Source organism: Maniola hyperantus, chromosome 12, assembly GCF_902806685.2.
Source record: "Maniola hyperantus chromosome 12, iAphHyp1.2, whole genome shotgun sequence".
In the NCBI taxonomy this organism is placed as follows: Eukaryota; Metazoa; Arthropoda; class Insecta; order Lepidoptera; family Nymphalidae; genus Maniola; species Maniola hyperantus.
This window is the reverse complement of record NC_048547.1, coordinates 12,902,844-12,974,932: the sequence shown is the minus strand read 5'-3', so window position 1 is coordinate 12,974,932 and position 72,089 is coordinate 12,902,844. Positions and strand designations below refer to the sequence as shown.

The 72,089-nt window shown below is 37.5% G+C and overlaps 1 protein-coding gene across 4 annotated transcripts; it reads left to right on the top strand.

Annotated features, from left to right (window-relative positions):
• The first annotated feature begins 14,375 nt into the window (after nucleotides 1-14,375).
• On the top strand, nucleotides 14,376-66,886 carry jus (julius seizure). Of its 4 annotated transcripts, XM_034973729.2 has the most exons (10): nucleotides 14,376-14,594; nucleotides 53,414-53,556; nucleotides 54,975-55,127; nucleotides 61,587-61,727; nucleotides 62,884-62,998; nucleotides 63,399-63,495; nucleotides 63,975-64,059; nucleotides 64,580-64,621; nucleotides 64,788-64,851; nucleotides 65,308-65,445. In XM_034973729.2, exons 2-9 carry the CDS (start codon nucleotides 53,451-53,453, stop codon nucleotides 64,820-64,822), a joined length of 774 nt encoding a protein of 257 aa, XP_034829620.1. In that variant the 5' UTR covers nucleotides 14,376-14,594; nucleotides 53,414-53,450; the 3' UTR covers nucleotides 64,823-64,851; nucleotides 65,308-65,445. The 4 variants fall into 4 exon arrangements, with proteins under 4 accessions (XP_034829620.1, XP_034829618.1, XP_034829621.1 ...); XM_034973727.2 differs by lacking the exon at nucleotides 64,788-64,851 and having other exon boundaries at nucleotides 65,308-66,886; XM_034973730.2 differs by lacking the exon at nucleotides 64,580-64,621.
• The last annotated feature ends 5,203 nt before the right edge of the window (nucleotides 66,887-72,089 follow it).

The window sequence follows — 72,089 nt, the reverse complement described above, 5'->3', positions numbered from 1 at the left end:
GATTAATCATTTCTAGGATTGTGCAGATCATTAACCTTAAAAATCACAGAATTGCAAATAAATTAATAGAAATAGTATTCTGCTGTCTTTAATACCAAGATACTGTGCGGGTTTACTGTGCGTGTCGCTGATTTTTAACAACTGCAAAAATAATTCGAACGAACATAGTAACTTAATATTATATGTCAAGTAATTTGTTTTCTCGTAGTGCAAGTAATTTTAGTGCGTCCACGAGGGTTCAGTTAATTTAAAGTGTGTGCCTAATCCAATCTCAATGTTATTAATCGTTATTTTTCTGATGTCCCCTTCATCATGTACATATTTTTAACCGACTTAAAAAAAAGGAGGAGGTTCTCAACTCGACTGTACCTATGTTTTTTTAAAATATCATTTTATCATTGGTTTTCATTGGTATCAAGGTTTCATTGTATCAGTACCCATATTATAAATGCGAAAGTGTGTTCGTTTGTTGGTTTGTTGGTTTGTCCTTCAATCATATCGCAATTGAGCAACGGACAGACGTAATTTTTTGCATGGGTATAGCTAAAGACCTGGACAGTGACATAGGCTACCTTTTTCCCTGGAAATCAAAGAGTTCACACGGGATTTTAAAAACCTAAATCCACGCGTACGAAGTCGCGGGCATCAGCTAGTTTCCTATAATTTGTGTGTACTGTGTGTTGTCAACTCGCTCAACTACAAACTTTACTATGTACCTACTTCTATATTTAATCTTAATTCTGTGTAAAAATACATCTTTGTAGTAGATAGATCACAATGTAGATCACAGTATTATTACAATGATGCAATAATCCTCTCGCCTTTCATAATAATCGATTTTAATAACTGGTTTTGAAAATCAATCGATTAAATAGTTATTATTTGTCAATGCTGAGTAGATTTCCATGATGCGTATAATATTATGTTAACGATTTAAATACCACGTACCTACCTACCTACATAACTGAAAAATAAAATACATCCTACCTACTAGTCGTATATTATTTTAATCCAATTTCAAAAAAGAGGGGGTTTTATCTGTATATTTAAAAATCCAAAGTCCTGACTGACGGACTTATAAATATCAACGCACAGCCTAAGCCGCTGGCCCTAGAGACATGAAATTTGGAGGGTGTGTTCTTTGTAAAGAGTAGGTATCCTCTAAGAAAGGATTTTTCGGAATTCTGCCTGTAAATGGGTCAAATGGAGGGGTGAAATTTATGAAGTCGCGAGCATAAGCTAGTTTGCATATAATATCGACAACGTTGATCGTTTTCGAGTGTCAAAACACTATAACATTAGAGTAAAATTCAGTAGGGTTAGTATGAGATTTTGCTTCTCGACAACGTTGATCGTTTTCGAGTTTCAAAACACAATATATAACGTTAGGAGTAAAATAGTAGGGTTAGTATGAGATTTTGTATCTCGTCAACGTTGATAGAATTCGAGTATCGAAACACTTAAAAGTTCAATGTCAAAATAAAATAGCTTCGTTCATACATTTATAGTCAAATATAAATAGGTGGTTCTAATTAATGGCACCGATTCTAAGCACAACCTAATTTTAGAGTATTCGCACCCTCTTCTTACTATTGTAATATGAAAAGGATAGAAGCAGTTTGACATTTCTAAATTTAATTTTTAGATGGTAAAACCCGTGATTTTAGCACGAAACTACTGTTTAAATTTGTATTGTGCACTAAAATTTAGAGTCTTTAAATGTGAAAGTCATGTTCCGTTCCTTTTTTAGCATTAGTAAAAAGAAAAGGATGCAGATACTCTAAATTTAGTTTAGAGAGAGACTAGAGAATCGGGGCCAATGCATGCTTTAAAAAATGAACTATTGCTTCCATTTCACTCTGACGTTATTGTGTTTGTACATGCGCTAATTAGATCACCGTTGGCGAGATGTGAAATCTCATACTAAGCACACAGATCGATGTTGGTTTTTTAGTGTTCCGTACCCGAATGGTGCCAACGGGACCCTAATGCCTCCGCTTTCCGTTCTCTCTGTCTGTCAGCTCTTCTCTCGCCCGTCTTCAGCTCTGTATCTCACGGACCGTAATATGTCATCATCATCATCATCGTTTAACGAAAGACGTCCACTGCTGGACATAGGTCTCTTGTAGGGACTTCCACACGCCACGGTCTTGCGCCGTCTGAATCCAGCGGCTCCCTGCGACTTGTTTGATGTCGTCAGCCCACCTAGTGGGGGGTCTTCCAACACTGCGTCTTCCGGTGCGAGGTCGCCATTCCAGCACCTTGGGACCCCACAGTCCATCGCGTCGGTTAATATGTAGAGAGTTGAAATTTCCATAGATTGTGTATTTCTATTGCCGCAATAAGAAAAAAAAAATTAAATGACCGCCATGGAAATTAAAAAATAAATTAAAAAGTAGGTAGTAGGTACCTACATAATCTTTTACGATGACGGAACCCTTTGTTTGCGAGTTCAACTCGTACTTGACTATGACCGGACCTTGACTCTCAAAGTTACTAAAGTATTCCGGTCAATGACCTGATAACTGGAGCCTCGATCTACATCTCAAGATCAGCGTTGAGGTCAACGACCGGATATGACGACCTCCTGATAATAATATGAGGATTTTGTTGACCTCCCTGGCGCAGTGGTAAGCGCTGTAGTCTTATAAATGGGAGGACCCGGGATTAATACCCGGTAGGGGCAATTTGGGAATTAAAAAAAATTGTCTAGTCTAATTTGGTCTAGTGCGAGACCGTGGTTACCATACCACCTTACCGGAAAGATGCCGTGCCGCCAAGCGATTTAGCGTTCCGGTACCGTTATCTTAGACTGCATCATCACTTACCATCAGGTGAGATCGCAGTCAAGGGCTAACTTGTAATGGAATCTATCTCTATCTCTATCTCTATCTCTACATAGTATAAAATAAAGTCGGTTCCCGTGTCTGTATGTATGTATGAACGCGTAGATCTTTTAGACTACGCAACGGATTTTAATGCGGTTTTCACCAATAGATAGAGTGATTCAAGAGGAAGGTTCATAGGTATAGTTTAATACTCAAAAAATTAGAAATCCCTTGGGAAATTGAAATAATGTGAATTAGATCGGAAAAATCCTCTCATTTGAGAGTTTCCGAGGCGTGCGCTGCATAAATGGTCAAAGTTACACGAAAACAATGTGTGTTGAAATTGTTTTTCTTAAAAAGTTCTACAAAAAAGTCCGCGATAGCATACATGTATCTTTGAAGGTTGGCTCACAATACTCGATTTTATGATTTTCAAATGTGATCTGAAACAAAGCCTTACTTTCGAGGGTGTTTTTACTGACATACTATTAATTCTTATCATAAAAAAATAGTTGATCATCTGTAATATTCAATTTAGACCAAAATTGCCCTCTACATCATTTAATTTAGAATAATATCTTATGAGATATATCACAAAATTAAAATAATATGAAATATCGCGACAAAACGAGACGGAGGCGGCGGTGCCCCGGCGCCTGTAATCTCCACACTGACACCACACGAGTAAATATCTGACACCACATTAGTACCTATCTACGTTGCACCCATGCGAAGCCGAGGCGGGTCTCTAGTTTTGATATAATGCAAAGTTCCTTTGGTACGCCAAATAAAAATATGTGAGCTGGCTAAAATTGATTGCATCAGCACAATAAAATTCAAGTTAACTAACTAAAAAAACACTAGCATAAAATATGTGATTATCTAAATAAAGTGTACGAAAAAAATTGCACATGTATGCTTTTGTAAATATTTATCAAACTACCTAGGTGTTTTTTTTTTTTTTTTTGCAAAAAAATGAATAAAACATAATAATTAAGCGTCGTAGTGCAAGAAAAATTGTTGATTGCATCAGTTTTATTACAATAATAGGTAAATAGTACAATAATAGTTATAGGTTAGTCTCACTCAATCCTCAATGTTTCTTACATGGGTTAAAATATGCTAATTTCTGTTACACTAATATTATAAAGAGGAAAACTTTGTTTGTTTGTTTGTACTGAATAGGCTCAAAAACTACTGGACCGATTTTAAAAATTCTTTCACCATTCGAAAGCTACATTATCCACGAGTAACATAGGCTATATTTTATTTTGGAAAAAATAGGGTTCCGTAAGATATTTGGGTTTTTCGGACACAAGGTGTAAAAAATCAACCAGAAAAGTTACTTATTTTGCGTACGCTGCCTAAACTATAAAAGATAGAACCATAAAATGTTCTAATTAATTGTAGATCTTATAAATATCTACAAAAAAGTCCGCGACACACTATACCCATCTATGTCGAGTGAGGCACAGCAACCATTTTTTTATTTAAAAATCTTGAATTTTTTTTGGACTACATTTAAACGCGTTTATTTTACTCATGCTATTAATCCTTATCAAAATAAATGATTTCATCACTAAGAACAGTTTATGGAGATAATATTTGGTCTTTGAATGATTAAAATTGGACGTTTGGTTTTGAAGTTATGGCGAAATTAAAATATTACGATTTCTGCTGCACGGCCCGTTGTATTATATTATATTAAGAGGTAATGTCGTTAAGTTTGTTTGTAGGGGGTAATCTTTAGAACTACTGAACCGATTTTAAAAATTCTTTCACCAGTAGAAAGCTACATTATTCCTGAGTGCCATAAGCTATACGGGATCTTTAAAAACCTAAATCTACGCGGGCGAAGCCGCGGGGATCAGCTAGTGATAAATAATTTGATTATTATTTCCTTATGATCCTTTATTTTTAAAACAATTGTTTGTTGAGAAATTGTAATAAGAGTCAAACTCAAGAGCCTAGTGCACATTGACCCAGTGCCCTTGGTGAATGTATTGCGAAAGTTTTTTTTTTTTTTTTAAGAAAAGAATATAAGCCATGTTAAATGACTAATATTCCCCTTTCCTTTCCAACTAAGCGCCAGGCTTGTGCTAGGAATACCTAGGCACGACAATAGTGCAACGGGCGGGGTTTGAACCGTCGACCTTTCGGTTTTCAGTCCACTCCTTTACCGGTTGAGCTATTGAGGCTCTAAACTAAACGTGAACTTGGGTTACAATACAGAAAATAATGTACATCGACCTTTAGACAGAGATAGCGGTTTTGTAGAGCATTGTCTCCGTTGTTGAGACCAACAAAACGTCACATAGGTATGAGTGACAGAGACAACGTTCTACAAAGGCGAAATCGCATTCTAAAGTTTGATGTACATTATTTTCTGCCGCGTACTGTACCTAGGTAGATCTAGAAGTAGAGCCCTGCACAGCCGCTAACTTCAAAAAGAAGTCTTCTTTTTGATGTTAGCGGCTGTGCAGGGCTCTTCTTCTACAACCGCACCGCACGTCACCGTAAGCAATTTCACACTTACGACCTGGGTGCCATGGTGCACTTCGACCGCCCGTTGTGCCAGATCCTGTTTTCCACACACTTGCAAACCGTGGCATCAACGAAAGCCTCAATAAAGCCTTAATAGCTCAACGGTTAGAGAAGCGGACTGAAATCCAAAAGGTTGCCAGTACAAAGCCCACCTGTTGCACTATAGTCGTACCTACTTCTAGCACAAGCTTAACGCTTAGTTGGAGGGGAAAGGGGAATATTTATCATTGAAACAATGGCTAATATTCTTTAAAAAAAAAAAACCAAAAAAAACTGACTTCGGTTGTGTTCCCTGTGTGTGGTTTTTATTAAAAAAAACACGCGCGGCGTCTTGCGGTATAGGTGAAAGGAAGACAAGTTCTTATAAACCAAACCTAGACGCCAAGATATTTTCTTTGCCTAGACGTTTAAATATTTGCATGATCATCGTTGCAGTAAAAAATCAAACACATTATTCAAACGCTTGCAAAAAGTAACCGACTGAGTTTTTAAACTTAGATGTTGACCTACATATTTTTTGTTTATGCCACATTCTAAAGCTACGTAGAATGTGGCCAGAGCCTCAATAGCTCAACCAGTAAAGGAGTGGACTGAAAACCGAAAGGTCGACCGTTCAAATCCCGCCCGTTGCACTATTGTCGTACCTACTCCTAGCACAAGCCTGACGCTTAATTGGAGAGGAAAGGGGAATATTAGTCATTTAATATGGCTAATATTCCTTAAAAAAAAAAAAAACTTACATGAATTTTGATCAAATTAAACCAATAGTTGATGCAATTTAGGGAGTTAGTACAATAAGCCTGTACACTGAGCATTGATTTTTTTATGCTCATGTTTTTTATTCAATTTACCTGGTTAAGTTTTAGTCCTGGTTGTTTGTTTAGAAATGTTTCCGTATCCGTAGCTGAAGTGGCAATGGGCGGGGCACATAGTTCGTATAACCGATAGACGTTGGGATTCCAAGGTGCTGGAATGGCACCGGAAGACGCAGCGTTGGAAGACCCCCCACTAGGTGAACGGACGACATCAGACGAGTCGCAGGGTGGACCGTGGCGTGTGGAAGTCCCTACAAAAGATCTATGTCCAGTCTATCGATTGATGATGATGATGATGAATAAGTATTAGTATAGAATTATAGATAGTGATGGTTCAGAAGCTTCATAGATATTCCGACTTTTACTTTAGAGAACTCGGATAGAGAACATTATCCAAACATTCATTTTCCTCAATCACCCCTCGGTTTAGTGTAAGTGGAGAATTCTCCTAGTTCCTTGCAAATAGGCCTCTCGGGGTAAATTGGAGGCTCGACGGCGCTTAATGACAGTTGAAATGACTTTGCAAAGTACTGAATTCGGAACTCCCATCGATTGAGGTAAGTACCCTTAAAATACGCCTTTTGACTTGTACTTTTCATGTTAAACTTGGTAATTTTATATTTTACGTCCACGTTGTATAATTTATATATATAAAATTCAACGTCCTGACTGACTGACTGACTGACTGACATACCTATATATCAACGCACAGCCTAAACCGCTGGTCCTAGAGACATGAAATTTGGAGGGTGTGTTCTTTGTAAAGAGTAGGTATGTATTAATAAAGGGTTTTGAGAAATTCCACCCCTAAGTGGGTTAAATGGGGGATGGGAAGTTTGTATGAAAGTCCGTCATTTTTAAAGTTATTTCGATGAAAATTGGTATTACTTAAGATTTCGGTTAAAAATAAAAAATACGTAAGTACCTACCTATTCCACGATTTTTGGAAATTCTACTACCAAATTAATTAAATAGGGGATGAAAGTCCGTCATTTTTTATTTGCATGAAAATTGGTATACATTTGGGTTTTCGGCAACAAATGAAGAAATATGTATTTCAGGATTTTTGGAAATTCAACCCCTACCTCGATTTTCTAAACTCCACCCGAGCGAAGCCGGGGCGGGTCAGCTAGTTTATATTATATATATATTGTTAGCATTCCGGGAGTAGGGTACTCTATCCCCGAATCCGAGATTTTGAAATTTGAACAAAACAAAAAGTCTGGGTAATAATTTGACCGTATCTATTTGGTGGGAGGCTTCGGTCGTGGCTAGTTACCACCCTATCGGCAAAGTCGTGCTGCCAAGCGATTAAGCGTTCCGGTACGATTCCGGCCGTATAGAAACCAAAGAGGCATGGGTTTCATAAAAACTGCCATAGCCCTTCCAGGCCTTCCAGGTTACCCCGCTTCCATCTTAGACTGCATCATCACTTACCACCGGGTGCGATTGCAGTCAAGGGCTAATTATTTGTATCTGAATAAATAAATAAATCTTGTTTTTGAAATAGTACCTACCTACTTACGAGTTTTGCCAGTAAGTGTAGTACGCGACAGGTCGAAATGGCAATCGGGGAGGGAACGGCCCGTACACCCGCACAACCCCCGCGCTAACCCGGTGCGGGCGAGCGTGGGTGACTTGCGGGTGTGCGGGGCGTCCCCCGCCTCATACCGCAATTGCCATCTCGACCTGTCGTGGAGTAATAGTTGTCATGCTAACTAACCAATGCTTTCCTCCACCTCCAATACGGGTTTTATAGTCTTGGGATGACCCTAATATGAATCAAATGCAGTTCCAATGTCCATAGTCTTATATTCAGGAACACTTGTAACAGTTTTAACATCCACTTAGTTTATAGTTTGCTTAATTAATCACCTAGTACTTCTATCTCACTTAATTATTTTTTATCATCGTCCATCTTTTCCCCCCGCTCCGTACATCAGTGCCAGCTCTAGCTGTCCCACTCCCACTCACGGGTGACAGATGGCAGGTTTTCTGTGTTGCCCACACTTCTCTATTCGACCGAGCGGATTTTGCTTGCACCATCAATAGGTATCTTATCGTCGTAAACTAAAAGATAAAATGAGTCGAAGTGCATTTGCATAAAATGCGGATTCCACTGTTATACAGAAATGTTGAATAAATAAGGAAAACGGCAAAATAAACAAATTTATGCTAATATTAAGTAGGTAGATATACGTAGTACTTAGGACCTTCGGTACGCGACGGAAAGTACCATCGACATTTAAGAAGGAGATAGCAGATTTGTAGAGCGTTGTCCCTGTCATTGAGACAACATTCTAAAGCCGATGTACATTACTTTCTGCCGCGTACTGTAGGTACCTACTTATAGTTCGCGGCAGGTCGAGATGGCAATCGGGGTAGGTTTGAGGCGGGGGGGGATGCCCAGCACACCCGCACGTCTCCTGCGCTCGGATAGCACCGTGTTAGCGGGGAGGCTGTGCGGCAGTGCGGGGCGTTCCCTCCCCGATTGCCATCTCGACATGTCTCGTAGTGAATGCAGAAAAATGCTAACTCAAAACAAGAGTCCAGTAACTAAGTTAGGAGACGAGAAGTTCCTAACAAGTTGGTAAGTAGGTTTGAACATACATAGTGACAAGTCCGCTCGCAACTTTTCTGCCGCCCCCCTCGCAACTTTTCTGCCGCCCCCCTCGCAGCGATCCATCACTGTGGTCGCGGTCATACGGGGACGAAGTTTTAATGGTCTCTTAGTTAAGTACTCTTTATTTATATGTTACTAGCTGACCCGCCCCGGCTTCGCTTGGATGGAATTTTATCTATCTCATATCAATAAACTATCCCTAGGTACACACTCGCTTTTCGTTACTCAACTCGTTTCTCGTTTATTAACGGCCGTCGGACAGCTGCCTTATATTAGGAAAAACATACTTGTGAATGTAGAAAAACGCTCTCAAAACAATAATACAGTAACTAACCCGTATGACGTACCTACCTATCAATGTATTTAGCTACAATACGATAGCATTTTGTCAGGTTATTTAAGTCCATACCTACCTACCTAGACTTCTGATAGTTTTATTTTTATATTTTTTTCATATAGTTTCGGAGATAGTGGAATTGGTAACTTTCATCTACTTAAGTATTTTTTAAATACTTTAAAGTAACTAATTTAAAATTTATTAAAAAACTTTGAAAGCTGCATTATAAACACTACTAAACAAACCAGCGACATCTATTGTGTATATGTCTAACTACAAGTATAGACCGCAGTCCCACCCGGGTAGGGAGGCCAAGCCTCGAGGCACGAGGCCTCCTCCGTTCCGTTTGGCCGGGACGAAAGACTGGCACAGCAGTCAGCGCCATCTACCTTACTAACGGCATATCAGTGTGAAGAAAAAGTTCCCAACAACGCCATCTACAAGACATGCAAAGCTAAGAAAAGTATCAGAACTTTCCCGCTAGATGGCACAATGATATTGTTTTTGGACCGTAATATATTATTATTGTGTAGACTTTTTGATTGAAATGCGATATACCTACACACAATTTTACTAATTACTATTTTAAAATAAATACTAATTACTATTTTTAAATAAGAAAATCAAATTATATTTTACGATGATCATGTACTTATGACTAATTTAATAGTGTTTGTTTGATAATTCATGCATGCAAGCTCATTAGTTTTTCTATTGCGATTAATCACGGTTGACCGCGCCTAACCGGGTCACAGGTTACATTCTCACTTGAGTTAGCCTTATAAACTTATAAAGGGGGTAGGTATTTTGAGCGATGCAAAACCGCTGTATTATTAATGCGTAGGATAGGGAAACTATTTTTTTTGAACGACAAGATAGCGCTTTTTAACGGTGTCTTGCGGTACGGTGGTAGAAATGTCAGGGAGGGACAAGAACAAACAGCTCCTGAGCACGCTCTCCGAAATATACCTATCCTGTAAAACACCGATAGGCGGGCAATTTTTCGGCGGTGATCAAGACTCTGAAGCTTCCCCAAAAGTGGTGAATCTTCGCCTATAAGTCTCCTGGCTCGACTTAATTTTAAGTAAGCGTTTTCACGCATCCAGACAAGTAATTTAGTTAAGCTTTCAAAATTAGACAAAATTCTATTCTACTTGTTTACTTGCATACTAAATAAAATTGTAACTTGCAACTTATTACTAAATTTACTGTTTACATGCATTATGTCGCTTAAAATTAAGTTAACTACTTAATAAATTAATGCGTGTATAGGTGTCACCGATAGTCCTCTGTGCAAGGCCTGCGTGTAAGTCGATGAAACACCGACGCACGTGCTGCTAGAGTTGCCCATTTTTAATATCTTTTGAACCCTAAAAAATATTGCTCTTTTAATCAAAGCAGATATTTATTAGCAACTCATCGCTTTGTGTTCAATTTCCCACGGAAAATAATGTTGCTACGTTTTACCTATCTATTAAATATTTAAACGAAGCAGCCGTGCGTGATCTTTGGTATTTTTTTCTGTTCAATCATTCAGATATATTTTTCAGACGGTTCATTTGCAGTGAATCATTTTTAGTGAAAGAATAATGAACAGGTAATCATCACAAAATGAGCAATGAAAAATAAATTGAAATATCGAAGCTTCATACCTCAATTAATAATTAATTCAGAATAGGTATGATTTATCCAAGAATTAAAGAGACATAAGTTTCATTTTCATTCCAATATTTCCATAGATTTGTTGGGGTCCCAAGGTGCTGGAATGGCGACCTCGCACCGGAAGACGCAGCGTTGGAAGATGGATCCAGGCGGCGCAAGACCGTGGCGTGTGGAAACCCCTACAAGAGACCTATGTCCAGCAGTGGACGTCTATTGGTTGATGATGATGATGATGATAATGATGATTTCCATAGATATCTAAAAATAAAGTATTTTATTTGAAAATTTCTATAGATTTCGATCACTCGTACATTGAAATGAAAACGAAACCAATCAATATACATGAATAAATTAATTATTGGATAAATCATATTCTGCTTATGATAGTTTACTTAGAAATAACTGCTTATATTAAAAAAAAAATATTCAAATTGGTAGATTTCTTAAAGCTCTTTTGACGAATTGTGAGTGCAGCGCCCCTGGCGGTTACGACGTAAACTACATAATATCGTAGACAGCTACGGCTAATCAACTTACATTCATATATACGAAGTGTCAGGCGGTCTTATGTCTGTCTGTTACTTATTACGGCCCACTTGCTAATTCGATTTTGATGTTTGGTACAGAGATGCCTTGCATCTCGGGGACGGACAGAGGCTACTTTTATCCTGGATAATCAAACAGTTGAAATCTGATTTAACAAAAACCCTAACCATCTACGGTAATATTATAAAGAGATAATATTTATAAGTTTGGATGTAGAAGGTACACCAGAACATTGGCAAAAACTAATTGTTATTTTTATATCTACTACCTAAACACAATCCAAATACCAATAACCATTTGCCTCATTTTGTAGTTTTAATGATTAAGTATTTTTAAACCCGCAATGCGAAACTCGGGTCAATGCCCCACCTATGACACGGCATTGACTCCGAGTAGTAGTCTTAATAAAAAGTATAAGCTGTGATATGGGTTGCATAGAAGCCTTACATTAATAATCCTTTCGTCTGTACCACGGAATCCTAACCAGCGTATAATGGCATTTGCGTATTGCAGCTACTGATATCGATTGCAGGAATGCCACTACATACTTCAGCTGACGTGGAATTCCCAGCTACAAAGAATAGGTATTTGTCATGACCTGCGACGTGACCTGGCTCTGAATAGAATACATAACTTTTTCACCAGATGAAAGATCGTCATAAATTAGAACCTTTTTATACCTTTACTAGTTGCCCTGGCGAACCTGGTTCCGCCTAACAGTCGATTCAAATTTTTTACATTTTTCTCTCTGTAAGAACTATCCTCGTACTTCAAGGAATATTATAAAAAAAGAATTAGCACAATCGGTTCAGCTGTTCTCGAGGTTTGCGATGACCAACATATTTGGTGATTCATTTTTATATTATAGAAGATAAATATAGGCAGAATTGTTGACATCAAAATGACTTGTACCTAGATCTTCGTTGCTTCAAAATTTTTACTCCTCAAGTCCCGCTTCAAAAGCGAAAAAAGAATATGGAAAAATATTTTCACATAAAGCTCCGGCGGGTCTCGTTTGTGTGTCAGCTATTGTTTCACTTTATTTCACTTTCAGTTGTTTCCAATTTAGACATTGACTTTATGTAAAAATTTTGGATTTACAATAAAAAAATAATATTTGGTTTTGTTCTCATAATGAAAAACTTATCAAAAACCAAACCAACCAAACCAAATCAAGTGTGCGTTGGACTCGCATGCGAAGGGTTTCGCTTTTTAATTTACATGGTGGCCATTTTCATATTTTTAGGGTTCCGTAACTCTCAAAAAGGAACCCTTATAAGAATCACTTCGTTGTCTGTCTGTCTGTCCGTCGTGTCTGTCCAGAAAACCTATAGGTTACCACTTCTCGTTGACCTAGAATCGAGAAATTCGTTAGGTAGGTAGGTCTTATAGCACAAATAAAGGAATAAATCTGAAAACCGTGAATTTGAGGTTACATAAAAAAAATTTAAATGTGTTCATGAACAAATAATTTGCCGGGACAGATAGTATTTAGAACAAATAATTAGTATTTTCATTTTTCAAAGTTATATAACGATACCAAATGGGGTATCATATGAAAGGGCTTTACTTGTATATTCTAAAACAGATTTTAATTTATTTTAATGCATAATATCTAATATCTAATGATTTATCGTGCAAAATGTCGAAAAAATACGACTGTGGTTCGGAACACTCGGTGCGCGAGTCTGACTCGAGCTTGGCCGGTTTTCTTAGTTTGCTTAAAAGGTAATAAGTAGCTTCTCGCTGAAATGCGTAAGAGGCGCACTATACGTGGCCCATACCTTGTTATCGCAAACAGACAATAAAATCATGATACAAGTGAAAAACCTAACTCTAGAAGGTCAGCGCCGGGAAAATAGCGTCGCTTTTCTCCGAGAAGGTTTCTGCGATCAAAATACAAAAAGTAGTTCTCTTTTTACTGTCTACAAACTTTATCAAATTTGGTGCAGCCCTCCTTAAATTGTTAGGTTAGGACGGCCGCCTTCTAATCGGAGGTCGGGGGTTCGATCCCGGGCGCGCAACTCTAACTTTTCGGAGTTATGTGCGTTTTAAGTAATTAAATATTACTTGAAACATCGTGAGGAAACCTGCATGCCTGAGAGTTCTCCATAATGTTCTCAAAGGTGTATGAAGTCTACCAATCCGCACACGGCCTGCGTGGTAGACTATGGTCAAAAACCCTTCTCACTCTGAGATGAGACCCTTGCACTGTAGTGGGCCGGCGATGGGTTGATCATGATGATGATGATCCTTAATCTATTTAATTGATATAAAATGATACCACTATGAAAAAAATACGAATTTACCTGTGACAAATATCCCGTTCTCATAATATTTTAGTCATCACACTGCGATAAGTTTTTCATCAAAACAAAACATATGTCTAAGTAACTGAGTTATAAACACATTATTAGGTTAACCACTCACAAAATCCTTAACAAAGTCAATGACCACACAACACTGCTTAGCCTTACTTAAATCTCAAAGCATTTACAACCGTCCTACAAAATTATACATTGTTCTAAATTATGAAATTTCCCAAAACCTATAGCTTTGCCCGAATGTATAATTTACCGCAAAGCGTTGAGACGGTATTTGGGGTCTACGTCTGGGTGCAATGCGCATGTCTGCTCCATATGGTAGTGATGTGAATATACTCATAGTTGATTGTTTTATCGATACAGGAACTGATCCTTACTATCTACTCGTGGAAGACAAAGCGATGTAACGCTGTTAGATAAAGTACGCGACATGACAGGTCGAGATAGCAATCGGGATATGAGTAGGCCTTCAATGTTCATCACATAGTATGTTATATGGATCAATAGATTCCGCCATCTTGATTTTATTTTTCTTATCAAGTAGACTTTCAAGTCCCGATCGTTTTCTATATTATTTTCTGTACGTTCTCCTACGGATTTCTTCGTGTCCTTCGGTGTCTCTCAAAGAGACACCTAACAGCTAGAAACAACCCATAGCTTTAACCCCTATATCGATATAATCCCTCCCCATCCCTATTCTCGACACGCCGTAGTCCGCGGCCGGAGCTCCCAAACCGCGCCCGTGTTTTCACATTTCGCATTTTTCCAGTATAAATAAGTAAAAATTAACTATTAGTGACAGTGTGACAATAGGTGCAGGGGATTTTGACACATGTGGCAGAAGGGAATAAGGTTCGATACAGCGTGGCATAAGCCTGGGTAGTTCAGTTTTCCTTTGTGCGACGGAATGACAGGGTAAGTTTTCAGCATTTTCTTTTTTTTGTTTGTTAGTAAACTAGGTGCTAGTATGATAAAATTAATAGTTTGGTCGTTTTTCTAAGGAAATATATTATAAAATTCCCTAGATTTTATTCGCGAGTTCGTTAGTGTAGCTATGAGTAACGCTTAACTTTAAGATACGCGCGTAAATAACTATTCTTAGATATATCTGAACAGATTTCTTTTATCTTAATTTAAATCTACATTAATTTAAATTTTATGATTTTCTCCGTGGTTCTTAAATAATAAGTAAAGCATCCCAGAACCTATTCTAGACATTTTTTTGTAAATAATTCAAAAAAACAGTAACAGTATTAAAGGTTTTATTATTTTGGAATAGGTACTACAAAATTTTTCAATTAGGTGAGACTAAAATAAAATATGTAAGTTCTAAAAATTATCTTTCATACAATGTTTTTCATCTTTCAACATTCCACCCATTTCGTGTTTGATTTTTAAAGCGTTAAAAGTAAGATGTCTTCCGAATTCCAAGCTTCTATTTTTAAAAGAACCCAAATCATTCATCATTCATCATCAATCATCAATAATTCATCATTCAAATTTTAAATTGCCTACAAAGAATTTGTATATGTCCAACATCAATGGTATGTGCCTATTAATCAGTAATGAATTCAGTGTATTTGACAAGATTAATCTAAGGTAAAAATAATAAGAGCTTTTTCATAAGTTTTTAGAATCTAGAGTCTTAAAAAAAAATATAGGTATATTATACATTCAGGAGTTTAATTTAAAGCCCCGTAAAACCAAAATTCGACCCCATTGACGTAGTACTGTCCTGTGGTCTTATAAATGGGAGGTCTTAGTGTCAACTTCCGGCAGAAACCGATTAGGCTGGGTTTAATATTACAATTAAACCCAGACCAACAAATTGCTGAAAGGTCGACAATATAAAGTCGACTTCATTAAAACTGCAAAGGTCAAGTTATTCTGTAAATAAGATTCCTTATTGCTGTTTCCTATTTATCTCTTATTGTCGTTTCCTTTTTAACTTGCTCCTTAATTTAGGTAATCTGATTTCTGGTCATACAGAATGACTCAAGAAATGTCTCAACATTTTTATTTTTGCTCGTGACTTCGTCCGCGTGGAATAGGGTTTTTAAAAATCCCGCGGGAACTCTAGGATTTTCCGGGATAAAAAGAAGCCTATGTCACTATCCAGGTCTTTAACTATAACCATGCAAAAAATCACGTCGATCCGTTGCTCCGTTGCGACGTGATTGAAGGACAAACCAAGAAACAAACACACTTTCACATTTATAATAGGGGTAGTGATGACAGAGCAGCTGTTATGGTTCAGGGTCTTACACAATCTTAGACAGGAGAATTGGCACCAAGGACATTTCTACACAACGAGGGATAAAGGAGTTTAAGTAGATAATAGACATTTGCATACAACTAGCTTATGCTCGTGACTTCGTCCGCGTGAACTATAAAATTTCAAACCCCTATTTCACCCCCTTAGGAGTTGAATTTTCAAAAATCCTTTCTTAGCGGATCCCTACGTCATAATAGCTATCTGCATGCGAAATTTCAGCCCGATCCGTCCAGTAGTTTGAGCTATGCATTGATAGATCAGTCAATCAGTCAGTCAGTCACCTTTTCCTTTTATATATATAGACTAGCTTATGCTCGCGACTTCGTACGCGTGGACTACACTAATTTCAAACCCCTGTTTTACCCCCTGAGGGGTTGAATTTTCAAATATCCTTTCTTAGCGGATGCCTACGTCATAATAGCTATTTGCATGCCAAATTTCAGCCCGATCCGTCCAGTAGTTTGAGCTATGCGTTGATAGATCAGTCAATCAGTCAGTCAGTCACCTTTTCCTTTTATATATATAGATTTTGCGACTTTTAGGCTAAGATCTATAAAGTGTACTTTGACTTAGCTCAGAGCCTTTGAAATAACTGTCTAAGTACTAGACTAAAACGAGACAGTTATTTTAAAGCTCTTAAAGGCATAGATCTGTCTTGCTTTATGAATAGAGTTAAAACAAGACAGATTTACTTATGGAAGTAAAGTCTGAGCAAAGTCAAAGTACAGAGCGTACAGTAGATCTTAATCTTATGCCGCATATTGCCGTTGCGCGTCGCGTACCTAGTTGCCATATCACAGAGACAACATAAGATAAATATTATGGGAGATAGGAAGCTTGGAACTTTTCCGCAGCTATCAAGTTCGAAGGTCGCCATTAGCTTTCTTTGCCCAACACATACATTTACAGCGCATACATTTGTGTTTGGGCAGGAAATAGAATTTTTCCTGTAGTGACAGTGATGGCAATATATATACAATGTAGAGAATTTGGCAGTTACCTTGGACAAAGAATTAGTTTGGCTATCCAATTAAGGGGCTAATGAGACAGCTGCTGCTGTGAGGGGTGGAAGGCTTCGGCCGTGGCTAGTTACCACCCTACCGGCAAAGCCGTGCCGCCAGGCGTTCCGGTACGATGCCATGTAGGAACGTGTAGTAATTTACATTACAGTACATTTTGACCAAAATCATGAACTTTTGACTCAACTTCAGTATACATAGTTTCAGACTGTTTTGCGTGGAAATAAGTTCAAGTTTGTATATTTAGCGTTGGAAATGATGAACTTTGGCAATTTCAGTAGAGTTTTAGGCTGTTTTGCTTGAAAAAGAGTTCAGATCTGTATTCAGAAGGCAAAAAACTTCCAGATAAAAAAAGTAGATATTTTGATCAGCAGTGTAGGCAATTACATCGTTTTGTTCGCTGGCTCTTCAATTGTATTCTTTCGTATTTTTACCCGATCTTTGATTGATTCAATTTGATATCTTCACGCGTTCCTAAAAGAAAGTATGATGACAGATAGACAGACAGACAGACGGAACAAAGTGATCCCATAAGGGTTCTTTATGAGGTAGAGACGGAATCCTTAAAACAGAAAAATATACCCGCGAGATATCTTACTGCGCCATAGACAGGTCGTGAAAACTTCATCTCGTTGGCGGCTGTTAGTCGTTTCATCTGGCGCTTTAAAAACAGTGATATCAATGATCCACTAGATACGGCGCTTCATAGTAAATAACATGTTCCAACGAACATCGGTGTCTGCACTCCTGTTAATCGTAACTCGCCTAATACGCAGTCAGTGCACCATAGAGAGGTCGTGAAAACTTCATCTTATCCTTAGCGAGTCGTTGGCAGCTGTTACCAGTTGTTTCTCATTGTTAAAATAAAATCATAAGGCGCTTTGAAAACAGCAATATAAATGTTCCACTAGATGCGTCGCTTCATAGTTACTTGTTCCAACGAAAATCGGTGTCTGCACTCCTGTTAATCGTAACTCGCCTAATACGCAGTCAGTGCACCATAGAGAGGTCGTAAAATTTTTATCCTATCCTTAGCGAGTTGTTGCCAGCGGTTACTAGTCGTTTCTCATTGTTAAAATTAAATCATAAGGCGCTTTGAAAACAGCGATATAAATGTTCCAATAAATTAATAACGGCGCTTCATAGTTACTTGTTCCAACGAACATCGGTATCTGCACTCCTGTTAATCGTAACTCGGTTTAGACGCAGTCCGTTTGTATTTAAAATAAAATTTCGCGATAACTCTAAATTATTATTATACCTACACGTTATCATTATTTGAGTAGGTAGAAGTAGCTTTTTATCTATGTTCGTGGAAACAGACTGCATCTAAAGCGGATTACGATTGATGTGTGTGTAGTGTGTACCGATGTCAGTGCCAACTAGAGTGAGTGAGCTCTCGGTTTGATCCTGACTGGACAATATTATGTCGAATAAGGCTATAGAAACGTGAAATCATGCAGGTTTCCTCACGATGTTTTCCTTCACCGTTAAAGCAAGTTATATTTAATTTATTAACATGTACATAACTCCGAAAAGTTAGTGTTGCGTGCCCGGGATCGCACCCCCGACCTTCGATTAGAAGGCGGACGTCCTAACCACTAGGCTATCACAGCAGTGAGGAAACCGGCATGCCTGAGAGATCTCCATAATGTTTTCAAAGGTGTGTGAAGTCTACCAATCCACACATGGCTAGCGTGGTAGACTATGGCCAAAAACCCTTCTCATTCTGAGAGGAGACCCGTGCTCTGTAGTGAGCCGGTGATGGGTTGATCATGATGAACGTAAAATCATACAAAAATAGGGCTAGCTGCGTCAAATGTACTGACATTTGACGGTTGCCAGTGACGTCGAAGTCGAAGTTCGCTAACTCTCGTGAACTTAGACGATGTTCGTTGGAACATGTTGTTACTATGAAGCGCCGTATCTAGTGAAACATTTAAATATCGCTGTTTGAAAATGTTTACGGCATTGGCGTGTGTACTCTGCATTGCCTGCAATATTACGATTTCCTTTACTAATATTCACGTTTAATCTTGATGAGTTTTATGTGGATTCTTGTAGGTCGTTGTTTGCATTTTATGCTTTGTATTTTTATCACGGACTAGCTGATGCCCGCGACTTCGCCGCGTGGAATTAAGTTTTCAAAAATCCCGTGGGAACTCTTTGATTTTTCGGGATAAAAAGTAATGCGAAAGTGTGTTTGTTTGTTGGTTTGTCCTTCAATCACGTCGCAACGGAGCAACGGACCGATCTGTTTTTATGCATGGATAAACTAGTTAAAGACCTGGAGAGTGACATAGGTTACTTTTTATCCCGAAAAATTAATTTTAAAAACCTAAATATAATCTTATTGAGATTATGATACAGTATGTATTAAAAAAAGTTAAAGATTGGTGTCATTTTTTAATGACGGCAATTATTTCGACGAATCACGACGACGACGACGAAATAACGACGAATGACCAACTTTGTTTCCCCAAATGGCGAAGAATTACATCCTTAAGCGCCCAAACATTGGCCGTTGGCAGAACGCCAACTGGCATTACACTGGTCTGCGAGAACTAGGGCAGTGTACAAGCATTGACTTATATATTACTTCGTATGGACAGGGCCATTGAACAAACAAAATGGCACCGACTCAGTGGCGCTTTAGCACCATTGCAACCTCAGTGACGTCTGGATTTCAAACGGGTCGTTCATTAGTATCAAAGGAAGGCGCGGATTTATTTGGTTCCAAAACCGTGAAAAATTTTGTTCGCTTGGGCATATTTTGTCATTTATATCAATGGGTTTTGTACAAGACGTATATTTAACAAACTACACGAACTAACATGTTTCATGCTAATTATATTGTTTAAAATCAGGCTGAAGATAATTTACCAAGTAAATAATATGGAAGGTCATACTATAAATATGTTTAGCGATAGAGAAATGTGATTTATGTTTGACATTGGAAAGTGCATAGATAAATGATAAACATTAAAATATACAATATAGGTACCTATATAGATAATCGAAATGTGTCTGTCTGCTAGCTTTTCACGGGGCCATCCGTTTAAAAGATTTTGAAGAAAATTTGTATAAAGATAAATAAATAAATAAATAAAATAAAAATCTTTTTTATTCGAATAAACTTTTACAAGAACTTTCGAATAGTCGGATTCATCTACCACTGGTTCGGAATGCCTTTCCTACCGAGAAGAACCAGCAAGAAACTCGGCGGTTGCTCTTTTCAAATATTTGATATAGGTACAAGATTATGCCATGTACAGAGATTATATATATATATTATCTCTGGCCATGTATAAAATAGTATTTGCAGTCTTGTGCGTGGCTGGAACGAGCTGCAGGTCAAATCCACGCCCTTTTATCATTTAGATAATCTCCAATTGTGTAATATGCTTTTTTCAGGAGCATATTTTTAATAGATTTTTTAAACTTGTTGTTTTGTAACTTGATAGCTTGCATCCAGGGGCTTGGTCTACTTTGGTCCAAGTAAAAAATAAGCTGTTGATTTAATATGGTTAATATTTGAATATTAGTGCTCAAAAACGTTGACATCCTTATATTGTCGTCGACATCCAACTTTTTCCTCAACGTGTCTGATACGAATCGCTAAGATGTGGGTCAGGTACCCTTCCAGCGTCCGTGCTTCCTGCCTTTACGTATAACCTAAGCTTACCTTCAAAGCACGAGTGAATAGGCATTTTCTAGGCTCCAACCTAGACCTCAATGATTTTCGTCAAGTAATTTTTTTTTTCTTTATTTATTTATAATCAAGCGTAGGTATACCAGAAAATGTACATTGTTTGTCTCTCGCCAAACTGGTGAGCCTGAAATGATATTCTAACTAATATTCTAAATTATTCTATCACGTCTTGTCCATTACTATACTTCTTTGTCTTTGTCATTCTTGTCACTTATACCATATCTAGAATAGAATAAGTATCATCATCATCATGATCAACCCATCGCTGGCTCACTACAGAGCAGGGGTCTTCTCTCAGAATGAGAAGGGTTTTGGCCATGGTCTACCACGCTGGCCATGTGCGGATCGGTAGACTTCACACACTTTGAGCACATTATGGAGAACTCTCAGGCATGCAGGTTTCCTCACGATGTTTTCCTTCACCGTTAAAGCGAGTGATATTTAATTTCTTAAAACGCACATAACTCCGAAAAGTTAAAGGTGCGTGCCCGGGATCGAACCCCCACCTCCGACTAGAAGGCGGACGTCCTAACCACTAGGCTATCACAGCATAATAAGTAAGCAGCAGCATGAGTATATTTTTAATCAAATAAAGTGCTTTTGAATCGTCAAAACAATTTACCACTGGTTCGGCGTCTTATTTCGTAGAAAAATAGGAAAGTGGACCACTCTTTACCGTAAATAATGTAGGCGCAGTTTGTCAGCCCTTTTGCGCCATTTAATTTTTTATTGCATCATCATTTGCGGCTCCTGCGAAAACTGCGCTAGAAGTCGTTTGGCAGGAATCGTCGTGTCTTCTGCCAAGTAGAAAGAACAGTATTTATACTGTGATGTTAAAACATACTGGGCCTTTTTGGTGTGTGACTGTGAAATATACTTTAGGACTACACATTTTAATTTTAAGCTCATACCACATTATATTTAATGGTTGAGTAAGTAAGTATACTGAAGAAAGTCGTCAGGGAAGAACTTAAATAGAAATATTTTTTATTTAACTAAAGTTGCAATGAACCAACAACATATACTATACGTCATACAACATTTAACTACACAACAAGTTATTTTACAAGAGCTTTCGAACTTAAGACTGCTAAATATGTTTTATAAAAAAATCAATTCTTCAAACAATATTTTTTTTTAAGTTTTTCCACGTTGGTACATTTGCAGTCGGTTCACTTTTTTTTTTAGTTTTTAGTATTGAAGTTATTAAAATATTATAATGTAAAGAAACAGCCACAACCGTACGCACGAGTTATGCTGGGGGAAGAGTGAATATTTAAGGAGTTCCAAACTGCAGTAAATCTAATCAACGATGACCTTAATCGCATTGCGGAATGGTCAGATTCTAACTCACTTGTCCTTAATCCCGTAAAGTCTAAGTATATATTGTTTGGAACTAAGAAACAGCGAGATAAAATCGACGTCAGTAGTGCTAATATAAATATAAGAGGCGAAGCTTTGGAGAGAGTTTTTCAGGCGCGTAATTTGGGCCTGCTTATGGACTCAGACCTGAGATTTGAAAATCATATAGCCGAGAAAGTTCGCAATTGCTTCTATCGACTAAAGATACTTTACAAAGTTCGTAACTATCTTTCTCAAGAACTGCGTATCCAGTTGGTAGAGGCTCTGGTGCTTTCAAAGCTGAATTATGCAGACACTATATATGGGCCACGGTTGTTATGCAGAACAAAACGTCTCGTTCAACGTGTGCAGAACGCATGTGCACGTTTCAGCTTTGAGGTTCCTCCACGCAGTCATATTACCCCTTTTCTGAACAATCATAAGTTGTTGAAGATGAGATCAAGGAGGAAGTTACATCTTGCTGGTTTACTTTTTGGTGTGGTTAAACTGAGTAAGCCCACGTACCTAGCCGATAAACTTCATTGGGTAGGCGATGGTGAATCTGACCGTTTTCGAAGCTGTCGCCATCAACTTCGTATTTCATTCCATCGCACTGCCGCATTTAGAGGTTGATTTATGTACTCCGCCACTAAATGTTGGAATAATATCCCCCCTCCAATAAGGAATTTAAAAAGTAAATTTTCATTCAAAATTAAATTGAAAAAATTCCTTTTGGATAAACAGGTAGAATTTCAGGATCATGTGGCGGAGTACTCCTTTTTGTAACAAGATTTAGGCTACATCATAGGTATACCGTATACATGTACATAGATGCGTCCAATTATATATATAAGTAAGTATAATATGTGTGAATTTGTATATATTATTAACATATAGAATAGATAAGTACAATTAAAATAATTCCGTGGCGCCACCCGAATCAGGGTTCCTACTGAAAACCAGCGCTGTATGTTTTGTACTTGTGCAAGACATATGGCATTTATGCTGAGTAGTGACCTTTTTTTTCGGGTTGTGCCACACATGACATACTTTATTCCGGCGCTTCTCCTACTTGAGGTCTTTTGACTTTACTACTCAAGTATTAGAGGCGCCGGGATAACCTAACCAGGTCTAGCTGGTAATGTGTGGTACAGCCTTAAAAAATAAACGTTTTTCTTTCTTCTTTCTTTCTTATTTATGATAGATGTAGGTAGGTACATTAACATTAATCGTGTGGGTTTGAAAAACTTCAACCTTCAAAATGTTTAAGTTACTTTGGTTAGGTAGAAAAGGTATATAAAATAATACTTAATTGATATAAGGTACAATAGGGTTGTCATGTACATAGTGTATAAAAGCCCTTTAAAAATAAATAAAGATATTAAAAAAATACTTTACAAGAACCAGTATATATGGAGTGTGCTTGGGACTGCGTGATATAGACTTTCATTTCAAGAGAGGGTTTATCCGCCAAACGCGGCAAAGTTAAAAGTGATGTGTACGCAGATCACGTTTACCGAGCTTTACCTTTTTGGAAATTCTACATAGTTTACTAGAGCGATATTAACCTTAGTATTAGGCACGCGTAAAGAATCCCGAATTGATAATGTAATGGCCCAATTTCTGTTCAGACGAAACGGTAAATATTAGACATGTGTCCGCTATAGCTTATCTTAACTGAAAACCGCTGCCGTGCCTTTAGCGTACCGTAGCGTTATTGTCGTAGCTAGCAACGGTTATCAGCCATCATCTATGACGAACCACCTGACAACGCAACGCTTCCAACTGGCAACTGACAATTCATTGTTTGGTTTTTTGGTAACTAGAAACGCAATAATTATGCCTTCTCTTTCTTTCTTTCACTGAAAGCTGAGAAGGAGCGGTTATTGGCTACCGGCTTAGTAACTAAGAACTTGATAAACCAAAGCCGACCTTATCTCTATTACGCTAAGGCTTAACTGTACAAGTACTTGTCCATTACACTTTGATCTATCAATCTTAATACAGTTAGCCTTAGAGTAATAGAGATAAGGTCCTCTTTGGTTTATCAATCTTCGTGAAATGTTTTTGGTTAACTGGACTGTGGCAAACTATTCGTGCAGGCGTCCACTATAGTTTGACCTATGTCAATGATCATTATAATTAAACTTTGCTGCTATGAACTTAAGGTTGTGATTACTTCACGATATTCATGAAAGTAAAATTGGTTTTATTTTAGTGAAATATGCGCGCGCTAGCTATACAGACGGTATTGATATGGCAGCTAGCTTAGTTACTACAACGGAAACCGCTGCGCGTTGCGCATATTAAATTAGGTGAAACACAACTCTGATACCGATATTCGGCAACTGTTATCAATATCGGTATTGAAACTAAATAACTGTTGGATAACCATTGCCAGAAATAGCCAATAACGCCTATATTTACTAAATATACGTCTTATTTTAATTTAATTTATGTTAGGCTTCACTATTTATTACTAGCTGATGCCCGCGACTTCGTGCGCGTGGAATTAGGTTTAAAAAATCCCGTGGGAATTCTTAGATTTTCCGGTATGAATGGTAGCTCATGTCCGTCCCCGGGATGCATGCTACCTTTGTACCAAATTTCGTCAAAATCGGTTAAAATAACGGGTCTTTAAATATCTAATGGAGACTCTTCGATTTTCCGGAACAAAAGCAGCCAATATGTCCATCGACTAAGGAGCCGGTGACGGGTTGATCATGATGATAATGATGATGATTACATAGTGCAAAATAAGTAGAACAATCACAACCAAAAAGACGCAGATAGTTCTGAAAGCAGAACTACCGAAGTACAAAACTCTAACCGAAAGTGATAAATGAATTCTCTGAAACAACAATTCAAGAAATTACAATACAAAATGGCGTCCGAAACAGAGCAGACCAACAATAAAAAGCAATTAGTCTAGATTCAGAATGGATTCAGAATATAATATTCCCAAAACAGAAATGACTCTGACGCTTCTGTTTTTTTTTTTAAAGAATATTAGCCAAATTGCTGACTAATATTCCCCTTTCCCCTCCAATTAAGCGTAAAGCTTGTGCTAGGAGTATCCCACCCGTTGCACTATTGTCGTACCTACGTACGACAATAGTGCAACGGGTGGGATTTGAACCGGCGATATCTTAATCAATTTAAAATTGTAAGTAAATTACACTTACTTTAATTATTTTTCAAGTATATTCTTTAATTATAATCTAAATATAAATATACAGGGTTACAGGAAAATAGGACACGATCCCGTTAAGGGGTTATAGTACAGGACATTAGCTATCAAACGACCCCTAAAGTGCTTATGCGAAAGTGTATCGTTTTCGAGTTATTCATTTTTTTATTTTGTTCTTGGTAAAGGGGTGCTTGCCACTTTAAAAATTAATAAAAAAAATGAACAATGTATTTCATCAGATTTTTTTAATTTCTAGCTAGTACATTTTTTGTATTGAAATAAATTTATGTAAGATTATTGCAGCAACCGTTATCTTAGCTAATTTCATATTCAAACCAAGTTTAAGTTAAAGTTAAATCTAGTTTCACATCACATCCCGGTTAATTACGAACTTTGAACTGAGCTGGATGTTAAAAGCAAACTCCGTTGACATCTAACGACCGTCGTTTATATCAGAAGCGAGTAAATAAAGTCATTAACGGAGCTTCAAGTGTAATCTCCGGAACATCTTTGGCATACGATAGTAGGCACGTAAAGATTTTCTATCCTCATTTTATAATACTAGTAGCTACCAGCATAAGCTCGCAACTTTGTCCGCTTGGTCTACACAAATTTCAAACCCCTATTTCACCCCCTTAGGGGATGAATTTTCAAAAATCCTTTCTTAGCGGAAGTCTACGTCTTAATAGCTATCTGCATTCCAAATCCCGCTTTTTTGTGTGTCCCGCCCGTAAACGTTGGTTGAAATAGCATGCTCTCACTCACGATAACGTGATATAAGTCCCGCAAATTGCTATTGCGCTGGAACCATGCCTCATTAATATCGAAATGGCGTCATTTTTGACGTCAGCCGAAATAAAAAAAACCATCAGCTCGAAACTTCAGTCTAGTGCTGACAATTGACGTCACTAAAATGGCGGCCACGCGCTGTAGCAGGGCTTATATCGGAGAGGGCTCAATGCTCCCAAAGGATCTAAAAGACAAGTCATGAAATGCATACATAGATCGTATACTATCTTAGGGACTCTCCCAGAATCCCGAGCCAATTTAGCAAAATCATCCTTTTGCACATAGACTCGGCTACCAAAGACCGTTTTCATAAATTGATCCAACCACGTCTTGTATTTGATTGCTTGTGGACTCTGGTATAAAAGAGATCGCACACAGCTGCAAGTCTAGCAAAAGGCGTGAGAGCCGCAAAAACCGCATTTTTATAACTAAAAAGGTGAGAGACATCGGTTGGCTCCCGTCACGTCTTCAGAGAGAAGCGGGGTGTAGCGCTATGTGTTGTAAGTATTGTGGTGCAGCCAAAGCAATTTGCAAATGAAATAACTAGTCCGCCATCTTGCGTGTTCCGCCATGTTGGATTTAGAATGACGTCACATAGCTAGCCATGGGTTGTCATCCAAACTAAACGTGTATACAAAATTTCAGCTCAATCGGTCGAGATATATCTGCTTCAATATTGAGTTGCAAGATTCCACCCGACAAAACATAGTAACATACATGCATACATTGCAAGTTAAATAAAAGCTTGTAATAAAAAGGTATACAAACTACAGTATAAAAAGTTTCGCCATCTGGTACCTATAGGCCTATACCTAACTTTTAAGACCCCATGTAAATAATATACATGTGCCTACCATATCTGAGCAAAATAAATAAATGATTATGATTATGATTATGATTAGGTACTTTTACAAAAAAAATTACTTTTTCTATTGCCGTCGCACACAATTTCCGTTTTGAAAAATGCGTCAAATGTATTCTCTCTCGTTTCCTCTTCTCTTTCACCTTTTCTGTTTCTTGTGGTTCTGTTCGATTTTGCGGCGTTTGCAGTAGTTGTGCCTATTGCGAATCATCCCGCTGTGTACGATTACCTTAATTAAGTATTCGCACATGCGTCCGATATATTATTATCGTAGAAATGTGGGTATACCATATTTTTGCGTTGAAATAGGTAAGTTCATACTCGTACTAAATCACATCGTCTTAGATGTAAAGCATACGCGTACGGTTAGGTGTCAGCACACATATGGGATCGGAAAGGGATCGTAACCGTAACGCCTTTCGCCTCGCTGTCAACCAGTACCCGTAGTACAAGATTTTACGTCTCACCAAACGAAACCAAATTCGAGAGTCGAAATATTTCCGCGTTACAGTAAAATGGACCTAAACAGCCTTGAATTGAAGTCAAATATTCAATGCCACTGATTTTAATTTCGCAATGTTTCCGCTTGGAGCGCTGGCTGTAGAAGTGTAGACAAACTTGAGCTTTAAAACAAGGCATTTAAGATCCAGTTTACTGTAACGCGTAAGTATTTCGACTCTGGAATTTGGTTTGGTTTGGTGAGACGTAAAATCTTGTACTACGGGTACAGGCGTCAACCTACCGTATGCACGTAACGAAAGCGTATCAGCAGCGCCTGTACGTCAACTCGGCTACGGCTCGGCTACACCGCGCTTACGCCTCGCCGCCCGCTGGCTGACCTGTCAGTTTTAATCCAAACGTTAAGTGTAGCGCACGGTTATGTCTTGGTTTACAATACGAAAAGCAGCGAATACGAATATACGAATGGTTTAGAATACGAAGCAGGCAAGTCGCGGGAGGGGACAGGGGCAAGGGTGGACGAAGAGATGTGAGCTCGGGTACGGAGAGACGTAAGCGCGGGGACTATGAGCCGTAAGCGCGGGAATTGCAAGTTCGGAGCCTGTTCCGAGGCGAGGCGATTACGTTATGATTCCGATTAGTGTGCGTTGCAGTAGGGAGTTTAATACAAATCATTCTGAACGGCTCGAGGCGATACGGTGACGATCCCTTTCCGATCCCATATGTGTGCTGACACAGGGCGGTAACGCACTCATCCGACCCGAGTCCATGAAAGTATGTTGCGAACAGTGGCGTGCACAGGGTTTGAAGCCAGGGTAGGCACTAGTTAAGTAGGAGCCTGTTCACTTGCAGGTCAGGACTCACTGCCGCACTGAGACTTAAGTAACGATTAAGCGAACTTAATCGTTACTTAAGTTTAGTTAAAACGAGACAGATCTCTCACATAAATCTGTCTCGTTTTAACTCAATCTTAAGTAACGATTAGCGACTCTGAGTACGGCAGTCAGAAGTCAGAACAGTAACGCGCAGGTCATAGAGGCATAAGAGCACTGTTTTCCAAATTTTTATGACCTGTCAGTAAATGGGTACCCACTTAAATAAATACGTACCCTGGCTACGAATTATCATCATCATCGACCCAACCGGCCCACTACAGAGAACTGGTCTCTTCTTAGAATAACAAGGGCTTAGGACATAGTCAATCACGCTGGCCAAATGCTAATGCGCAGTCTTTACACACCTCTGAGCTATTATGGAGAAATCTTAGGCATGCAGGTTTCCTCGCGATGTTCTTCTCTTAAAGAAAGTGATATTTCAATTCCTTTTTCCAACACTTTGACAGGCACCTCTTAGTTTTTCTAAATATATAAAAGGAAAAGGTGACTGACTAACTGACTGACTGATCTATCAACGCACAGCTTAAACTACTGGACGGATCGGGCAGAAGTTTGGTATACAGATAGCTATTATGACTTAGGCATCCGCTAAGAAAGGATTTTTGAAAATTCAACCTAGGTGAAATAGGGGGTGGAAATTTGTGTAGTCCACGCGGACGAAGTCGCGAGCATAAGCTAGTTATGAAAAAAACACCTACATGAAATATCTTGTTTTCACTTTTTGCTAAATTACACTAGTATTCTTTCTCAAGGATAATGATAATGACTAAAAGCGGTAAGCTGTTGACACAGCCTAAATACTTTCATACAGTTGGGTATTTTACTACATCAATAATAAATTATTTCTCATACGTAAAAATCCACGTTCTTTGTTAGTTTTATCTGTAATGACCATTTTAAATTATCGATTAAACTAAAAAAAGTAAGTCATTATGATGTGACGTCACATTTCAGTATTTCATGGAATATCGCACACTAACAGCCGCACTCAGAGTCGCTTTTAGTTTAGTTAAAATTAGACAAAGCTATATAATAATAAATAATAAACCAACAAATAAACACACTTTTGCATTTATAATAAGGGTACTGAGGTACTGATGGAGCGGGGTCTTCACTTTCAGGAATGAAAATGAAAAATGAATGAAAATGAAAATGAAAATCTTTTTTATTCGTATAAACTTTTACAAGTGCTTACGAATAGTCGGATGCATCTACCACTGGTTCGGAATGCCTTTCTTGCCGAGAAGAACCAGCAAGAAACTCGGCGGTTGCTCTTTTCAAATATTTGATATAGGTACAAGATTATGCCATGTATAAAATAGTATTTGCAGTCTTGTGCGTTGCTGGAACGAGCTGGAGGTCAAATCCACGCTCTTTTATCATTTAGATAATCTTCAATTGTGTAATATGCTTTTTTCAGGAGCATATTTTTAATAAATTTTGTAAACTTGTGCAAAGGTAAGTCCAAAATAGTTTGCGGGATTTTATTATATAATGAGGAATACGATGCAGGGAGAGGTCAGTCGTTCGGGTATGCGGATATAGATAACCCGGTAGTATTTATATTTCAGGGTCCTTGAGTGTCCTTCAGCGAATAATTTGTTAGTTTAGCCGTTCGGTTAGGATACTTACGACCGCTTGTCGTCAACATTAAGGGCCGGTTGTTTCAAACCATTGGTCTTCGTAAGATACGTTCGTTAAAATTTAACAGACGTAGACGAATTTTAACATCTGTTAATTTAAGAGCGTTGCTTCATTATACAAAAAAACTGTTCGTCATTGTTATTCTGGTTACGAAACTAACCCTAAAAATTAACTTACTTTTCCTTATCCTTTTTTATTTCATTTTATATTAAATTATATATTATTGATATTGCTACTTTTTTTTAATTCTCTTCCATCTTCAAAAAAACTACCATTAAAAGCATTGAATTCAATTGATTCCATTATAATTTGTAAATAAAATATTCCGTTTGTAAGAAGTATGAAGTTACGAATGATTTGACGATCACCAATGGTGTCCGTAAACGTAACTTTTTAACGAACGTTAGCGCTAATAGATGCTGAATCAACGCTTTTTCTTTTCTTACGTTCATTAGCGCCATATTTAAAGGTTACGTGTCCGTCAAAATTTGTTGAAACAACCGGCCCTAAGTGTCCTCTCTGTATGTATTTATGCTGTTGGTGTCACCCCTCGTTTAATAGATAAGTTTTATCGAGCTCACTGGCCGTGCCAGTCGCTGCCAAGCTCTAACCAGAACCCCTGTTACCTGTTATGACAATTTAATTATTACCTCCACCCGCCATTTTGTTTATGTTAAAATACAGAAGATGGTAGTTATGGTGCTAAAATGTAAATTGGATTTATTTTTCATCGTAAATCTGCATTAATACCTACTCACTCAATTCAAAACATTACAGTTCATGAGATACAGCCCGACAGGCAGATGGACGGACGGACAGTACGGAACCCTAAACAGTGTGGATTTGGCTCGCTATTAGGAAACGCATAAGACTGCAATTGCTTCTACAATCCATACTATCCATACTTCCATACCTAATATTATAAATGCGAAAGTGTGTCTGTCTATCTGTCTGTCTGCTAGCTTTTCACGGCCCAACCGTTCAACCGATTTTGATGAAATTTGGTACAGAGTTAGCTTATATCCCGGGAAAGGGCATAGGCTACTTTCATCCCGGAAAATTAAAGAGTTCCCACGGGATTTATAAAAACCTATATCCACGCGTACGAAGTCGCAGGCATCAGCTAGTATGTCATAATGTCATTGGAAATTGAACATTTGGCGGATGTTCTAGGTGAAAATGAAACTCGATTTTCTATTCAACATTTAAAAGCCTATTTGTTTTTTTTTACCAATTTAAGGCCTACACCATGATGAAAAAACACTCTCATGTATTTGAGAGCAAAGTTGTAAACACGAATGTTTCCTATCAGCTCAACAAAGTGTCGAAGTGTAAGCCTCTAATTAAAGTGGAGCCTATCGCGAAGAGCGATGGCGCATCCGTTGATCAATCAATACATCCGCTGACGACCGAAACTCTGACGATATTTTTAGATACATAGACTCATATAGCTGACTCTTCAAACGGATGGTATTTGAATCGACTGTTAGGCGGAACGAAGTTCGCCAGGGCAGCTAGTTAATTAATATAATTATCAATCTTCTTACGACGAAAAAAAGGCCAAGAGATCTACAGCTAAGGGCGTACTCGAGCACGTCGGCAAGTCAAGTTCCTTGTTAGCTGACGAATAAAATATACTTTGTGATAAAATGACAACGACCAGGGTCAATGACTCTTTAAGCAACGGATATACCTGGTTCAAAAGGGCTGGATACCAAAGGGCCGTGTCGAAACCAAAGGGCCTATAGGTTTAATTAAAACTTCCATACCCCTTCCAGGTAAGCCTGCTTCTATCTTAGACTGCAGCATCACTTACCACCAGGTGAGATTGCAGTTAAGGGCTAACTTGTATCTGAATTTAAAAAAAAAAATTAAAAAAAAAAAATCGGCCAAGTGCACCGAGGGCTACAGTTGTATACTTTCGACATTTTGCACGATAAATCAAAAACTATGCTGCATAAAAATATATAAAAATCTGTTTTAGAATGCACAAGTAAAGACCTTTCATAATATGATACCCCACTTGATATAGTTATCATACTTCGAAAATTGAAAATACTAATTATTAGTTCATGACCACAATTTTTTTTGTGTAATGTAACCACAAATACACGGTTTTCAGATTTTTCCCCGAATGTCTGCTATTATTATTATTTTTTTTTTTTTAAAAGAATATTAGCCATGTTACATGACTTATATTCCCCTTTCCTCTCCAACTAAGCGTAAAGCTTGAGCTAGGAGTAGGTACGACAATAGTGCAACGGGCGGGGTTTGAACCGTCGCCCTTTCGGTTTTCAGTCCACTCCTTTACCGGTTGAGCTATTGAGGCTATTTGGCAGGTAGCTAGGACCTACCTGCCAAATTTCATGATTCTAGCTCAACGGGAAGTACCCTGTAGGTTTCTTGACAGACAGACAGACAACAAAGTGATCATATAAGGGTTCCGTTTTTCCATTTGAGGTACGCAACCCTAAAAACTAATTGTAAACTATTCACAATGCTCGTTTACTGAATAAAATTGTTTTTCACAAAATGGTGTCTTACAATACAGATGTGAAAGTCATGCAATGAAATTGTGTCTTTCGTTTGAGAACTCATTGCTTAGAGACAGCGCGTGCCAGACCTTTGTTATTTTATAAAAGCTGAAAGTTTCTCTGCGTATTGTCCCCAACACTAGGAGGAACGTTTGTTTGGATGTTTTTTTGGATCATGGTGTTAGCATCATGGCTACCACCTGCCAGACACCCTTTAAGTTTAAATGTTTAAGGGTGTCTGGCAGGAGCGTGATTTCTAATAGTATTCCGAAGAAAAAATTTAAAAAAAAACTAGCTCATTCCACACACAAAAAAAAACACCCCTATTATACCCCCTTAGAGATTGTATTATCAAACATCCTTTCAAATTTCCATTTCCAGCCAAATTTCAGCCCGATCCGTCCACTAGTTTGAGCTGTGCGTTGATAGATCGGTCAGTCAGTCACCTTCTCCTTTTATATATTTAGACTAGCTTATGCTCGCGACTTCGTCTGCGTGGACTACAAAATTTCAAAACCCTATTTCACCCCCTTAGGAGTTGAATTTTCAAAAATCCTTTCTTAGCGGATGCCTACGTCATAATAGCTATCTGCATGCCAAATTTCAGCCCGATCCGTCCAGTAGTTTGAGCTGTGCGTTGATAGATTAGTCAGTCAGTCAGTCAGTCATTCAGTCAGTCAGTCAGTCAGTCACCTTTTCCTTTTATATATATAGATTAGACTTTAAAACTTTATACCTTTATTACCTGGTATCTCCCAAAGCCACCATTATCCAAACTTCATAGTCGCTGATCGTTCCTCCCGTGTTGGGGACATTACGCAGATAGACTTTCAGCTTTTATAAAGTAACGAAGGTCTGGCACGCGCTGGCTCTGTATCATGTTCGCCGTGTGGTAGAGATATATTTCATGTACTATGTATATCGGTACGCTCCGGTACGTTGGGTCGTTAGGGGCATGTACCTACCTACATAACGTGCAAACGATAGCTATCTCACTTTAGGCACGTTATGTTACAAGAAATACCTACTGTAACATTAAGGGGTGGGATTTGGGTGATTTAATGCATACATTTTGAGAATTAACTCTCCATTTTTGCTCTATCGTGTCAACTGTCATGTCAAAAGTACGGTTTTCCCCCTTATGTCTGCTATAAGAACCTACCTACCTGCCAAGTTTCATGATTCTAAGAGAAGGGGAAGTACTCTGTTGGTTTATTGACAGACCGACAGACGGACAACAAAGTGATCCTATAAGATTCCGTTTTTCCTTTTGAGGTACGGAACCCTAAAAATATGCTGAGATCCAAAATATTAGGTTGTTAGGGACATACATGTAGCGACTTAATGTGTAATCGATAGCTATCACTTAAGGCACGTTATGTTACAAGAAATACCTACTGTAATATTTGGGGTAGCAACATACTTACTTGATTACTTTGCTGGTTCAATGACCCAGAGAAGATTTTCGCCTCCGACATTAAGGCGAGTCACCGAGGCGGACAGCGCGGCTTTGAAGTAAACCGCTTGGCAACGTTCAAATTCTGTTTCAAACGTTAAATTTGAATTAAATAAATTATAGAAGTCCTGTTGAAAACCAAAATGTAGCAGGTTCTCTGTAGTACTTAAAGACAAATATTTCCATAAAAAAATTATTTGCCAAGTCAGAGATTTTAGTATTAAATAATTCGTTTTAGACTTTTATTTCGGCTTATTTCAAGATTTTATTTGATCGAGTAAAGTACTTCCTATTGTGTATCAAAGTAGCACATTCTTTAGACAATGTCTTTAGGTATATTGTATATTTTTAGCAAGGCCATTATTTAATAGTATATATATATAACATTTGATCTAGCAAACCAGTTTTTTCCGCTTAGCCTCGGTGACTCGCCTTAAGATGCGGATCATGCGTATCTATTATATCTATAATATTTTTACGAGATAGTGTGGCTAATAGCATTGACTTATATGTATATTACATCGTATGGACAGGGCCATTGAACAAACAAAATGGCACCGACTCAGTGGCGCTTTAGCACCAATGCAACCTCAGTGACGTCTGGATTTCAAACGGGTCGTTCATTAGTATAATATAAGAGGTGGCGCTGATTTATTTGGTTCCAAAACCGTGAAAAATGTTGTTCGCTTGGGTATATCTTGTCATTTATATCGATGGGCTAATAGGGATATTACTAACTAATCAAATCTGCAAATAAAAGATGTGATAGCCTAGTGATTAGGACGTCCGCCTCCTAATCGGAGATCGGGGGTTCGATCCCGGACACGCACCTTTTTGGAGTTATGTCCGTTTTTAAGTTATTAAATATCACTTGCTTAAAAGCTTGCTTGCTGAAGGAAATCATCATGAGAAAACCTGCAAGCCTGAGAGTTCTCCATAATGTTCTCAAAGGTGTGTGAAGTCTGCCAATCCGCACTTGGCCAGCATGGTAGGCCAAACCCCTTTTCACTCTGAGTGGAGACCCGTGCTCTGTAGTGAGCCGGCGATGGGTTGATCATGATGATGATGAAGAATCTAATGTGGAATTCCAAAAGGTCGGTGGTTCAAACCCCAGCCGTTGCACTATTATTGCACGAACCTACTCCTAGTACATTAAAAAAATCGTGAAAAAACCTCAATGTTAATTTAATAAGCATAATATATATATATATATATAAAAGGAAAAGGTGACTGACTGACTGACTGACTGAATGACTGACTGATCTATCAACGCACAGCTCAAACTACTGGACGGATCGGGCTGAAATTTGGCATGCAGATAGCTATTATGACGTAGGCATCCGCTAAGAAAGGATTTTTGAAAATTCAACTCCTAAGGGGGTGAAATAGGGTTTTGAAATTTTGTAGTCCACGCGGAAGAAGTCGCGAGCATAAGCTAGTAAGCATAACAATTATATTTCGAGTAGTGACTTTATTCCACGTAGCATATCACGAACATAATAAGTTTGCAAACTATTATTACCCTGGTTCTAATGATTCATGTAATAATTGTTATATTATGTGCCTAACCGTTAAATGATTCACATGGTACCTACTAGCGTTTCACACGATAACTTTGCATAGGATATTGATTTTTTTTAAATATTGTAATGTACGTTGCATGTGTTGAGCCTCGATAGCTCAACGGTTAAAGGAGCGGACTGAAAACCGAGAGGTCGCCGATCAAATCCCACCCGTTGCAATATTGTCGTACCGACTCCTAGCACAAGCTTAGGGGAATATTATAGGCGGAATTGTTCATAATATGCATAGTTACTTAACCCAACATAATAAAAGTTCATTTTTATGCAAAAGGAAGTTAGTAGGTACCTAAATCATAAATACTACATAATGTAGAGATGGAGTTATTTATCTAAAATATGGAAACGAGCCAATTTCAAGCTACAATCGCTTGAGCTGGCAAGCTGTCTACAGCCAATTGTAAGTACGCGTTTTGTTAAACAAATACAATGCAAACACTGATACTCTATACTCTAGATATTTTTAAGGTTCCGTACCTCAAAATGAAAAAAGGAACCCTTGTAGGATCACTTTGTTGTCTGTCTGTCTGTCAAAAAACCTATAGGGTACTTGCCGTTGACCTAGAATCATGAAATTTGGTAGGAAGGTAGGTCTTATAGCAGACATGAGGGGAAAAAAATCCAAAACCGTTAATTTGTGAAGAAATACGTGTTCCAGGATTTTTGTAAATTAACCCCCGGGATTTGCTTAATCCCGAGCGGTTTTTATATCAATGCCTTCAGCTGTGCCTCGGTAATATTATTATACAGTATTCCAACTTCATACAAACGGACGAAACGCGAGCTATACCTACGCGCCTTAAAGATGGGCGTTATTGGCTATTTCGGGCAACGGTTAATGAACAGTTATTTAGTTTCAATACCAATATTGATAACTGTTGCCGAATATCGGTATCAGAGTTGTGTTTCAACTAATTTAATATGCGCAACGCGCAGCGGTTTCCGTTGTAGTAACTAATAGCTAGCTGCCGTATCAATACCGTCTGTATAGCTAGCGCGTGCATATTCACAAAAATAAAACCAATTTTACTTTCATGAATATCGTGAAGTAATCACGACCTTAAGTTCATAGCAGCAAAGTTTAATTATAATGATCATTGACATAGGTCGAACTATAGTGGACGCCTGCACGAATAGTTTGCCACAGTCCAGTTAACCAAAAACATTTCACGAAGATTGATAAACCAAAGAGGACCTTATTTCTATTACTCTAAGGCTAACTGTAAGATTGATAGATCAAAGTGTAATGGACAAGTACTTGTACAGTTAAGCCTTAGCCTAATAGAGATAAGGTCGGCTTTGGTTTATCAAGTTCTTAGTTACTAAGCCGGTAGCCAATAACCGCTCCTTTTCAGCTTTCAGTGAAAGAAAGAAAGATAAGTCATAATTATTGCGTTTCTAGTTACCAAAAAACCAAACAATGCATTGTCAGTTGCCAGTTGGCCGTGTTGCGTTGTCAGGTGGTTCGTCATAGATGATAGCTGATAACCGTTGCTAGCTACGACAATAACGATACGGTACGCTATAGGCACGGCAGCGGTTTTCAGTTAAGTTTAGCTATAGCGGACACATGTCTAACGCGCCTCGATCTCGGGATGTGCTCGGCACACTGCCAGTCGCGACTGTATAGTGTGTTATCTATGACTGTGCCGCAGTGACGAACGGATGGTGTTTTGTTTTTTAATAACCGCGCGATTTTTCCACTAAAATAAGTTCAAGTACATATTTAGTATGACGAGTAAGAAATATTGTGCTGTTTTTGGTTGCATGAATTCTTCATTAACGCATCCAGGGATAACTTTTATTAAATTACCTGGAAAGGCGAGCAGCCTTATCGCATGTATACGTACCGCGCTGCTGTAGGTATTTATTTCAAACATACGGCCGAGTTACAATACTGTATAGATAACATTACCGTGGCTGTGCCTTACTTTAATATTCGCACGGAGAGATTGTCGAAGTTGCAGGCTTTCACAGCAAATATTGCTGCCAGAGCCTTGAGCGAAACTCGAGCACGATTTTGTAATTTTAATTCCAGCCTACATCAATGTTTATTTCAGTTTAAGGAACTAGTTCTAAAATGAAGAGTACAATTAATATTTTTTGCACTTGAAATAATTAAAACTAGCTTTTGTCCGAGCTATTAATATAGTTTCAGTCTTGGGACTACTACAGACAATAACAATTTAAATATCACTTGCTTTAACGGTGATGGAAAACATCGTGAGGAAAGCTACACGCTTGAGAATTCTTCTTTATGTTCTCAAAGGTATGCGAATGCGTACCGGACCAGCGCGTGGCGGACTGTGGCCTAAACCTGGCCAACATTTTTATTTATCAAAAATTGTATGGTTATTTTTGACGATTTAACACCGTCGCTGAGGTCGCTATAGTCCGTACAAAATGACTCCTAACGCGCCATTTTAACTTTATTAAAATATGGACTAAAATCGTACTTTTGACACGAAATCTGACTCATTTAAAGTTAAAAAGGCACGTGAGGAGTAATTTATTACATAGTATAAGTGACTTGGACTTATGGAATGATGACGGATCACAGATATGTCCAGATGTTTTGACGACCTCCCTGGCGCAGTGGTGAGCGCTGTGGTCTTATTAGTGGGAGGTCCTGGGTTCGATTCCTGGCAGGGGTTTGGAATTTTATAATTTCTAAATTTCTGGTCTGGTCTGGTGGGAGGCTTCGGCCGTGGCTAGTTACCATCCTACCGGCAAAGCCGTACCGCCAAGCGATTTAGCGTTCCGGTACGATGCCGCGTAGAAACCAAAGGGGTATGGGTTTAATAAAAACTGCCATACCCCTTCCAGGTTAGCCCGCTATCATCTTAGACTGCATCATCACTTACCATCAGGTGAGATTGCAGTCAAGGGCTAACTTGTATCTGAATAAAAAAAAAAAAATATGCAACTAGCGTGGCCCCCTCAGTCCCTCTCGCTCAAGCAGAGGTATTTACTTGTGAAATGTTATTCCGTCTATTTTACGTTCGCTTCGGCTATTGTAGCCTAGTATATACTGCAACCCACCATTGCATAATAACTTCAAAAAAACACAAAAAAAAAACAAAACGAATCACTTATTATTTATTTACAATACTTGAGTCAACATAACCTCACTTCACGTTATTTGCCAAAATCTCACGTACAAATACATTTTGGCAAACAAAAAAAAGTGGCCACGGTGATAAGGACAAAACATAATCATTTTGTCACGTTCTAATAAGAGCTTAAATGCATTTAGCTATCTCGCTCTAACAGTAGGTGTCAAAATAGGGCTACTTCTAATAGTCCTTGTTCTGAGTGACGGATAGTTTGATTATCTGACACTCTTATGAAACCCGAAATGGCACAGAAAAGTTAACTTTCCCGATCAATTTTGACGACAGGAGTGTCCCAAGCGTGCAAGCTGTCCATTAAAATATCGAGTTGCTCTGCCAGTATGTTGAAATATTGACACAGTGTATGATGTATACCATGTTTTATCATCAACTAGCTTATGCTCGCGACTTAACAATCACACACGCATACACACACACACACACAAGCATACACACACTGTTGTAATGTTATTATTGTATATACCTACATTTATTCTAAATCTATTCTGTTAAAATAGTTTAAATTATAATTTTAAGTACCTAATCTCTTTTGGCCTTCTGTTATACCTAGATTTAAATTTAAATAATAATTATGTATTTACGCTGTTGATTACTTTCAAATAAACAAAAATAAAATAAAATAAGACTTTGTCCGCGTGGACTACACAAATTTCAAGCCCCTATTTCACCCCTTTAGAGGTCGAATTTTCAAAAATCCTTTCTTAGCGGATGTTTACGTCATAATAGCTATCTGCATGTCAAATTTCGGCCCGATCCGTCCAGTAGTTTGAGCTGTGCCTCGATAGATCAGTCAGTCAGTCAGTCAGTCGCCTTTTCCTTTTATATATTTAGATGTGCCTAGCTTATGTCCGCGACTTCATCCGCCTGGACTACATAAACTTCATACCCTTATTTTACCACCTAAACCCCTGATTTACCCGAAGGAGGTAAAACAGGGGTTTAAAATATTAGTATCACTCAGAAAAAACCGGCCAAGTGCGAGTCAGGCTCGCGCAATGAGGGTTCCGTACTACAGTCGTATTTTTCGACATTTTGCACGATAATTAAAAAACTATGATGCATAAAAATAAATAAAAATCTGTTTTAGAATGTACAGGTGAAGAACTTTCATATGATACCCCACTTGATATAGTCACTCACTTCGAAAGTTGAAAATACTAATTATTAGTTCATGACCACATTTTTTTTTTGTGTGATCAAACCCTAAATTCGCGGTTTTCAGATTTTTCCCCAAACGTCAGCTATAAGATCTACCTACCTGCCAAATTTCATGATTCTAGGTCAACGGGAAGTACCCTGTAGGTTTCTTGACAGACAGACGGACACAGACAGACAGACAGACAACAAAGTGATCCTATAAGGGTTCCGTTTTTCCTTTTGAGGTACGGAACCCTTAATAGCAGGTATTATTGAATTTCATAAACATCTCCTTCATTACATAAATTAATAATTTTATAATATCATTAATTCTGAAAATTCAAATTAATTTTTAAAAATAACCTTGCATTAATTTGCGTAGTCCGCGCGAACGAAGTCGCGAGCATAACCTAGTAGACATAAAATCTAACCCGTATTGCATTCACTTTAAAAATAACACCTAAGCTAAGTACCACATAAATTGTCTCTGCACAAATCGACCAATTTTCAGGCTCAAATGACCTCAAACACGAGACTGCATTCAATCACCGTGCTTTTCTTCCCGGAATTACCCTCAGTGACATGTTATTCGAATTCGAAACAAAGTGAAACAAACCTTAAGACAATTACGATTAGAGTTTAAATTCCCGTTTACAAACCACGCATGCGTGGTGCCATTACCGCAGTGCGCGGCGCCGGGGAGACGTGTGCAAGCGTGAGGTTACCCCATTAAACTAAAAAACTTATGACGTATCAACAAATATTTGGACGAACTTGTCGGCCAACGTTGGAACCAATTTTCTGATGTGCAAATCTGATGCATTTTAGTTTAATTTATATTAGTGTAAATTCAATTTATAAAGCTAATACTAATAACAAGATAAAGCTAAAAAAATATAACCCAGTGCAATTGAATTTGTGTCGCTCGGTATGCTCTCTAGATTTACATTCATGCACTCAGAAATCAGAATATTATCCCTTACTTTCCTTTGACATCCCTATCGATACGATAGCAAAAAATGAACTGAGACATTTTATAGCTATACCTACAGGGTGATAATTTAAAATGGGTTAGAAGAGGTATAATTTTGTAGAAGTTTAATAATTACATTCGCTGATTTCCACTGAATCTGAAAATTGTTCTAAGTACCTATTTAAAAAGGGATCAAATATCAGTGTTTTTTAAAGAGTTCAACTACCATAAGGTTGCTATACAAAGCTATTAAAAAATCATCATTGGCACCGATTCCGTTGTCTTTCTCTAAACTTAATTTAATGTATCTGCATCCTTTTATTTTTAACAATACTGAAAACATTAAAAAACATTACATTAAACATAAACATTACATTAAAGACTCTAAGTTTTAGTGCATGCTACAAATTAAAACAGTAGGCTCGCGACTGTGCGCTAAAATCACGGGTTTTACCATCTAAAAATTAAATTTAAAACTGTCAACCTGCGTCTGTCCTTTTCATATTATTACATTAGTAAGAAAAGGATGCGAATACTATTAAATTAGGTTGTGCTCAGAATCAGTACCATTGTCTCGCACTTCTAACTACAACTAACTTTAAAACTACAACTACTTATCACTTGTTTTAGCGGTGAAGTAAAACACCGTGAGGAAACCTGAATGCCAGGTTCCACAATGTTCTCAAAAGTGTGTGAAGTCTGTCAATACAATCTTAGCCAGTATGGTGGACTATGGTTTTATGCTGAGAGGAGACCCTTGCTCAATAGTAGTAACCGGCGATAGATGGATAAAACCTCAGAGCCTGACTTGACTAACTCAAGTGCACTGAATAACCTACTTTGCACCTATTTAAGTACCACTTATTAATAGTGCGACCTTTAGCTCTTTTTTCCTCACCTGTGTGATCTCTTTTTAGAGTACCGTAATCAGCAATAAAAAAAACCTTTCTGAATCAGCTGTTTTATTCACAAAATAAAGTTGTGGAACAGTTTTCAGTTATTACCTCTTCATGAAAGTCGACTATTTGCTACCCAAATGTAGAAATATAATATATTTCGGGGTAACTCCAGAAAAATAAGAGCTTGACAAAATTTAAAATGTTACCTCTGAAAAGTCAAATCAAAAAATTTATTTAGTTTGTACCTGATTCTGCTTCATTCGCGTGGATTTCGGTTTGTATAAGTCCCGTGGGAACTCTTTGATGTTCCGGGATTAAAAGTAGCCTCTATATGTCCTTCCCTGGGATGTAAGCTAACTCTGTACCAAATTTCATCAAAATGTGTGGTTAAACTGTTGGACCGTGAAAAGCTAGCAGACAGACAGACACACACTAGAGCATGCCCGCGACTTCGTCAGCGTCGATTTAGATTCTCAAAAATCCCGTGGGAACTCTTTGATTTTCCGGGATAAATAGTTGCCTATGTTAATTTCCGGGATGCAAGCTACCTTTTTACCAAATCCATACTAATATTATAAATGCGAAAGTGTGTCTGTCTGTCTATCTGTCTGTCCGCCTGTCTGTCTGTCTGTCCGTCCGTCTGTCTGTCTGTCTGTTAGTCTTTCACGGCCCATCCGTTCAACCGATTTTGACGAAATTTGGTACAGCGATAACTAGCATCCCGGGGAAGGACATAGACTTTTTATCCCGGAAAATCAAACAGCTCCCACGGGATTTTAAAAACCTAACTCCACGCGGACGAAGTCGCGGGCATCCTCTAGTCTCATATAAATCGGTTAATGAATCTCTTTGTTTCATGCAGCACAACTTCTGCCGCCGATAATAATATTATGTCTATGGATTTTTTATTTTTATTACGGAACACCGATAGTGCAAGAACAACTCCTTGTCTGATTTTAAGGGTTCCGTACCTCAAAAGGAAAAACGGAACCCTTATAGGATCACTTTGATGTCTGTCTGTCTGTCTGTCTGTCTGTCGGTCTGTTAAGAAACCTACAGGGTACTTCCCGTTGACCTAGAATCAAGCAATTTGGCAGGTAGGTAGGTCTTATAGCAGACATTAGGGGGAAAATCTGAAAATCGTGGATTTGTGGTTACATCACAAGAAAAAAATTTTCAACTTTCAAAGTAAGATTACTATACCAAGTGGGGTATTATATGAAAGGTCTTTACTTGTACATTATTAAACTGGTTTTTATTTATTTTTAGGCATAATAGTTTTTGATTTATTGTGCTAAATGTTGATAAAATAAGATTGTAATACGGAACCCTGAGTGCGCGAGTCTTACTCGCACTTGGCCGGTTTTTTTCACTTAAAGTTACCTAAGTAGACCTTTTCGTTCATCCTCTTCAGCAAGATTAAATAGGTCACGTTAAAAGCTGTCATATATCTTCTACTTATACGCTTTTCATAAATGAGCTTCGCATTTAAAACTTGATTGGATGCGACATGGTAAAACACTTCTCTTTTATACTAGGGGGTGTATCAATAGGTGCGAGTGTGAAAGCATGATTGCAATTCAAATTAATCGTGTCAGGTCTACCACGGTTCTACAGAAACCCTAATATACAGGGTGTAACCAGAACGCTAGCAAAAACTTAGCGTTATTGTTATACTATCTAAACACAAACCAATAGGTACCAATAACCATTTGCCTCGTTTTGTAGTTTTAGTGATTTAGTATTTTTCAAACCCGCAATGTATAGCGTTCAAAACTGGGGTCAATGCCCCTCCTTCACCTACGATGTGGCATTGTCTCCGAATGGCCTACTTACGCAACGTTCGTTGACCTCTAGCGTCCGTCAGATGTTTTATTTGCAATATACCGTAAACTTTTACAAAATATAAGATATTTTTTAAAATTTTATTTTCGGGTTTTTTTGTGGTATCATAATATCATAACCATCAGTAGTATCACCTGTCTTCGTTTTTGCTAGCGTTCTGGTGCGAGTCAGACTCGCGCACCGAGGGTTCTGCACTACAGTCGTATTTTTTAGACATTTTGCACGATAAATCAAAACTACTAGGCATAAAAACAAATAAAAATCTGTTTTAGCGTGTACAAGTAAAACCCTTTTATATGATACGCCATTTGGTATAGTTATCTTACGTTGAAAATTTAAAATACTAATTATATTTGTTCATGAAGACATTTTAATTTTAATTTTGTGATGTAACCACAAATTCACGGGTTTCCTTTATTTTGTTCTATAAGACCGACCTACCTGCCAAATTTCATAATTCTCAACGGGAAGTGCCCTATATGTTTTCTTGACAGACACGACAGACAACAAAGTGATCCTATAAGGGTTCACTTTTCCTTTTGAGATACGGAACCCTAAAAATGAAATTCCAAGTACCATCTAGTCCCTTCATACAGCCAAGACACTCATGTGCCTATTAAAATTTTCCGCCCAACAATAACACCATGCGTTTCAGTCTTCTTTGTTAACTTCAACTCCTATCTCATGCTTGTTATCTTTTCAAGAAAAGTCATTAACTTTGCCCTTTGTTCTCGAATCTCATCTACTCAGCATCCGGCCGTGCAATTTAATCTCCATTAATATTAAAGGGAGTTAGGAAATTACGTATCTGATTAAATCTTAAGAGACGCATTAGCTAAGAGCACGTATTATGAATTAGCTATTTAAATGGATAAGCGTATTAGAGGTCTGCGAGTTTTCCATAACATACCTAATGTTCTTAAAAGTGCCAGTGAGTCCACGTCCGAGTGCCATTAGAAATCAGGGACCTTGTCTTTGCCGGCGTCTTAAGAGGCTGTAAATAGGATGTAAGAAGATCTGTATTACCCTAGAAGATAAGGTATAGTTATTGGTGAGGGTCGTGATGCCTTTTCCATTAATAACAGTCATAATGGTAGGAGTTTTCGCATACAACTTGACAAAGCGAAATTTCGACTCTTAGATTTTAGGTTCTAAATACATTCTCACAAAACGAAAATACAAAGAGAATAGCTGTACGCTTAGTACGAGATTTTATGTCTCACGAACGTTGATAGTATTCGAGTGTCGAAAACCTTCCGCATAATAGTAAAAAGCTCAAGTTTGTCTACACACAGCCAGCGCTCCAAGCGGAAGCGTTGCGCAATTAAAATCAGTGGCATTGTATAGTGCAACTGCACTAAAGTGCCTAAAGTGCCAGCCGACACCTGTCTTCGCTTCAAAACGGAGAATGCATTCGCGGTGCATCGGGCGAACACATTGTACACATCAATCCTGTGTAAATTGTACATAGTTAAAATAAACCAGTGCCAGTAATAATTACAGTCTTTTCATAAACACATCACCAGGCATTGAATTTTTGACTTCAATTCAAGGCTGTTTAGGTCCATTTTACTTAAACGGTATTGTGTTTCTCTCTCGAATTCTAGCAACGTTTGGTGAGACGTAAAATCTTATACTAAGCGTACTGGAAACAACTTGTGAAGTAAAAACAGTGTAACAGCGCGTCTCTGTCGAGACAAAATTGGTGACACTCTATACACTTTGTTGGCAGCGAACCTTTGTTTTTAGCTTCCATGTCTCTGTGAAAGTTCTCGTTTGTTTTGGCGTGATGAATACCTAACCTACGTCATTGCATACTTCCCTTCGCATTAGGAATATGCCTATACCATGCAGGCCTATTACCCCTCATCTTTTCTACCATTGTTGGCTCTACTTTCAAACTTTCCCTTATACAGGGTGTAACTAGAACGTTGGCAAAAACAAAGACAGATGATTTTACTGATGATTACTGATATAATACCAAAAAAAAAACGTGAAAAAGTAAAAAAAAACCCATATTTTGCAAAAGTTTACGATATAATATTGCAAATAAAATAAAACATATGACTGACACTAGAGGACAACGGACTTTGCGTATGTAGGCACTCGGAGTCAATGCCGCGTCGTAGGTGGGACGTTGATCCGAGTTTTGCACGCTATACATTGCGGGTTTGAAAAATACTAAATCACTAAAACTATAAAATGAGACAAATGCTTATATTGGTATTGGATTGTGTTTAGGTAATATAACAATAACGTTTAGTTTTTGCCAGCTTTCTGGTGACATTCTGTATTATTTATTCATACATTATCTTATCCATTCACACCAGACATCCATCTCAACATTCATGTGCCTAGAAAAAAAATCACCCAAGTTTCAGAGCATAATTATTAAGGTTTTGCTCTACCTTTGCCTTAGGATAATGGGGAAACAAAAACAATGCTATATATTATATTGTTGTAGTGAATAATGTGCAAAGTAAAACAGGGTCTACACAAAGCATTGTTTCCACCTACAATCAAAAAACGGCCTTGACTAAAATAATTTTCAAAGTGAGGTCATGAAATGTGTTATTTTATTATACAGTCAGAGTAAGCTTGTAGTGTAAAAACAACTAAGTAAGTAGGTTGAAATAAATAGCTCTGATACAAATAAAGTTGCAAAATAGCCTCGATAGCTCAACGGTTGAAGGAACGGACTAAAAACCGAAAGGTCGCCGGTTCAAATCCCAACTGTTGCACTATTGTCGTACCTACTCCTAGCACAAGCTTTACGCTTACCTAATTGGAGGGGAAAGGGGAATATTAGTCAGCAATTAACTTGGCTAACATTCTTTTTTAAAAAAAACTATGCCTAAGTATAAGTTTTAACTAGGACATAATTGGCATACTTTGGTTGTTGTAAAGTTTAATCTGAGCTGTATTAGTTTACCAGCTGATGCCCGCGACTTCGTCCGCGTGGATTTGTTTTTACAAATCCCATGGAAACCCTTTGGTTTTCCGGGATAAAAGTAGCCTATGTCACTTCGGCAGTCGTGTAAAACCCCCATTGACGTATTATAGTAGGTAAAACCCAAATAAGTTTTTGACCTGACCCGAAACTAGACCCCTTGATGTATAATCTACAAAGCCAAAAACCTAGACCTAGCGTCTAGATTTTATAGCAAGGCTGTGTAAATACTCAGCAAACATTGAATCACTAACCCTAGCTAATAAAATACCTACACCGTAAATTTGAAACAACACTGAAACAAGTCTACAACAGATTGAACTGTTGAATAAATTAATGATTAAAAATTAAATTTTTTGACGACCTCCCTGGCGCAGTGGTAAGCGCTGTGGTCTTATTATAGGAGGTCCCGGGTTCGATTCCTGGCAGGGATTTGGAATTTTATATTTTCTAAAGGCTAACTTGTATCTGAATTTAAAAAAAATTTTTTACAAAAAAAATAAAAACCGACTTCGTTACACAAACACTAAAAATTGAAAAATAATTTAATTTATTACCGAATATATTATGTATACAAGAGGTAATATAGTTCCATAATAATATTTTTGGTGCCGGTGCCAATTAGCTTTAGCTGCGCGAATCGTCTAGACTTCATATTTTTATGGGACTCCACAATGGCACCTCATTGGCACCGACCCCAAAAAATATTATTATGGAACTATATTACCTCTTGTATAAATAATATATTCGGTAATAAATTAAATTATTTTTCAATTTTTAGTGTTTGTGTAACGAAGTCGGTTTTTATTTTTTTTGTAAAATTTTTTTATTTCACAATTTTTAGTGGCCCCATGGAATTATGCTATGACTGGTTAAAAATCTATTGTTTACTAAGCTATTACACTGATCGCGAGCAATTTACTCTTATCCGTTGAGGAGTTCCAGTATCTATCTTCGAAGATGTTCATCAGATCTTCACCAAATTGAAATGGGACCAACTTTGAAGTGTACCCTTTCAAACAAAAAAAGAATTTTCAAAATCGGTCCAGGCATTTTCGAGTAATCGGGGAACATACATAAAAAAAAAAAAAAAAAAAAAAAGATTCCGACGAATTGAGAACCTCCTCCTTTTTTTGAAGTCGGTTAAAAAATGATTTTACTTAAAACTAATTGTTCTCTCTGCGGCTTAAAGTCGAAGTTAATGTTAATCTATTCGATTTAACTACTTGCGTTCTGGTACGTTTAGCACTAATCAGAATCAGAATCAGAATTCAATATTTTATTCAAAGTAAGTACCTACATATTATAGCACACTTTTTAAACGTCAACTCATTGTCAATAGAAAACATAACGATAAAATAAATTAATTTTACAGTTGTAAGTTAAAAAATAGCAGTAAAAATTATTATAAATATTGATAAGTAGCCCTTCTTCATTGTGATAGAGGAGCTGTCCAAGCGTCCTTATCTAAATATATAAAACGAAAAGGTGACTGACTGACTGACTGATCTATCAACGCACAGCTCAAACTACTAGACGGATCCGGCTGAAATTTGGCACGCAGATAGCTATTATGACGTAGACATCCGCTAAGAAAGGGTTTTTGAAAATTCAACCCCTAAAGGGGTAAAATAGGGGTTTGGAATTTATATAGTCCACGCGGGTGAAGTCGCGGGCATAAGCTAGAGCTGAGTAACTCAGTTGTGGAGTGGCCCCATTGCGCGAATGTTTCGAGCTTGGGCGAGTTTAGCGAAAGTTCGCCAAACGGCAAATCTTCTAGCCAGTTGCCAGTGGAACCACCACATTCGGCGAATGTGGTGCAACAAATTTTCTTTGATGCGGTCAAAATTGCCACCTATTTCCTTTGATGCGGGCCAAATTGCCGCCTCAACACAAAAGTTTGACGAATATTTTACGAATGTCTACGGTTGACGCCGGGCCCCACTAACGAATGTTTGCCTAAGATTTGCCGAATTTACACTCTATTAGCAACCATGTCTCGGATCGCAAATTTACAAAGAGCGCGTAAATCGCGTGTGGAAGTAGGTTGAGGTACCCACGCCCGACTCTTAACTCGCACATATTATATCGCGCGTCATTCGAGCGAGTCGAGATACTAGAGAATCCTTGGTTGCGTGTTCAAGTACAAGGGAAATGGAGCGGTATGAATCCTCTTTTCCTGTTTTGCATCATTCTGAAACAACGCGCGAAACGATTCCCCGCAACTACGCCGCTTCTGGTCGACGTCTTAAATAACTTACCTATATTTAAGTAACAACGTCTATAAAGCTAAAAGCCCATAAGAGAGAGAAGCTTATCGTAGCTACCGATTGTTGGGTTAACTTCGGACTCGGCTAGTCGGAACAGTAGGTATAATAAAAATAATTGAAACGTGCGTGTGTCACGCGCGGGAAACCCCGCGCCAATCAATGCAGGGGTCGAGAGGTCTTGTTGCTCTATAATGGTTCCAGCGAACTTTGTGACTTTGTTGTGCAAAACTTTTCATAATTTTCAATACTATGGTATAGTATCACTGAAAATTAGTACTTGATCAATGAGATAGTTACTAGAAATAGGATGGAAAAAATAGTTTAAATAAGCAAAACGTATTTGCAAAACATTGATTAAAAAATTGTCTATTTTTTTTTTTTTTTTTTTAATTTTAAACGCTTTTAAAACAATGGCAACCCTGAATAGAAGTACCATTGTTACAAATGGCGTACCAGTAGGTACTTACTGTTTTTTTTTTCAAAAAATGTTTTGGTATAGTTCTTGCATTTCACGAGGGCGAGTGGCTTATGCTTGTGTTAAGTTGTATCGGTATAAGTAAGGTACAGTAAATGTGTGCGTTTGCGAGTGCTTGCTCGCGACTGATTGGTCCGACATGCACGCACACTTACGCAATGTCTATGTATACGACGTAACCATAAGTAAAGTTCACTCGCCTTCGTGAATTGCAAGAACTGTACGTAGATACGGTTTCCTGAATATTATTCACAAAGCCTTTTACATACCTATTTGCCAACTGAGTAGTCTTCCAAAACAAACAAACCCAAAGCTAACGACCTAATTTTATCACTGTAAGTCACTTTCATGATTTTTCAAGCAAAATTGTTTTTCTGTGTCAAGAACTGTTCAGCCGTTCCCAAGTTACATATTTTTTCATTTACAAATGATTGATGAATCAATTACGTGAACTACTTATACCTTTGGGAGGCCAAAGCTCTATTTGAGTTAAGGCGAGTCACCGAGGCGGACAGCGCGGCTTTGAAGTAAACCGCTTGGCAACGTTCAAATTCTGTGTTTCAAACGTTAAATTTAAATTTAATAAATTATAGAAGTCCTGTTGAAAACCAAAATTTAGCAGGTTCTCTGTAGTACTTAAAGACAAATATTTCCATATGAAAATTATTTGCCAAGTCAGAAATTTTAGTATTAAATAATTCGTTTTAGACTTTTATTTTGGCTTATTTCAAGATTTTATTTGATCTAGTGAAGTACTTCTTACTTAATGTCTTTAGGTATATTGTATATTGTTAGCAAGGCCATTATTTAATAGTAAATACCTAAAACATTTGATCTAGCAAACCAGTTTTTTCTGCTTAGCCTCGGTGACTCGCCTTAAATTAAAAATCACTGTGCGTTTTATAATTTGACACAGTTATGTGAAGTTTATAAGTCGTGATATCGATAGTCGTGTTAGAGGTCCTTTTTTGACACCAATTTTGCCTCACAGTTTCATACTAACCCTAACGTAATTTTATCCACCTGCCGTGCAACTGAACCTAAGCTAGTTGGAGTACTTAATTCTGATTTCAATATGATTTCGGAGTTTACCATAAATAGCTCATTAACATTACTAACGAAATTATTGTTAGCAATTTTCCGTTAGACTAGGTATGCAAATAAACCCTTATTATAAATGCGAAAGTGTGTTTGTTTGTTGGTTTGTTGGTTTGTCCTACAATCACGTCGCAACGGTGCAACGGATTGACGTGATTTTTTGCATCGGTATAGATTAAGACCTGGAGAGTAACATAGGCATAAACCCGATTGGTAGGTATACATTATCTAAAAAGATACTTATATAAAAGGAAAAGGGAAAGCTGACTGACTGATCTATTAACGCTCAACTCAAACTACTGGACGGATCGGGCTGCAAATAGCTGGAGACATATTGGCTTGGAAAGAATTTTTGAAAATTAAAACCCTAAGGGGGTAAAGGAGTTTGAAGTTTGTGTACTCCAAGCGGACTAAGTCGCGGGAATAAGCTAGTTCTAATAGGGACTAGGTCACCAGTTGAGCTTTATGTCTATCACAAATTGACGCTGGATATGCTTTTACTCTGTCTAAATATACTGTGCCTTGATAAACTGTGCCTAAATATATAGAAATGTGAAATATGTTTATGTAATATGTATTTTATTGTAGTCCTATATTTTTAATCTGTGTCCTAACATCTACCTTAGGTACGTCTATGTAAGATGGGTAGAGAGATAATTATTCCTCTAGTAGGTATTCTAATAGGAACATCATTTCTGTATTGCGAATTGCGATGCGATAAAGCAATTTTAGATATTTTAATAAAGACCGTGTTATGTAAATAAAAGCTATCAACTTCATCTGGGCTGACATACAGTCATACACGGTACATACATGTAAAAGCCTGTTAATAAAAGATAAAAAAAAAAAAAAACTTTATCTGTGATCCGCTGGGGGATGTTGAATTAGTAATAAAAATTTACGCCTACCGTTTGCAGGGTTGAACGAACTTCATAAACGGAAGTTTATTGAGCTCTTTTACGGCTGAAAAATCTGTCTTTTAGTGTTAATATTTTATATCAGACTAGCTGATGCTCGCGACTTCGAACGCGTGGATTTAGGTCTTAAAAATCCCGTGGGAACTCTTTGATTTTCCGGGATAAAAAGTAGCCATGTCACTCTTCAAAATCACGTCGATGCGTTGCTCCGTTGCGACGTAATTGAAGGACAAACCAACAAACAAACAAACTTTCGCATTTATAATTGGGGGTAGTGATACAGGGAGATGTCTTATACTAGAGGATGCAATGTCTTACAAAACTGCTCTATACCCGTCGATTACGATTTAATCTGCCTCTCATCTGAATCGATCGTGATCGTAAACAAACATGAGATAATATATATTTAGAAACGTGAACGGAATAACTTGGTTTCTAAGTAATAGCAATAGTTTAAAAGTTTTTCGAACTCTCGGAAGAAAGTCTTTAGAACTTTTAAAAGTTTAAGAAAATATTGGGGCGGTAAAAAATTGTAACGATCTGTTTGGATTTCGGAAAGCTTAGTAACTTAGACGTTTAGTTTTGTATACAAAATGTTATTTTGAGAGCAGTTAGTAGGGAAATTATACTTACCTACCTTATACTAACACCCTGTATTTTCTAACTGACCAATAGCTGGGGTAGGTTTTATAGAAAGATGTTCTGATATATGATTTTGTCTGCATAGTTCATACATACTCATCATCATCATCAACAACCGATAGACGCCCACTGCTGGACATAGAGACTTCCACACGCCACGGTCTTGCGCCGCCTGAATCCAGCGTGTCGTCCGTCCACCTTCCAACGCTGCGTCTTCCCGTGCGAGGACGTTATTCCAGCACCTTGAGACCCCAACGTCTACCGGTTTTACGAACTATGTGCTCTGCCCATTGCCACTTCAGCTTCGCAATCCGTTGAGCTATGTCGGTTACTCTAGTTCTCCTACAGATCTCCTCATTTCTGATTTGATCACGTAGAGAAACTCCAAGCAGCTCTCTCCATTGCCTGCTGAGTGACTCTGAAGTTTCTTATGAGGCCCATAGTTAGCGACCATGTCTCGGATCCATATGTCATACATACTACCATACTAATATTATAAATGAAAGTGAGTCTGTCTGCTTGTTTGTTAAGTTTTAAGGTCCATCAATCTGTGGTTCTATACCCGTGCACTTACCGCTTGGAGATAGATGCTAATAATCTTATTACAAGGCAAGATAGCTTACAAAAGACTGCATCACGGATCTAAATCCCAGCAGCAATAAAGCTCGTTATGCCGTCATCTCGCCCACTTAGTCCCCTAAGCCTCTTAACTCGGAACGTTCTATGAATGCTTAAAGCAACGGGCGTGGTTGAATGACTGAAATACTTTCAGCCTAGCAATTTCAGCGCTTTAAATAATTATAATAATGGCGACTTTTCTGGTCTATGTTAAATATTTGAGTGTAATTATTAAAACGAGCCTGAACTCCTCTTAAAAATTTGTGTATTATTCGCGTGGGAATAAAATGTACAAGCACGTAGTGCCCCAGTGGTGGGTCTGCTGCGGCGGACATCCGCTGGCTGGTCCCTTGTGCTCCGTCATTAACGGTGGGCTGGAACTTCGTGAGGTTTTTAGTCGGTAGGAGTCCGACATAACCACAGTGCACCCCCGTGGTCAGTGGTAGCCATGATGGATTTTCCTCACGAGAGAAAAAAATAAAAAATAAAAGGTACTTTAGTTATCCTTAGTTTAAGCAAAGATAAATCGCAGAAACCTTCTCAGAGAAAAGAGTAAGCGACGCGATTAGCCCAGCGCTTAAGTAATTCTTTAGTTAGGTTTTCTCTATTATCATGATTTCTGTTAAAAATAGTTCAGCATGTCAGAGCAAATGTAGTTTCCTTACAATGCAATGATGGTAAAACGAGATGTGATACGAAATACTTGTAGAATTAATAGGTGAATTTAAAAAAACAAACATGTGTGATTACGAGTTAATGTAGGTAAAGTTTTTATTTTCAACAATTTCATTGTCAATTTGCGGTGACAAGGTCGTATAGACCACGTATGGTGCACTTTTTACGCATTTCAGCGACAAGATATTTGAATTACAATGTAGCAACATCGATGTTTAGCACTAAACTGCCACTTATTATTTCAAAACCGCTTATTAAGGTGGCAATTGACTAATAAAACACTACCGTTTCTGTTCATATCATACTAAGTCATAGAATAACAGTACTTACCTTCTATTTTCCAGGCTGTGTGTTGGTATGTGACGCGGGCGAGTGAGCGGGATGCGGGCCCAGCGCTCGAGGCGGGCGGCGCTCGCTGCGCTCGCGGCGCTGCTCGCGCTCGGGCCCTGCTCGGCCGAGCTTGAAGTCACCACCTCCGCTGCGTTTGGTAAGTTTCCCGGCTGTGTCAGGCACGTGAATGAGCGGTATGTGGGCTCAGCACTCAACGCGGGCGGCGCTATACGCGCTCGAGTCCTGCTCGGCCGAGCTTGAAGTCACCACCTTCGCTGCGTTTGGTAAGTTTCCCGGCTGTGTCAGGCACGTGAATGAGCGGTATGTGGGCTCAGCACTCGACGCGGGCGGCGCTATTCGCGCTCGAGTCCTGCTCGGTCGAGCTTGAAGTCACCACCTCCGCTGCGTTTGGTAAGTTTCCCGGCTGTGTGAGGCACGTGAATGAGCGGTATGTGGGCTCAGCACTCGAGGCGGGCGGCGCTATTCGCACTCGAGTCCTGCTCGGTCGAGCTTGAAGTCACCACCTCCGCTGCTTACCAAAAGCAGCGGAGTGTGTTAACTGTGTGGCAGAATCAACGTGAGCGAGTGAGCGGTATGCAGGCTCAGCACTCGGGCCCTGCTCGGCTTAGATTTAAGTGGCCACCTCCGCTGTGTTTGGTGAGTTTCCCGGCTGTACCTATGTCAGCAGGCGAGCGAATGAGCCTTATGCGGATCCAGCGCTCGAGGCAGGTGGCGCTACTCACGCTTAGACTCTGCTCGGCTGAGCTTGAAATCACCGTCTCCGCTTTTTTAAGGTTATTCTATAATATATTTTCTACAGTAAACAGCAACTTTTTAAAACAATTAGGATTACAACTGGACAAAAAATTGGACTGCAGTATATTTGATCGCTCTTATATATTTTTGTTAGGCAAAAATTTTCCCGAAACTTTAAGTTAAATTAAATCCAGAGTGTCGCCTGTAACACGCCTGGAATATTCGACGCGCAAAGTTGGCGACCAATAGTTCAACAGAATGGAGGAACAAAAACGTTTAGTTTGCATATTGTGAGTCAGTATGTGGAACAAACTTTCCAACTGGCTTAACCACAAACTGTACCTACTCACTATGCTATGCTGTGCTCAACAGCGGTCTAGGGTGTGAGTGAAGCCTAAATGTAAGACCAACATATATAAATTTATACAATAATATGTTGCATCTAATAGATAGAAAAATTTAATTAACCCAAAATTCCAGTTTTATGCTCAATGCCAAAAGCGGTCGTCGGCAGTACGAGGTTCGATCCCGGACACGCAACTCTAATTTTTCGGTACTATGTTCGTTTTAATTCAATCATGAAGGAAAACATCGTGATGAAAACTGCATGCCTGAGAGTTCACCATAATGTTCTCAAAGGTGTGTGAAGTCTGCCAATCCGCACGTGGCTGGCGTGGTAGTCTATGACCAAACCATTCTAATACTAAGAGGAGACTCGGTCTCAATAGTGACTCGGCGATGGGTTGATAATGAATGATGATGATGATCACTCAATCCAACTGTAAAAATATTTACTTAAGTTCGACTGTTATTCTACAGATCCATCAAAACGTGGCACCATGATGTACGGGGACACTTGCTCAACTGTGGTGGACTGCGGCTTCGCAGAGTCGGTCTGCGACTCGATCCTCAAGACCTGCCGCTGCCACCCCGACTTCCAAGCGACCAACCACGTCGACAAATGTGGGAGACGTAAGTAGCACAACACAATACTAATAATACTAATATAATAATTATAGCCTCATAAAAGAGCTCAGTCACTCAGCGGGAGATGGGAGGTGCTATAACTAAGGGTTTCTCTATGTTATCAAATCAGAAATGAGGGTATCCGTAGAAGAAACCGGCCAAGTGCGAGCCAAGCTCGCGCAACGATGGCATCGGGTTACATTCGTATTTTTTCGACATTTTGCACGATAATTCAAAAACTATGATGCGTGAAAATAAATAAAAGTCTGTTTTAGAATGCACAGGTGAAGACCTTTCATAATAATATGATACTTGAAATAGTTATCTTACTTCGAAAATTGTAAATACAAATGATTAGTTCATGACCACAATTTAATTTTTTTTGTGTGATGTAAGCACAAATTCACGGTTTACAGATTTTTCCCCTAAAGCCAGCTGTAAGACCTACTTACCTGTCAAATTTCATGATTCTATGTCAACAGGAAGGACCCTGTAGGTTTCTTGACAGACAGACAGACAGACAGACAACAAAGTGTTCCTATAAGGGTTCCGTTTTTCCTTTTGAGGTACGGAGCCCTAAAAATATACCAGGCGAAGCTTTCGAATCATCCATCATACTCTAATGTATGAATGCAAAGAAGCTCCTTTTATACTGCTTTTATGTCCTACTAAGGCTATGTACATTTATAAAGCTTTAAAAGACGTATATTTAAAGTAAGAAGATTTTTTTTTTTTAATTCAGATACAAGTTAGCCCTTGACTGCAATCTCACCTGGTGGTAAGTGATGATGCAGTCTAAGATGGTAGCGGGCTAACCTGGAAGGGGTATGGCAGTTTTTATTAAACCCATACCCCTTTGGTTTCTACACGGCATCTTACCGGAACGCTAAATCGCTTGGCGGCACGGCTTTGCCGGTAGGGTGTTAACTAGCTACGGCCGAAGCCTCCCACCAGACCAGACCAGAAATTTAGAAATTATAAAATTTTAAATCCCCGCCGGGAATCGAACCCGGGCCCTCCCACTAAGAAGACCACAGCGCTTACCACTGCGCCAGGGAGGTCGTCAGGTGACAACAACAAAATTAGGTGTAGAGCAGAATGTTCAGCAAAAGATCACATCAATCCGTTGCTCCGTTGCGACGTGATTGAAGGACAAACCAACAATCAACAAACAAACACACTTTCTCATTTATAATATGGATTTCTCATTTATTTAAAAACATTTACAAAAAGTTTACTGAACAGTAAAATGAATAAAAAATAGACTACTGGGATTAAAAATACTGCGTTTTAAAAACTTTTAATGAAAACTTTCCTTAATTACTCGTTTTCCACGGGGATGGAATGAAATGCAGCTTAATTCAATGGCGCCATCAGGAAAGTAAAATCTAGTACAGTTTATATTAATTTTTAGGGTTCCGTACCTCAAAAGGAACAACGGAACCCTTATAGGATCACTTTGTTGTCTGTCTGTCTGTCTGTCTGTCCGTCTGTCCGTCTGTCTGTCAAGAAACCTACAGGGTACTTCCCGTTGACCTAGAATCATGAAATTTGTCAGGTAGGTAGATCTTATAGCTGACATTTGGGGAAAAATCTGAAAACCGTAAATTTAGGGTTGCATCACACAAAAAAAAAATTGTTGTTATAAACTAATAATTGGTATTTTCAATTTTCTAAGTAAGATAACTATATCAAGTGGGGTATCATATGAAAGGTCTTCATCTGTGCATTCTAAAACAGATTTTTATTTATTTTTATATATCATAGTTTTTGAATTATCCTGCAATATGTCGAAAAAATACAACTGTAGTACGGAACCCTCATTGCGCGAACCTGACTCGCCTGGCTGGTTTTTGTTTATACAGTTAAAGTACGTCAATTAATAAATTGCAGGGGTTTAACACGATACTAAGTATCTGACATTGCATAACGTGGTTTCTAATACTATTCCGAAGAAAATATAAAAAGTTAGAGTTTATTGAGTTTATTTTTTTTCTAAACAGAATAGTTTGCGCGAGAGTCACTTCCAAAGTGGTGGTAAAATATGTCCCCCCCCCCCCTGTAACTTCTAAAATAAGAGAATAATAAAACTAAAAAAAAATATATGATGTACCTACATTACCTACCATGCAAACTTTCAACGAAAATTGGTTTGAACGAGATCTAGACAGTAGTTTTAGATTTATCATGCAAAATGTCGATCAAATACGATTGTACTACGGAGCCCTCAGTGCGCAAGTCTGATTCGCACTTGGCCGGTTTTATAAAATAACGAAGGTCTAGTACGCGCTGGCTCTCTCTCTATAAGACGTTGATGGTACAAAGATCGCTTGAAAGACTAAGCTGACGAATTCAAATTGGTTTTTCTTTTAGAGTACACTTAAGGGGAGACCCGAAATGCTCATTTTAACGAAATTGAACTGGCTTTTGAACAAGGTTGGTCGTTAAGGAAAGCCGGTTGTGATAACTTTGGGATTTTTTGTGGACAAAAAATTGGAGCAATATTAATTCAAGTGCTTTTTATGTTTGAGATTGTGTCCACTTAACTGTAGGGTAATGTTTGCAAAGTAAATGTTTTGATAGGAAACCATCGATATAAATGACAAGATATGCCCAAGCGAACAAAATTTTTCACGGTTTTGGAACCAAATAAATCAGCGCTATCTCTTAGATACTAATGAACGATCCGTTTGAAATCCAGACGTCACTGATGTGGCATTGGTGCTATTAGTACCACTGAATCGGTGCCATTTTGTTTGTTCAATGGCCCTTTCCATACGAAGTAATATATAAGTCAATGTAGGAAACAGAGAAATGTAACTGGAAGGACCCAAAGATGACCCCACCCTACCTTTAAGCTTTTTTCTAATCTATATATATAAAAGGAAAAGGTGACTGACTGACTGACTGATCTATCAACGCACAGCTCAAACTGCTGGACGGATCCGGCTGAAATTTGGCAAGAAGATAGCTATTATGACGTAGACATCCGCTAAGAAAGCATTTTGGAAAATCAACCCCTAAGGGGGTAAAATATTGGTTTGAAATATGTACGTTGATAGATCAGTTAGTCAGTCAGTCAGCTTTTCTTTTTATACATTTAGATAATACAGTACAAGAGCCACTTTACGAGATAATCCAAAAGAAAAATAGTACGATACAGTAACGGAGAAATGGAGAGAATAGAATTCAATACAGATATCAGAAGCTGAGCAAATCTGAATTGTATTTATTTCAGGACTAGCTGATGCCCGCGACTTCGTCCGCGTGGAATTAGGTTTTAAAAAAAAAATCCATGGGAACTCTTTGATTTACCGGGATAAAAAGTAGCCTATGTCACTCTCCAGGTCTTTTTCTATAATCATGCAAAAATCACGTCAATCCGTTGCACCATTGCGACGTGATTGAAGGACAAACCAACAAACCAACGAACCAATAAACCAACAAACCAATATACCAACAAACTAACAAACAAACACACTTTCGCATTAATAATAAGAATACTGATATACAAAATACGAGAAAGCTACTTTCTAAGGAATTGAAAAGTAGAACAGATTCTCAATTGCGATATTATTATAAATATACTTTCAGGTGGGAAAGTTCCAGTTTTTTCCCACTATTGAAATAGAGTAGGGCACAGAAAAGGCTTGGGCACATAAGACGCGCGACGACATCGTGGTGGGATCACAATGTGACTTTTTTATAGGATTCCATACCTTTTTTAGGAAAAAAAAACCCTTGTAAAGGTCTGTCTTGTAAAACCCTTTTTCTCAGGGACGCGTGGTGGGTCAATAGTTTATTATCAAATACTTGAATTTAAGGGTTGATGCTGTAAAAAAACAAGCCTCTAAGTCAACGCAAACAATAAATACGGCAATTTATACCACACTAGATGATGCCCGCAACTACCTCCGCGTGGATTTAGGATACAACTTTCTAAACTTCTCGTGGGAACTCTGGCATAAAAAGTAGCCTATGTTCTTCCCCGGGTTGCAAAATACCTCTGTACCAAATTTCGTCAAAATCGGTTGAACGGTTGAGCCGTGAAAAGCTAGCAGATAGACAGACAGAGAGACAGACACACTTTCGCATTTATAATATTACTAATATTCACGGAACATTTCTGTTCCGTGAGTATGGGTTTTTTGACATTCGCAAATCCGTTGACGTAAATTCTTAGCGAGGTTTTACAGCAAAAGCAAAAGAAAAAAATCTAAAAATAAGTAGTTAATTTGTATTTTATACCTATAATATTATATACTTTTTGCTTATGCTTCCAAAATGCAAATAGATACCTAATTCTTTCTTATTTCTAAAATTAAATTGTTGGATCTAAAAGCCGCGATAAAGTGTTGTCGCACTGATTGTTCTGCGCCTGTTGTGAGGCCGTGGGCTGCTGCTATGTCGTGGTTGCCGTTGCTGCTATGCTCTTTGTGTGTCGAAGCCTTAAAATGCACTGGATCGATGCAGCGTCCAAAGTAGAGCGTCGCGTGTCCAATGCGGTGTTATACGTTATGGAATACGGCAATTATTGTGAAAAATGTATATATAAAATACCTATTATATATATATAAAAATATGTTTATATAAAATATCTATTAGTATTTTAATGTTGTTACCAAAATATATTAAAAAAAAACACATAAAACATTTATTTGTCCAGATAATAAAGTGTGCAATAATTATTACGGCCAAAAATGGACCCAAATTAATAACCAATCCAGTTATTGCTGCCTAGAAAACTTGATGTTGAAACTTGTTGACGAAACTTATTGCAGAAACTTGTTGCAGCAACTTGTTGACGAAACTTGTTGCCGAAACTTTTGCCGCAGTGTGGTAGTACTGTACTTACCCTTATCGACATGTTGGAAGCACTCTGATTGTCGCAGTAGGAACACTTGTACTTCTCGTAGCCATGCTTCGCTCTGTTGTTGTTCTGCAGACGACACTTGCTGCTGAAACTTACTGACGAAGCTTGTTGTTGAAACTTGTTGACAAAACTTGTTGCCGAAATTTGCTGTTGTAACTTGTTGACGAAACTAGTTGTTAAAACTTGTTGTCGAAACTTGTTACCGAAACGTGTTGTTGAAACTTGTTGAAAAACTTGTTGCTGAAACTTGTTAATTGCCGAAATTTATTGCCGAATCTTGTTGTTGAAACTTGTTGACGCAACTTATTGCCAAAATTTGTTGTTGAAACTTGTAGACGAAACTTGTTGTTAAAACTTGTTGCCGAAACTTGTTGTAGAAACTTATTGCAGAAACTTGTTGGGGAAACTTGTTGAAACAATGTTGCTAAGCACAAATCGTTTTATTGTTAGAGCTTGGAAATTATGACAAACACAAAATGATTGTATTAACAAAATAAATTCAACGGAAATTCCACGAAATGAAGCCATTGACTGTTGCTACACACAAATGCACTTACAATATTGTCGTTAAACTCTATAGTAAATTTTTTTTTAAGTACATTTGTCCATTATAGCAACAATGTATAGAAAAAAAGTACAATGGTGGCCAATAGGCCACTAATAAATAATACTAATGTAGGTGTACTTATTATAATTAAGGATAGGGGTAGTAACTTAAAATGAGTCAATAAGGGTAGTTACTTCAACTATTGTAATACTACAGGCATGGTAAACTTTTTAAAGACAATGCCCGTGGGGTGATTACGTAAAACGGTGCAGTAGCGACAGCAACGCGATAGCAGTAGCAATGCGACAGTTTATTTGCTGTCTCTCTTCTTCTTCTTGTTTTACTTTGTGGCTATTGCTATCTCTCTCTAGCCGGACGTTGGACAGCAATGATCGCGAGATTTACGCCTGTCGCAAGCCTGTCGCGAGATACGCAACCACCACACTGATATATACTCATTTATTTTCCGATATGACTTCTTCTTCTTTGTCCTCGCCGTATCCCGTTACACGAGGTCGGGTTTCCTTATCATGCGGAGCCATTTCCCTTCCATGATAAGTATAGTGAGTTGGCTTCTGTTTTACACCGGTTGCCACTTGACGCCAAGGGTGTAATCCACCTTCAAGGGTGCACCAGGGTGTAATATTGGGCACCGCCGTTGGCCCGCTAGGGGCGTAGGTACTTTGAAAAAGAGCAACCATCGAATTTCTTGGTGATTGTTTTCGATAGGAAAGGCATTCGGTACCAATTGTAAATTTACTTGACAAGTCGAAAGAACTTGTATTGTTAAAGTTTGTTTCAATAAAAAACTTATTTGGTCTATTGATTTGTTCTGTTTGATCTATGATATTATTACTAACTATCTCAGAACAAGGACTATTAACTATTGATATAAAACAAAAGACTTAAGTAGAGAATTTAATTGCCAGTTCAGTTGGACAATTAAAGCACCATTTAGAAATCCATCTCAAGTCCACTTTTTTATAGCGTCAAGCAATATATTATTCTATTTTTAATTTTACTGTTTGGTTGTCTCTAATTCTAGCGGCTGGCATCAACGAAACTTGCTCATTCAATGAACAATGCGATGAGATGATACGGATGACTGAATGCAGGAACGAGCGCTGCGTATGTCTCTACGAGATGGTCGCTGAACTGAGCGTTGATGGAGTGTTTGTTTGTAACCGTGAGTATTACTTCCTCAATGATACTTACTCATTCAATGAATAATTCAATGAAATGGTACGGATGACTGAATGCAGGCACGAGCGCTGCCTCTGTTTCTACGAGATGGTTGCTGAACTGAGCGTTGATGGAGTGTTTGTTTGTAACCGTGAGTACTTCCTCAATGATACTTGCTCATTCAATGAACAATTCAATGAGATGGTATGGATTTACTAAACACAGGAACGAGTGCTGCGTCTGTTTCTACAAGATGGTCGCTGAAATGAGCGTTGATGGAGTATTTGTTTGTAACCGTGAGTACTTCCTCAATGATACTTGCTCATTCAATGAACAATTCAATGAGATGGTATGGATTTACTAAACACAGGAACGAGTGCTGCGTCTGTTTCTACAAGATGGTCGCTGAAATGAGCGTTGATGGAGTGTTTGTTTGTAACCGTGAGTACTTCCTCAATGATACTTGCTCATTCAATGAACAATTCAATGAGATGGTATGGATTTACTAAACACAGGAACGTGCGCTGCGTCTGTCTCTACGAGATGGTTGCTGAACTGAGCGTTGATGGGGTGTTTGTTTGTTACCGTGAGTACTTCCTCAATGATACTTGCTCATTCAATGAACAATTCAATGAGATGGTATAGATTTACTGAATACAGGAACGAGTGCTGCGTCTATCTCTACGACATGTTCGCTGTGCTGAGCGTTGATGGAGCGTTCGTTTGTAACCGTGAGTACATCCTCAATGATACTTGCTCATTCAATGAACAATTCAATGAGATGGTATGGATTTACTAAACACAGGAACGAGTGCTGCGTCTGTTTCTACAAGATGGTCGCTGAAATGAGCGTTGATGGAGTATTTGTTTGTAACCGTGAGTACTTCCTCAATGATACTTGCTCATTCAATTAATAATGTGACGAGATGACAAAGATTCAATCTTGTTATATCCTTAACCTCCTTGTTCTATTGTTATTCCGATTCCTATAAAAATGTTCTAACTGAACCAAATTGACCCTAAGACAGTCATTTCGAATTTCTGTTCTCCTAATTTGTTGAACACAAATTTTATTGAGTCTGATATACCTAGACTGTGTGAACTTTAAATTTTGAAATGAATGTTAAAACTTGACTTAGTTTAAATTATGGTATTTCCAGCGGTGAAGCAGATAGACGAACCGATAAGAACTCTGGACCCGGCTATGATTGGTGTGTTGGTCGGGATGGCTCTGATGTTTGTCATTATTTGCGTCGTGCTACGTTTGTTCAGCAGGTAAGCATGAAAGTATTGAATTAAAATGTATGATTTTGGGTACCCAAATAGATAAGTTAACTTGAAAATATGTATACTAATATCACACGAACAAGATTGGCAAAATATTGGTAGTCTTATAAATAAAATAAAATGAATTCTAGATCCAGTGGCTTAAATTTAATCAAAAATATATAACGACTAAATTATGCTTGCGACTTGGTCTATGTGGACTACAAAAATTTCTTACCCGCATTTAACTTCTTACGGATGGAATTTCGAAAAATCCTTTCTTAGTGGATACCTAGTCTGTACAAAAATCACACCCTCCAAATTTCAGTTTCAGTGCGTTGATATATAAGTCAGTCAGTCAGTCAGGACTTTGAATTTTATATATACAGATTGTTATCTTACACTTCAGGGCCAGATGGAGGGAGAACCGCACTATTTTCAACACGCCAAATCCACGCCTCATGAACGTATCGCTACTCAGAGATTCAAAGCTTCTGCACTCACAGGTACATAATGCTTTTAAACTGATTTAAAATTCCAGTAAAAAAATTCCATAAAGAATGAAAACCGTAGCAAGTTTTATTCTACTACCACTGATATTTATGTGTCTGTCTTGTTTCTTAGTTGAGGTGAGTTAGTAATCATTGAATTAAGAGATGCTTGCTTTATAATTTACAACTTTCGAAGCAACAATGTTTCAACCATTCTATTTATTTTATCGTTCGTTGCGACATTAACATGTTTCTTGACTCTTAATTGAAATTCATCGTTGATTTACCACTTCTTTTTTATCTTTATCCTCAATTTTTTTCTTATCTATTTCACTGGCATAAATAGTACTTTTAATTTTCATCATTTTCATGACGTGCTATCCTTAAAATGTTGGCGCTCATTTCAACGAACGCCAATATTGACCGGACTATAGTATAATATATATCCTGTAATTTGAAATAAGCTTTAATGTTGTTTAAATACCAAATTTCAGGACCGTCGTGGTTCACGTGTAAGCATGCGTCCACCATCAAGGCAGGCGAGTCAACAAGAGCTCAGACCTCACTCTCCAAGTCCTGGTATTAGTTGAATAATAAATCTTCTTATCTTCTACTCTTATCTTCTTGACTCTTACATTCTCTTCGTTTCTCATTTTGAATTTTCGTTTATTCTCTTTCTAAGTGTTGCTCATGAAAACTTTATTTTTTTAAATTGTATTTATTAATTAAATTAAACCGTTTGTATTGGCTTCACGTTATTATTGCCTTCATTGCTGTGCTTTAATTGTCTATTTAATATTATGAATATCTTATTTGAACTTTGATTCGTTATTTGAAAAGATTATTCAATATTTATCACGAAGAAAAAATGAAGTAAACTTAAGTTTTATAAATACTTGCTAAATTAATGTAATTTTAGGGTAGATATCTAATTTTTTTAAGATTCAGTGTGATCAATATACTTATCTTAACTTTTCTGTAAAATATCTTTTTCTTCTATATTTTCCTGATTTCGCATTTCTCACCACCTATATTTTATGTTTGCTATATTTTGGTAATATATCACAATATGACTCATACATATTTCATCTATCGACAGCACGACCCCACCAAAGCCATCAGATACACCGAAAACCTTCAGGTTACTTGGATTATATTTTATTTTTGCTTCGTTTGCGATTTAAAATACAGTTCTATATGCATGTAACTTTAATATATTATTATGCAATAATATGCTATAAAACTAATATAACATAACGGTCTTGATAAGAATGCTATAATTTTTCTTGCTCAATCTTATTTTTTAGTTCAAAGTCAACATCTGACTGCCCAAAGAAAATGATGAAAATCTTAATTTACAACTTTCGCAAGGTTTGCTTTTACTTCTTTTTAAACAACAACAGATCCAAAGATAAGTAGTTATTGAAAAAGCATGATCAATTTAAGATAACTATTACTAAAAGTGACTATCTAGCTTACATATGGTACAAAAAATATACAAGTTTTTGGTAACAAAATCCATGAACCTAACTTCAGACACATGTAAATACGTATGGTTTTGAATTTACACATTATAGTTATTATAATTAGAATTTGCAAGATTAATTAGCTGGAATAACTTAAGAGATGACAAATCAGTAGATAGTTTTAACTTGCTCATAAAAAGTTTGTTTTGAGATTTTTAGTAGGAAACTCATGATATTATATTCATACTGACATTATGAAGCATGATAAATTCTAGTCATTAATAAAAAGTTTTTGGGCTGAGCATGTCTTTGAATTGCGAATCTTATTTTTGGTAGTTATTAAATTGTTTTTCTGCTTTAGGCTCAAGACGTGGATCGAGAGCTAGTAGCGGACATTCAGCCACTTCCTTAAGATCTGCCACAATGAGATCTCCTACCACTCAAGGACCAACATCAGTAACTGTTGAAATACGTGCACCTGATGCTTAGGCGTTAGGAAACACAGAAGTGACAAATTCGTCAACTAAAATAAATATATAGGTATCGAAAACAAAGAGAAAAATGCTTTGGGTAAAATTAAAGATTATAATAATTTAAGGAAAAGATACAATGTAAAAATCTTTTTTAAAACAAGAATGTGACTGGAAAATCCACGCATTGTTTTGAAAGTTGAAATAACATTCAGTCCAAATGCTTACAATGTTTGTGATAAACTTCGACATTATATTATTTAGCTTATATTTAAAAAAAAACAAATAATAAAGACTTTTTGCCATTTGTAGCAATAAATTGGAGCACTATTGTATGTGTAACTTTAGTCACATAAAAAGTGCCTCTTAATAAAATGCGTGAAGTTTGTCAGTCATAAATTAATATATAAGCGAGTAAAATAAAATAAAATAATATATTAAACACATAGATTTATAATAACAGTTTATCTACAAATAGTCTTATTACTCTCGATTCAAAAAATAGACACAATTTATATTATAAGTATAAAGCACTTAAAAATTCAACGATATTCATAGATATATAAATTAGATAATAAAATAATATAATGAGTGGAGAATTTTAGCTTTTTGGCGGTGAATAATGCTTTCCGGCATTTTGGTAGCTATGGATAGTTAAAGTCTAGTATTAAATTAAGTTACAGTGCATTAATTAAATGATCTTCTTTTTCCGATATTCTTGTAAGAGTGCTAGATTTGTGATTCCCTGCCTTAGATGTATAATTAGGTCACAGTTCTAAGTAAGCAAAACAAATTAGATCTAAAACTTATTTACGGGGACCACCTCCTTAGACGGGAGTGTTCTGAGATTTGATTTAGGATGGATGTAATAAGTTGTAGAAGGAATGCTTCGATGCCGCTTAGAGTAAATTTAAGACTTTCGAATTTTAGCTTTAATCTGGATGAAGAGATGCTTTTCGTAAACCATTTCTATGAGAGAGAGTTGTGAATCGATTTTAAGAAATTGGCCGTTTTGTTTTCTCCTTTTAGTGTTTTCTTACTAATGTAACGAGATGTGTAAAGTCGGGGAAATTTACACATATTAGAACTAAGGCTTGCACTGCGGAAGCTTAGACCAATGAACTTCGCAGAAGCGCACAAGCGTTTGTCGTAACCTAATTAGAAGATCTACTTCGGAATAACTTGTAATCTATCATTAAAAGCATCCTAGATAAAAGATCATCATCATCAAGTACGGGTCGAACAGCAATTAGGGGAAGAATTGATGTATGATCCGTACAATTAAAAACCACTGTCACTTTCGGATAATGCAAGTCGTAAATACGAAGAAGTAAGCTATTTGTATTTTTTAAATGAATAACTATGCTCACAATCTGATATTATATATTTCGAACACTGTGCTAGTTTATATATCTATTAAAAATGCTGTAATTTACTTATATGAACTTTTATTATAACTTATACTTCTGAGTAGTGTTTTATTTCACCCTGCTTTTATTTTAGAGTAGTCATTCGAATTTATTATTATGAAAAGGAAGCCGCAAATGTTTATCTTCTATGAGTACTTCAATTGAAATCGATTTGTCTCCAAGGCATTAATGAATTAATGTATAGTGCATTTAATATTAACTGGCGTGTTTCCACTTGAGACCGTCATTAGCAATAACAATAGGATTAAGTCGTGGCGGGTGAATTCAAAAAGATTGATGAATTCAAAAATTCACACCTGCACCGAACCCATAGATAACACAGACCGGACCATAGATAACGGAGACGCGCGGGTGTGCGAGACATCCCCCGCCTCATACCCATACCCCGATTGCCATCTCAACATGTTGCGCAATATACATCCACACTTCCAAAGTCATGAACATAAAAAAATACAAAACACAAGTTTTTTGATGATATCTTACTTAACATACCTTTAATTACCTACATAATATGAAAGATAGGAGTTTTGGGTGTTTGTTACTTCTTTAAGCCAAAATGACTGAACTTATTTATCTTCGGATTTGCTTCATACCTAACCTGAATTAACACAAAGGCTACTTTTATATCAGAAAATCAAAGAACTCCCAATGGAATTTTAAAATCAAAATGCATATAGACAAAGTTGCGGGTATCATCTAGTTAATTATAAGTTTATTATAAATCATAATATGCGGGTAGATATAAAACATCATATTTGCGCAACTAATGCCATCTGTCAGATAAGCGCTGTGCCACTAAACTGTTCGTTAGATGTCACTAAACAGCGACATCTAACGAACGGGTTCTTTGTAAATTGTGTTGCTGTAAAGTTGAGTCACAAATACGTCGTAATTTTCGGCTTTTACCAAAGATGGCGCTTAATCATTCAAAAAAATCAAATAAAGGTAAGTTGTTAAAAAATCTGACCAGACAGGTCAAACAAGATCTGGTTTACTTGAACAAATTCTATATCTCCGTCCTATTTGCATTTAACTTCATCGATATAAATGAATATTCTTATTATTATACAAAAAGTCTGTATAAGAAAAGAGATAATTTGGTACACTTGTTAATAAATTATCTCTGATAAACCAAAGACCACAAAATCGCGTGTAGAATTTTTTTTCAGCATTTCGTCCACGCCATTCCCACGCAGATCTTCAAATCAAATCAAATCAAAAGAGATAATTTGTTACACTTGTTAATAAACTATCTCTGATAAACCAAAGACCACAAAATCGCGTGTAGAATTTTTTTTCAGCATTTCGTCCACGCCATTCACACGCAGATCTTCAAATCAAATCAAATCAAATCAAATCATATCTTCTTTATTTCAGATCTTGTCCTCAATATTTCAACACAAGCTGATTCTAGCAACTTTGCCCGGGTGGATTTAGGTTCTATTATGATCTTGTCGGAATTTCTCAGCACCCGTCCTTAGTTCGGTTCTACATAATATTATATTAAGTATAGATCCTATAATATGAATAATTTCAAGTTTCTAGAACAACAGGCTGTGCGTTATCTGTAAGTCAAAGAACTGGAATAGCCTAGTGGTTTGAAGACGTTGATTATACGTGTTTATAACACTTCGGAGTAATGTGCGTTTTAAATTTAAGCAATTGAATATCACTTGGAAAATATCGTGAGGGAACATCCCAGAAGACATATTGGAGATATCTCTCAACGAGTTAAAGTTAGACTTATTGTACCTCTACAATGCAAAAGGATTATTAATTTAATGATAAGAAAGCTTTGGAATGAGTTGCTTTACAGCTTTGATAGTTTCAGTAGGTATGTAATAAGTTTAAGTGATTTGTGAAGTGGTGCATATTGAAAAGAATATCCGACTGAGTTTGTTGTGGGAATTATTTTTATAATGCAAAACACTTACACTATTTCTTGCATTTACTTTTCAATTTTTTTGTTAATATATCGAAAAAATTTCGCTCGCTTCGCTCGCGCTTTTTGCGCGTCTTCCGAAAAAATCTGAAACTGGTATTTTTTATGCTGGTAACCCGTAAATTAAGAAGTGGCAGGTTGCACTTCTTAATTTTAAGGGATTAGGTAGAACTAACGGTTACATACCACGATTAATTTGGTGTTTTTATTTGTCGATATTTCAACCTAATTGCACGGGTCGTGGTCACGACGCCAAAGTAATCGTGTTATGTACTCATTATCTACATTGAAATATGTCGTTAAACTAAGAACCCGTGCTCAGTAGTGGGCTGGTGAAAGTGAAAGTTGAATCAACAAAAATTATCAATATTTTTATCAAGAGGTAAAAATCAGAACAAGAAAATTATAAAGAAAACAGTGCTTTATTTAAAAACCTGACTTAAATAGCCGAAACAACGCAATATTCGCAAAACATTCGCTTCGAAAAGCAACAAACCCGTACATGGAACACGTATCTTGACAAAAGTAAGAGCAAACATCGAATAATAGCGACGTAAACAAGCTCCGGGCTGAATACGGGAACGGCTTGTAAAGAAGCTTAGACCACATGCTTAGCTCACTGTGGCAGCGGACGCGGATGCTGAAGCGGAGAAGTTTTATATTATAAAAGGGGACAGTGTGGCTAATTCCGTTGTACACAATCTCTAAACTAAACTAAAATGGCACGTCTAAATCTATTGCTACCCCTTTCATAATGTTGCTTGCGGAAAAGGATAGCACTAGATTTAGACCTGTTAATTTAGTTTAGTTTAGAGATTGTGTACAAGAGAATCGGCCTCATTTTATATCTATGTTTTTGTGTATGTTTGTTACTCTTTCACGCAAAGAGTGCTTAACGGATTTAGCTGAAATTTAGAATGGAGATTTTCTGGGTTTATTCATATGAAGCACCTAATTGAACCTGTGCCTAACATTCCATCAGATACTATTTATCTTGTAGAAATCCACGGTTCCTGCGAAATGTTGAAAAAACCAAAATTCATGTGGATAAGCTATAGCTATAGTTTTCCATAGCAAACTTCCTTGACATTAGATTCATATAATATTATGTTGGAAAAGGAAACGCGAACGGAAGCAGAAAAACCTAAATCCACTCGGACGAAGTCGCAGGCATCAGCTAGCTAGTTTAATATAATCTCTTAAAAAAATTAGGGCGTGCCAAAATGGTACGGAACGCAGCATGTTGGGTTTCACTGGAAAAGATCGGAAGAGATGCAAATATCTAAGAAGAATCTCCAAACTCGAAGGTGTAGGTATCCAATCGAAAACAGCAATCTTCATCAAATTTTATGGGACCACCTTGGAACTTTAGTATACCCTTTCAAACAAAAAAATAAATTTTATTCTACAGAATAATCGCTCTTTTTGACAATGTGATTCGACTCCTATGAATCTGGGGCGGCAAGTTTAGAATATTTGAGTTTCGTAGTAAGTCGGTATTATGAATTTTCTTTAAACTTACTTTATTTACTAGCTGTTTGCAAAATCCCATCGTTTTACCGCGATTGGATACTGAGAGGAGTCTCATATAAACGAAGTTTGATTCTTATTAAAATATCAGATAATGCCCGGGATTTTGCGTGGTTTCATCATCATGATCAACCCATCGCCGGCTCATTACAGAGCACAAATCTCCTCTCAGAGTGAGAAGGGCTTTGGCCATCGTCTATTTGGCCATAATTAAAACCTCGACGTTCTCATTGAAATATATTAAGTAAGGAATAACAACATAATAACAACAGAGATAGCAAAAGGATCTTTCATTACATTTCTGCAAAGGATATTTGTACGGGAAAAGAAATAAAAAGCAAAGTTTTGACAAAAGAAACGTAATTACCGGTGTCGGGTTCAAAGAGGAGCTACGTAACATCGCAGTACGGGAACTCCTGTGGTGGTAATGTTAGTTATAACACAGAGTTTGCTGTAACTAGAAATTAAAAGTTTGTTTAACGAAAACAAGCGGGGAGATATGAGGTGTAATTATTTTGTGAGTGCGGAGAAACGAACTGTTTTCCAACTGAGTTTCACAGGTTAAATTTTTTATTAGCTTCTTCATACAAACGTATTACGCTGATTGCTCAAATATTCGTTGTTCCAAAATTTAGTCACATCGATTCATCATTACCTATGCCGAAATCCGATTTTTTTTTTTAAATCTCGCAGAAATTTTATGATTTTCCGGCATTTCTACCTCCGACTTGTAAAACCACCGAGCTCACCACTGCGCCAAAAAAAGTTCTTTGTTTGGTCTCAGATCTCAGCATACATTTTCACGTTATGATCTCCGACGAATAGTCGAAATATTTGTCGTTTACGCCTTGTAACGCCTTGTATCGCATGCCGCACAGGGTGACGTTAATAATTAATTATGTTAAAAATTAATAAAAATATTTTTTTTATAATTATTATCCTCTTTAATAATGAATTCTATCCCAAAAACTACCGCTATTCAAAAAATCACATCATTTTATTACTTACTAGCTCATACTAGCGGATGTCTATGTGATAATAGCTATCTGCATGCCAAATATCAGCCCGATCCGTCCAGTAGTTTGAGTTGATAGATCAGTCAGTCAATCAGTCAGTCACCTTTTATTTTTATTAACCGACTTCAAAAAAAGGGGGAGGTTATCAATTCGACTGTTTTTTTTTTTTTTGTATGTTTGTTACGCGATTACTCCGTCAATTATGAACCGATTTTGATGATTCTTTTTTTGTTTTGTAGGAAATACTTCCGAGGTGGTCCCATTTTAATTTGGTAAAGATCTGATGAATATCTTCGGAGATGGAGAACGGAACTCCTCAATTAATAAGAGTAAATTGCTCGCGATCAGTGTAATACCTTTGTAAACAGTAGGGTTTTAACCAGGCATAGCACATTTTTAACCGACTTGAAAAAAGGAGGAGGTTCTCAGTTCGAATGTATGTCTTTTTGTATGTGTGTTACGCGATTTCTTCGCCAAATATGAACCGATTTATAATGATTCTTTGAAACAGTAGCTATTTAAACAGGCATATCATATTTTAGTACGATGGGGCCACTAAAAATTGTGGAAAAAAAAATTAAAAAAAAAAAAAAACCGACTTCAATAACCACCAACACTAAAAAGTAAAAAATAATTTAATTTATTACCCAATATATTATGTATACAAGAGTTATTGTAGTTCTATAGTAATATTTTTTGGAGTTGGTGCCAATGTGGAGTCGCAAAACACTATGAAGAGTAGATAGACGGTTCGT

Excerpts from the sequence above, each read along its gene's own strand:
- jus (XM_034973727.2), top strand. The coding sequence starts at position 53,451 with ATGCGGGCCCAGCGCTCGAGGCGGGCGGCGCTCGCTGCGCTCGCGGCG. Across the intron at positions 61,728-62,883 it reads TGGAGTGTTTGTTTGTAACC|CGGTGAAGCAGATAGACGAA; the intron begins GTGAGTATTACT and ends TGGTATTTCCAG. Across the intron at positions 62,999-63,398 it reads GTGCTACGTTTGTTCAGCAG|GGCCAGATGGAGGGAGAACC; the intron begins GTAAGCATGAAA and ends CTTACACTTCAG.